The sequence below is a fragment of the Lycorma delicatula genome, chromosome 1 (genome assembly GCF_047948215.1).
Source record: "Lycorma delicatula isolate Av1 chromosome 1, ASM4794821v1, whole genome shotgun sequence".
In the NCBI taxonomy this organism is placed as follows: Eukaryota; Metazoa; Arthropoda; class Insecta; order Hemiptera; family Fulgoridae; genus Lycorma; species Lycorma delicatula.
In genome coordinates this window covers 310,922,456-310,984,729 of record NC_134455.1, presented here as the reverse complement: position 1 = coordinate 310,984,729, position 62,274 = coordinate 310,922,456, and the positions used below count along the sequence as shown (strand labels likewise).

Sequence of the window (62,274 nt, the reverse complement as noted above, 5' to 3'; positions counted from 1 at the left end):
GATCACCTGCCTTTTTCCTTGTTTATGTTCTTCTATTATGTTTTTTAAACTGGGTGTTGGCAATTACTAAATTATATTTCGTGCAAAACTCTATAAGTTGGTCCCCTCTTTCAGTTCTTTTGTCCAGCCATATTCACCCACAATATTTCCTTCCTTGCCTTTTCCAATGCTTACATTCCAATCTCTAACTATTATTATGTTTTCATCCCCTTTTATGTGTTTAATTGCTTCATTAATTTCTTTGTATACACACTCTACCTCTTCATCATCATGGGCACTTGTAGGCATATAGACGTTAACAATTGTTGTTGGCTTAGGTTTTGATTTTATCCTTATTACAGTGATTCTATCACTATGCATTTTGAAATACTCTACTCTCTTCCCTATCTTCTTGTTCATTATGAAATCTACTCCTCCCTGCCCTTTATTTGAAGCTGTGTTAATGATTCTAAAATCACCTGACCAAAAGTCGTTTTCCTCTTCCCGTTGAACCTCGCTAATTCCTACTATATCTACCTTTATCCTATCCATTTCCCTCTTTAAATTTTCTAACCTACCAACCTTTATTAGACTTCTAACATTCCACGCTTTGGCTTGTAGAATGTAATATTTTAATTTTCTGGTGTCCCCATCCTTAGTAGTCCCCACCCGGAGATCCGAACCAAGGACTTTACCAAGGAAGGCACCTCCATCTTGTTAAGAAAATGCAGAGTTGCATTTTCTTGGAAAAAAGCAGCTGTAGTTTTCCACTGCTTTCAACTGTGCAGAACTCATTGATTGAGTGATGTTGATATGGCCGTATAAGTTGTCCTGACCTATGCCTTTAACAACTTCTGAAAGAGCTACTGCCCTCTTTTAGGAATCATTCCATAGTCTGGCTCTCTAGAGATACCTCTCCGATATGGTTGCACCTTTGGTCTAGCTACTCTATATCACTGAGCACTCAACCCCCTGTACAAACATTTATGGTAAATGATACTTAACCTGATTTTTTTTTGTCTTCAGTCATTTGACTGGATGTAGCTCCCCAAGATTCCCTAACTAGTGCCAGTCATTTCATTTCGGTATACCCTCTACATCCTATATCCCTAATAATTTGTTTTACATATTCCAAATGTTGCCTGCCTGCACAATTTTTCCCATCTATTTGTCCCTCCTATTTCAAAGCGACTATTCCAGGATTCCTTAATGTTGCCTATAAGTCTGTCTCTTCTTTTAACTATATTTTTCCAAATGCTTCACCTAATTAGAAAGTAATTAAATAAAATTGGCAATAACTCTATTCAGAGTAGCAGCAAACTAAAAGTAATTTCTTTTTTTTGTATAAAATAAATAACAGTTTATTAAATGAATAAACAACTTAACAATTTATCATGCTTAGGCAATACTGTATAATAAAAAAACAAACCGAATGAGAATTATAAGTTATACTAACCAAAATAGGGATTAATAATTGCTATAATGTATCATACGATTTTTTTTTAATACTTTTATTTATAAATGCAAACAACTTATCAGTGCAATATAACTGTGTCGGTAAATGTGTAATCTTGAACAAACTCAGGCCGACAATTCCTGAGACATGTGGTTAATTTAAACCATACCACGAAAAAGGTTTTAATTGTATTTACCAAACAATTCTGGGCTTTAGGCAATCACGGAACACGTCTGTATGGTGCCTAGCAATTGTTGTTGCAAAATTATGTATTATTAAACTTATAATTTGTAGTTAATCTGTAAAATTATTTTTTGTCAAAATCTGGTATTGTCAGAGTAGTAATTGGTGATGATGATGAAGTGTTAGATATAAATGTATTTAATTTAAAATTTTAAAATATGAACTACCATGGAGCATACCGGTATGATATTTGGTGATTATTTTGTCACTGCATCTTGTAATGTTAATTAAAATTTGTCATAATTATATATTGTAGCAATAGGAATTTGAAATTTATATTGAGACCCTAGGTGTAATTGTATTTACTATAAGTATTCTCGAATAATAAGCAACCAACGAGCATATTTGAATAGTGATTAATAATTGTTCTGTCAGAATCATGTATTGTTAGTACTGTAATTCGTAATCATGTATAAAATTGTTGGAAGTTCATCATAACTGCGTATGGTTAGTGTTATAATTTGTAATTTTCTTGTAATATTATTGAATGTTGTTGTAGTGTATGTTAGTGTAGCTATGTTTGCAAGACATGGGAAATAATGTCTTGGCAGAGGCATATTGTTATGTGATTGTTATTATAAGGTTCTGTGCCTATTTTATGGAAAAACACTGGGTATGAACAATATTCTTGGACGTTGTATGACATAATGTCTGTCATGTTTGATGTTCAATTTTGTTTTTTCGTTTTATTAATTTGCGCTAGTAATATGGGAAACTTCAGGTACCTTGTTAGTACAGCGGAATGGAAGGAAGTGCACTGATAATGTATGCTGGTAACTGAACACATTGGCAGTGAGATGTGGGGCAAAAGGGTTTTATAAAAAAAAAATTGGGATTGAAATGTGGCGACGATTAGGGCAAGAGAGAGTCTTCATGCCTAGGGTGTACTGGTCCGCTCACATGCAAGAGTGATTGGTTTGGTGCTTCTCGGTGATGGTATGAAGGATCCTCAAGGTGTGAGACGGTCGCGGGGAAATTTTCGGCACGTGAAAAGTGCTCCGGGAGCTTGAAGGTTAGGGTCGGAAGGGTACCTCTCCAGCGGAGGAATGCGTCGGCTGTCCAGAAGAGAGGTCGGCGTGTTCCTTTGAGGCTGGGAAAATCTCCATGGGTGAGCCCCTTGCAAAAGGTGCCCAGACAAGAAGGGTAGAGACTGCTGCCACGATACTCTGAGGTGACCGTGTTATGCTTGGTGGCGAAGACCGGTTGCCTTGGTGATGTTAAAAAAAAATCACGAAGAGCACCGGTATGATGTAGTATTCAAATCCGAATAAAAGCTATTACCTTTATTAGGATTTGAACCTGCGAACTTTCGATTTCGAAATCAGCTGATATACGACGACGAATTTACCACTAGACCAACCCGGTGGGTTATATACGATTTTAAAAACAAGAAATACAAAGAACTATTTTGTAAATATATTACTTCGGTATAAATAAACTACTAAAAAAATCAGAATAATATTATTCTTTCTATGCAGCGGACCCCAGCTAATATTGGTTACCGTGCTATTATTTCTGATTTACTGTAAATTATCGGCCTGATTAAACTTCAGAAGAATGCTGTTTTTAACGATCATTTTATTCCCAGTTATTATTTTCATGGATTTGGTGATTGTTTGCGGCAAGATACTATTTTTGATCCTGACTTCTTGTACAGAGAAGTTGGTACGGAAATTTGTAACTTGTGAAAAATACCATATCTAAGAGTATTCGAACTCGGAATCTTCTGGATGAAAGAAAAATCACTCCCAGTCTACCTTGGAGAACGGTGCAGTATGCTGATTGTTCCATAAAAATTGATACAAAATTAATTAAATAATTTGGCATTATAATTAAAACTTATAACTAAGGCGATATTTAATTCAAGATTATAAATTTCAATAGCTAGATGTTAGTCTGTCCTATCCTTTCCATATAGGATACTAATAAAAGAAACTAGTAAGTTCCTTTTAGCATGACGTTAAAACTGATCGATTTTCTAATATTGAATTATTACAAAAATACTGGTTTAATTAATTATTAGATATACTCGAAAAGAGTCTGATAAGTCACAAATTGATGGCCGACTCGGCCAACCTAATAGTAACCTGGGATCCTCTCGATTTTTAAATATGTAACATATCTTGTAATTTATAAACAAGTGAAATTTCAGGAAAGAATCTTGTTTAAGGGGGATAAGGGTATAAATATATCTGCTTTGAACTAAAATTTAAAACCACATAATATGACAATTTTGTCAAGTAGTGTCAAAGAGCATTACTACTACATATGCGAATAATATAAATGTTGACAATCTTAAAGATGTTTTAATCTTTTTCATTTCTCTACGTTTAATACGTAATTATACTTTTTATTCTCTTTGAATTAATTTAATTAATGGGATACATGGTTATTTATCAGTAATATTTCGCTTAACTTTTTTATTTCACTTTTTTAAATGATTTACGTCCCATTAGAATATCTTTAAAAAATCATTTTTCTAAAGAAAACCATAGAAAAGTATGTTTTTTTTTTAAAACACTGGTTATTTACAATTATGTTTTTTTTCTGACATCTATTCTTTCACCGTACTTTCTTGTTTTCCTCTTCCTGGAATAACTAATTCCTCAAAGGACGTTTATATTCACAAACACACACGCACGCGCGCGCACGTTTTAACTTAAAAATACAAAAAATAAATAATTATGTTGCTAATATAATTATATTATCCCATTTATGACTGGTATATTATAGGTAATGTATAGGAAAATTTATTAGTGATACCTCATGTACTTTTCTTACAAATTATTTGTTGCTTTTAAAGCAGCAAAATTTTTATTTGCAAAGCGAGCTCGTATGTGAAATAATCTTGCCGTATTTCAGACATGATGTAAATATTACATTCCTTTCTAATTTGACACTACCATGAGGAGCGATATTCATACGGAACTATTCAATGTTCAAACACTATCAAAATGATTCTCTTCGTTTGAAAGAGGGCATAAATAATGCTTATTAATTACTTATCGACTTCAAAACGTGAAATTATCATTCATTATTCAATCTGATTAGAAAGTAAGAATGGAAATAAACGATTAAACACTGAAACGCAGTGAAGAAGAAAATATTCATTGTTTCTAAGTGATTATGTAGTAATATTTTAGTTTATTTTGAAGTACTTATTATTACAAGTATGACATAATCTATTTTTAATCTTCATTTTAAGTATTTCTGTCTTTATATGAGTAGATTTATCTACATATATAATACAATTCTCAGCAACGTTTTTAAAATCTTAATCGTAGAATAGTAATCACAATTTCAGTCCTTTGTCATATAGTTTGTATTATTAAAATATATTAAAATTTTAAAATACTAGGGGAGCAGTATTTAAAACAAATTATTATTTTACTTTTATAATCTCTTTTTTTTATTAAAAGATAAATAATTTTTCATATAAATTACTATAATAAAAATAATATATTACACTGTACAGAAACGTTTTGATAATATTGTAGAACACGCCACTGGTCATTTTACTTAGATTTAATTTAAAAGATTATGCTTGTAAAGAACTGTCTGTAAAGAAACATCACAGAGTATATATTTTTTTTAATAATACTTTAATCGTTCAAAAATTTATAAAACTATGACGAGTATATTAGTTTAAGTAAACGACTTTTTAATACTAATTTACAATGTAAAAAGTTTGGAATTCTTATAATAAAAATTGTTTGTATTTTTTTTATCATAAAAGTTTAAGAGTCCTGGATAAATTCGAACAATAATTTTATAGTCTTTTATTTACCTTTAGAAAGCACAGTTATTATTATGAAGAAAAAACGAGCATGTCTTCGAGATTTGAGGCAGTATCTTTGCTGTTAGTATCACTTTCTTTACTCCTTAAGTCCAAAGACCCTGAAGGATGACCGTAGTTATTGCCCGCGTGGCTACCTGATGAAGATGATGCCTGACTACTAGCGCTACTGCCGCTACCTGATCCTCCACCAGAACTGCTCGAATAGGAACTGGACTGACTTTTAGAAAAACTAGAACTGCCACTCCCTCCGTAACTGCCAGACGATGATCCTGCTTGACTCTGAGAACCGCTTCCAGCACTTCCACCACTACTATATCCTGTACTTCCAGCAGATGACGAAGCTTTGCTTCCTGCTCCGCTCCCACCTCCAAATCCTTCATCATACAAGCTTCCACCTGCACTCCCAGCACTTGAAGAAGCTTGACTGATCGCTCCACTTGAACCTCCAGACCCATAACCAGAACTTCCACCGCCGCTGTACTGGCTACCACCTGAGCCCCCGTGCAGACTTCCGCCTGTTAAACTGCCAGATGAACTGCCGGCATTTGCAGAAGATTGACTTCCAGATCCTGTTAATCCTCCACCTCCATATCCAGAGCTTCCTTGACCACCACTGCTATAGATATTACCTCCTGAACCAAGTGCGCCGCCACTATATTGATTACCGCTTGAGCTACCGGATGTTGCTGAAGCTTGACTTCCGGATCCACTAGAACTACCTCCATAACCAGAACCACTTAGACCTCCTGAACCGTAATTGCCCCCACTAGTACCTCCTCCGCCGGTAAGGCTTCCTCCTGAACTTCCAGAAGATGATGAGGCTTGGCTGCCTGATCCTGCAGAACTACTTCCATAACCAGAACCGCTTTGCCCTCCGTGCCCTCCTGAACTATAATGACCTGATCCAGAACCTCCATAACCTCCTCCACTGCTGAGGCTTCCACCTGAACTTCCGGCTGAGGATGAAGCTTTGCTGCCTGATCCACCAGAACTACCTCCATAACCAGAACCACTTAGACCTCCTGAACCGTAATTGCCCCCACTAGTACCTCCTCCGCTGGTAAGGCTTCCTCCTGAACTTCCAGAAGATGATGAGGCTTGGCTGCCTGATCCTGCAGAACTACCTCCGTAACCAGAACCGCTTTGCCCTCCGTGTCCTCCTGAACTATAATGACCTGTTCCAGAACCTCCATAACCTCCTCCACTGGTAAGGCTTCCACCTGAACTTCCACCTGAGTACGGGGTTTTGCTGCCTGATCCACTAGAACTACCTCCATAACCAGAACCACTTACTCCTCCAGAGCTGTATTTACCTCCAGTAGACCCTCCATATCCTCCTCCACTGGTAAGGCTTCCTCCTGAACTTCCAGAAGATGATGAGGTTTGGCTACCTGATCCTGCAGAACTACCTCCATAACCAGAACCGCTTTGCCCTCCATGTCCTCCTGAACTATAATGACCTGTTCCAGAACCTCCATAACCTCCTCCACTGCTAAGGCTTCCACCTGAACTTCCACCTGAGTACGGGGCTTTGCTGCCTGATCCACTAGAACTACCTCCATAACCAGAACCACTTACTCCTCCAGAACTGTATTTACCTCCAGTAGACCCTCCATATCCTCCTCCACTGGTAACACTTCCAGCTGAGGCTTGGCTACCTGAACCACTTGTACTACCTCCATAACCAGAGCCACTTAACCCTCCTGGACTGTACTTGCCTCCACTAGAACCTCCATAACCTCCTCCGCTGGTTAGGCTTCCGCCTGAACTTCCGGCTGAAGATGAGGCTTGACTGCCTGAACTACTGGAACTTCCTCCACCTAAACTGCTACCTCCATATCCACCACCTACACCCCCACCAGAATAGACTCCAGCTCCACCTCCAGCTGCAGAAGATGCTTGACTGCTGGCTTTGCTTCCGCTGGTACTACCTCCATAAGAACCACTTCCAAAAACCTCTTCAATTGCTGCATCAATATCGTCTTCCTTTCCAATTCCTCCAGTATTATATGAAGTACCACCAGCTGTGCTCCCACTATATGATCCACTTCCACCAGTTGAAGAGGTTAATTTTCCACCCCCTCCTGCACCACCAGTTCCTCCACTGCTACCACTATAAGATCCACTACCAGCTTGAGAACCACTTTTAGAACCGCTTTCACCTTGGTATCCGTATCCATTCAATCCATGTGATGCTCCATAAGATCCACCGGCGTTACTTGCTGGAGAACCGGAATTATACAATCCACTTTCTTGGTAGAGTTTATCACTTCCACCAGAACCTACACTTCCACTACTTGCACTACTTTGAGCACTGCTGCTAGCTGAACTTCCCCCAGTCTTTCCACCATAGCTTCCTTGACCGCCTCCACCACCAACGAATCCACCCTGACCTTGACCATATTCTTGTCCGCCAGCGTATCCGCCTTGCCATTCATCAGTATCATCCTCGTCTTTGTGATGATGATGATGGTGGTGATGATGGTGATGATGAGGATGAGGCTTTCTACCACCATATCCTGGTTTACCATGTGGTGGCCCAAAGCCTGGAGGTCCTGGTGGGGGTTGTAAGCCTGGAGGACCTGGAGGACGATGGGGACGAAAATCAAATCCACCATCGTAAGAACTTGCACCTGCAGAACTCTGAGCATTACTTGATGAACCGTGACCACCGCTAATCACTCCAGGTCCTGAACTCAGATAATTTTCAGACCCTGAACCGGCTCCTGCGTTTGATCCAGAATAACCTCCTGATCCAGCTCCTGCGCTTGATTCTGCTTTTGATCCGGCATAACTTCCTGATCCTGCTCCAGCACTAGATCCTGCATTTGATCCTGAATAACTTCCAGCTCCTCCTCCACTTTGCCCATTGCCACCAGCTTCTGCATTACTGCTGGCTGAGGACTGAGAAAAACTTAAACCAAGTGGACCAAGATTACTACCGAAGCTGGAACTTTGAGCTTTACTACTGGCTGTAGATCCAGAACCAATAAGGCCTCCAACTATTGTTCCTGGTACATTTAATAGTTCACCTAGAATTCCTGAAAACAAAAAAAAATTCAACTTCAGTTAAGGTACAATAAACGCATGTTAATCATAATTGTAAATAAGTAATGTAACAAACTGAATTCTAGCAGCAATATATATGTTATATTTTATATTAAAATGTATTAAAATTAGTGAGAATATTTAATTAGTTAATTATTGGTTCATTTTCCTTAATATGATCAGCACAAGTGGATTTTTGTTTATTACATTTATATGTTTGTAAATAAGACTATATGTTTACAAAATAAGTCTTTTATAGTTTCAATTTGTCATTCTTATTCAATTTTTTTTACAATCTCTCTCGTATACTATTTTATTATTACCAGTGTTCTTTCAATATATAATACACACGCACGCGCGCGCACTCACACGCACGCACATTTAATTTCTTTGTTTTTCATTAAAATTTAAAGGAATATCTTTTTTTCTTTTGATGTAAGTTAATTTTATTTTTATGTTCATGCTACTTTTGAGATTAAATGGACATTTAATAATTCATTTGTTTCTTTTACGTTATAATCATTTTAATTTTCTATGGTTATTAAATTAAAACCATTTGACTCAATATTATTATGTCTACCGTTTAGATCTCTATTATTCATACTGGAGTAGATTATTTGGTTAATGGACAATTTCAGTTCTACTGATCATTTTAGGGTTAATAAATACATATCTTCTAGATTACAAAACATGACAATTTTATAAAGCAATATAAGAAATTTTAATTGCTTACACTCGAAAAACATAAGAAATAATAATGAAAATTTAATTAATTAAATTTTAACAAATTAGCAAGTAAAATTCGAATATGATGGGATTAGGGAAATAATAATCTAATCTTATTAAACATTTATATATAATTTGCATTGAAAAATATTTCTACATACGATCCCAAAATAAAAAAGATTCATTTTCTATCAGAACATTATAATAGTGCAGAGTAATTTATTTTATTTCAATGACAGTAGTAACATCTATCTTTACAATTTTAAAAGTTAATTTTTTATTATTGATTTTTTTTTTATAAAAAACAATTTGTTCTGAAAAAAGTATTTAATAAATAATCAATATAGAAATTTTAGTAATTGATAAATTTTTAAAATTAATAAATGTAAAGAAACTAAAATATAAGTATTTTACTTTTGGAAAATTATTTAAACTACAGTATTTTGTTCTATGTTCTCGTTTCTTAACTGTTTTTTGATAAATTGTTATTTTGAAAATTTTTATGCATTAAATTTAGTGAAATATCAGGAATTTTCTATTAATTATCCTTTAAAGATAGTGAAAACAATCCTTTTTTTTAAAAATTCGGATTACCATAGTAATCAATATATTCCCTGTTGCAGATATTGTTATTTTATTGGTAATTTGTGTATGTATCCTATTCCCTCGGAATAATGTATAGTGGTGAATGTTCATAATTAACTAGAAGAAGTAAATCCTAACAGCAACTAAACACCTACATTTATATATATATATATATATATATATATATATATATATATACACACACGAGGGCTATTCAGTATGTAAGGAACGTTTCCACCTGACGCCGCCAGGCGCACGCCAATCGCGTATATATTGGTGTGCTCGTGCTCGGTACCTCAGGTTAATGGTATGTAACTTCGGTTACTACCAATTCTTGGAAAGCGCGGGCCAAAGAAGAACGAAGAGGTCTTCGGGAGAAGAAGAGGGAGAAGATGAAGATGAAGAAGAAGGAAGACCAGCCACTCGTCTCAACATCACGGACTGGAGTCCGGAACAGAGCCCAGCAGAGATGCGTCCTGAAGGGCAGCCATACCAGAAGCGGATGAAGAGCTTCTAAACATCCTCTCCTTTTCAAAACTTACAATAAGATAAAATAACCCAGCAATTGCAACTCCTCCGGAAAAGGGGACGCATTGCTCCCTCCTTATAGGTAGTGCCCCGTTGTGGCGTATTCCTGCTAGCCTATTAAAGAGTTAGCACCGAAAGGACTTCAGTGGACGGTCTGAAGGGGAATTACGTCGGGAGGACAGGCTTTATAAGCCTAGCCTTCCGCGGTCGGCCCATGAAATGGGTTCGATAACGCTGGTTTAACAACGGATTGGAATGCAATTAAATCCGTCTTAAATTCACTAAAATAATAATAGACAAAAATTGAAAAATTAGATCCGAGATTAAAAAAATAACCTTTTAAAAAAACAAGCCCGATTAGAATGATCCAGCAGCAAGGGACTCTGTCCAGGTTCTGCGATAAAGTAGGGAGTAATAGACTCCTGCCAACTTTGCATTCCATTCCATTCCGGTACCTCAGTCAGCGTCCAGCCGTCACAACGGGAACATCTCTGCACTGCCCGTTTTTTATATACAAATTTGAAATGTGTGCTGCAATCGAAAATCCCGCCAGTTGTGAGGGGCGGTCTGTGATTCGTTTTTTGTTGGCAAAAAACTTAAAACCAATAGAAATACAACGGGAACTGTGTGAAGTGTACGGGAACAACGTAATGAGTGAAAGTTCTGTCAGGAAGTGGTGCATTCAGTTTAAAAATGGCTGAACAAACTTCACGATAAAGAGAAGAGTGGACGTCCGAGCATTGTGACTGACGATCTGGTCTCCAAAGTTGACGAAAAGATTCGTGAAAACCGCCGTTTCACAATAACTGAGCTTTCTCTATGTTTCTCACAAGTTTCAATGACTTTATTGTTTGAAATTTTTTCACAGAAGCTAGGCTACCACATTTTGTGCAAGATGGGTGCGTCAATGAGTGGTTGAGATCACAGGCGGCAGAATTCTATGACACAGGAATTTCAAAGCTTGTCCACCGCTATGATAAGTGCCTGAATTTGTATGGTGATTATGTTAAAAAGTAGTATTTTAGTCCCTCTTTCACATGTATATAATAAAAAGTTTTTCTTGTACTTGGTTTTTTTAAAATTCCAAAACGTTCCTTACTTTCTGAATAGCCCTCGTATATATATGTAAACGAACATGTAGTGAGTGATTCATAATCAACGATCAGCAAAAGCTACTGAAGATAAATTGATGAAAATTTGTCTACAAGTTCTCTTACAGTGTAAGTGCGCTAAGAAAGACATTTTTTAAAATCCTATAGAAAGAGTTAAAATTAAGTAACAAAGAAATTTACGGGTTTTTTAATTTCTTGGTAAAAAATGAGGATATCAACCTGATTTTGGTGAGTGTAATCATCATATGAATATATAAAGACAAATTTCCAGATTTTTGAAATTCGATAAAAAATCAATGAAAGAGGTGAAGAAAGGTAAAAATCTTCGAAAAATTATTGGAAATTTTCTCCATTTCCAACTATACTGAACAATTTATTCACTCGATTTGGGCTTTCAATTACTCTTCAAATAAATATCTAAAAATCATTTACGAATTTTTTTAAATTTAATATTTTAAGGAGTAAAAATAAATAAATCGTTTCTATATTTTTGCAATTTTTTGCTATACTGAATCAATCTTTATGAAATTTGTTAAGGTTGTGCTGGTAATTTATGTTTGTAATTCTGTTTTATATTTCGAAGCCACGTCGGGAAGTGTAAAAACCAATTAGTGTGTTCTATACTGATCAAACTGTTACTTCGAAGAAATTAAAATACACTGATAGTTTTTATAAATTGAACAGGCATTAAATTGAATAGAATTTTTATTAATCATTATTATTCTCAACAAGCATTAGTTTGATAAACACAGAGGTTTCCAGGGGGTGAGCCACTGGCTAAACGAGAAGGGCTCACTTTGCTCACCGTGACCGGCTAAACATCCGCTAACTGCGACGCGAAAAACAATTATCCATATAGCGCGGGTGAAGCCGTGATGGGGTGGAAAGTATATATATATATGTCAAAAATAATTCTTCAAATCAAATTTATTAAGATAAAATATATATTTTAATCTAGAACTTCAGAAAGGAAAGTTTTGTTTGAAAAAAGGTCTGAAAGAAGTAGTTGAATCTGTACTCGTACATAAAAAATTAGAACTGGAAAATTAGGAAGAAGTAAAAAATCCTTATAATAAATAACGTACTTAATGTAATATTAAGGGTTGGAATTTGGCTTTTGAAAAGGAATCTTTAAGGAAGGTTTAAAGTTAAAATTTATCCATTTAATTCCATTAATTGGTAAGTAGTAAGTATTAAACCGTGTGTGCAGTTTTTTTAGTGAATAATTTTTTAGTATAGTAATACTTTCAATCGTTGATTAAATTACTATCTAGGAAGACTTTGGAATTACAGTTTGGAAGAGTTCCCACGGTTCGATTTACGATTTATTAAGGATTAAATCACGTTCTACACGGTTTCCAGAGGGAGAGGGTAAAATTTAGAAAAGGACTGAATTTTGTTTTCAATTTATCAAAATCCAATGAAATTTTTTGAAGACTTTTTAAGAATTAAAAAAAAAATTTAATCTTCGTAATTTTTGCAAGCTGGTGAAACGTAATTTTTCGTACCAAATAAAATAAAAATAAAAAAATTACATTACGTAAACTTATACCTTATCAGAAGATAATTTTAACGAGGAGAATCCTTCGAAATGCAAGGATATCGCAAGAAAATTTGATAAAAATATAAATTTTCATTTATTTTAAATCATTATCATTCATTTGTAGGTAACAAAGTTTTAATAGAAAGTTTTGTTGTTACACAAATTTTGTAGCTGGGTAGGTGAGATAATTCTTCTAATGATTATTTATTTTTAAATGAAAGTCGGGCAAATTGTGTCCACACAGCAGAAAATATTTATTTGTAAAAATAAGATCTCATTTACTTACTTCTAATAGTTTAAAATTTTTTTTTCTGTTGTGAAACGGTAAATAAAACTCTTGAAATTATTTTTTTAATCCAGTTAATATTTATCTATATTTAATACTATATATTTAACGGTTCTTTTCATGAGATTCTGACGAAGCAGAGATCTAGATGAAAACGCTTAATATTGAGAAAAGAAAAAATTGAGAATTTATTTTTTAAAAAAATATTCAAAATTATTAACTTTGAGGCAGTGCACTTATACAAAATAATAGCTCGAGCTTGCAGGCATAACTTATGCTACAAAAAAATAATATCTTCTACTGCAAATTATACTTATGTTAGTTTCACGCTTGAAATGAATCTGACGTTTAATATGTAATTTATTCATACGCCTTCTTTTCTTTATTTAAAATGTCTTCCTTGTTTTTTTCTTTATGTTTGTAAATATTATTTTTGTCTACGTTAACCTTTTTTTATTTTTTAAAAAAAGGAAAAAACATTAATGGGAAATTATTTTTAATAATATTAAAAAAATAAATAAATAAAAACAACTACATTTGATTAAAAATATATAATACAAATATGAGAATTAATTAAAAATAACTAATATTTCCCTGTATTCTGTACAAGTTTAACAATATTGTTACATTTTCTATTAGCTGTTAAAAGGCATTTTTTTACTCATTTAAAAAAAAAGAAAGTTGATTGCTATTGTAACAAAAGCTACATTCTTATGTAATTTATACAATTTGTTTTTATCGACAAAATAATTTGACAGGTGATGATGGATGTATTCTAACTGAAGTAAAACATTACCACCTACAACAGAGCCTAATAATTGCTTAGGAAAGAACTAATGTACATTAAACAAAATATAATTTACAAAAATAAATGAAATAAGAATTTAATTATAGATAATATAAAATATCCTAGAAAAAAAGGTTGGATTTTATTCTTTCAAAGTATAAAAATGATGGTAGGTGGCAAACCCAAGTAACAAACCAGCAGTTAAGGGAACTAAACTTGTTTACATGTATCTGACGACATGAGAACAATGCTTTCTTGTGATTAACAGACTACTAAGGGATTTTTTTACTTGACTTCTTTCAATATTTTTCCTTTATTTCTAATTAAATTTCTTATGACATAATATTTATTGTCATTTCCAGAAACACTACGTATTAATTATATTACATTTTAATTTTTATTTTTATTATAAATAAACAACTACGTTGTATTGCTTTATAATCATTCTTTACATATAACTGATTTTTACTATTATTATTAAATAATTGTAAATTGTTGTTCATTCTTCATTTATTCTTCACTATAATATTAAACAATATTTTATATGTTCACTTAAAGCATCGCTTAATGTAATAATTTCTGGAACTACAGAAACAAATAGCGGTAATATAACCTATTTTAATATCTTCTTTTTTGGTTTATTTTGAATTAACTTTAACAAAAGATAAATAAATAATAATAATAAAAAAAACAAAAATAAAATAATTAGTTCTGTAAAATAATGTACGTTCAGTAGTTTCATAGTAGTTACAAATTTCTAAAATAACTAAGTCTGTCCCATAAGCAAAATGGTTGAAAGCGATTTGAAAGAAGATACAAATTCCTACCGAAAAACGATATGGACTTTGTTTTTAATAACAACAAGCGTCCTACTTTTGGCTGTCAGGAAAAATGAAACTTAAAGTAACTTCTTCTTATCTTCGTTTTTCCAATTTTTGACTAACAAAAGTTTTAGATTTCTGGTGTGTCGTATAAATACAAGCTAATAATAATTAAACTATTCCGTTTAGTGAGCTCCTGTATATTGGTAACAAATGTTAATTTCGACCACACGATGTAAAATATTCAGTTGTTATTATTGGATTATTTGGTGAATAATCAAAAATGAAAAACAATCACACAGGAAAAATACAAGAGTTGAGTTATATTTCTTCAATATGAGGAAATATAACTCAAAAAAAAAAGACAAGATGATGAGTATGAAGGAAAAGATGTTAAGAAGAAGGGAAGAATAAAACAATTAAGAGAAGATGATAAAAATAAAGAGGTAGAAGACGTTAAAACCAAAGCAAGAATAAAAAGGACGATGCATATAAAGAGAGAAAATTTCAAAACTAGAGAACGTGTACACAAATTGAGATCAGAAGAATTATATCAAATCAAAGAGCGATTAAATAACTGATAACGAAAACAAATAAACGAAATTATGATATACTCCGACTTAGGGAGAATATTGTCCGACAATATCAGAGGAGTCATGAACTAAAAGATAAGAATTTTTTGCAATTTATTAAAGATCAGGCATGTAGGCCTCAGTGTATGTGTTGTTCTTGTGGGGTCTAATTTTCAGTCACTCTGTAGTTAACTTTAATTTAGATGAAATTAAACAGAAATTCGAGAATAACTAAATAAAATTAAACGGAGGTTAAACTTGGAAATTCAAAAACAATACGACTCTTAATTATAATTAGCAATTAATATTAAATAATCAGATGTTTCACCAAATCTATTACATATACATAAATGTATATGTATACATAATTTATGTATATTACATATACATAAATTAGGCATCATTAAATTATTTATACCTTTTTTTAAAAGTACATAAAATTTTATTTCACAAAAATTTCTGATTTTTTTATATTTTTTAAAAATTATTATTGAATTATTTATTGTAAACTTTTTTTTTAAATCACGGCTTAATAATTATTAAATCAATATATTTAAATTAAAAAAAAAAAAAAAAAAATTAAAACAAAAGGTAAAAAAAAAATAGGAGGTGAAGTCTAATTCGAACCGATAGCCTTCCCTTGTAAGATCCAAATATTTCACTAACATTTTATTTGGCTAAAATTTTCATTGGAACCAATGAAAATAAGTACCACTTATGATATATCGTTGAAAAGCTCTCAATGAGGAATTATTATTGCAGTTAAGAAAAAGTCCAAAATCCAAAAATGATTGTATTTTTTGACACTTTTGGTTAAGTCGATTGCAATCAAAAAGGGAGGTGCACAACTAGATATTACGACAGTCCTAAATCCAAAATTTCAACATCCCACGTCTAATTGTTTTTGAGTTATGCGAGAAACGTACGTACAGACGTAATACCGAAACTAGTCAAAATGAATATTTCCGTTGAAATATAAAATAGAAATTTTTCGTGATCACAATATTTCCTTTACTTCGTACAAGGAAGCAAATATATATGTTATTTTAAGGAAACCATAACTATATTACTAAAAAAATAACTCCTTCCTTAATTTTACGTCTAGTTGGAGAGGAACTACTCTAAAATTACAATTTTTTTAACACTTAAAACATCGATTACAAAAGTTATTCATTAATTTTTTCCTCTGTAAATAATTTAAATATCTTTAACTGTCTCTGTAGAGTTTTTAACAATTAAAGGTTATGGTATAGAACAGGCGACGGAAAAAATGAAAGATATTTTAATAAATTCCTTGTAGTGATATCTAAAATTTTATCTTGCCTAACTAATTATTAGTATATGCCACACTTAACTAATTAGAGAAACAAAGAAATAAAAAAAATAGCATAAAGAGAAACCAAGAAATAAAAAAGGGTTGATAAAAATAAACATGTAGCATTATAATTAGAAATTGTTTACGTTAAGAGGATTCAATATTTAATTCAGATGTTCTTTACCAAACTAATTATATATTATTTTGTAATTTTTTTTAAACAATTTGTCAGTTTATAATTTAATTGCTTGTTTTTAGTTAGTAATTACAGATTCAGATAATTCTCAATATATCTAATCCCTTGAAAGAGCGTGTATCTTGTATAAGGAGAGAAACATTATTACTAAAAAAAAAATTTATATCTATGCGTAAACAGGTTTTCCATGTAAGTATGCTGTATTATTACTTTTGAAAAAAAAATCATTGATGACGATGCACTATACATCTCGTAAATTATAAAAAAATATAGTTTGTGTTATTATTTGCTATAAAAACAATTAATTAAATAACTTCGATTTAAAATTTTTTATTATTTAATTCGCTATTGTTGTGAAGGCATTTGGAAATAGCTATATTTCTGAAATAAATTGAACCTTAAATGATGATAATATAATAAAACCCTTTCGCAATAATATATACGAAGAATGAAAAATTCTATTAGAACAGCCGAAAATAAATTTACTTTATGAAAATATTCGCTATCATATTAATCCTAATTTTTCCTTTGTTAATTTTCTTTTAATAAAACAAAAGTTATAATTTATCTTTTTTAGATACTTTATTCCTATAAAAAGGTTTTTGTCATTAAAGCTTTATTTATTTTCTCAATTTCCCTTTATTTCTGATGAAAAGTTATGGATAAATGAAATAATAGCTTGATCCTTTTCAGTTAAAGGCAACATTTTTAAAACTACATTGGTCTTTCGTAATTATTCCGAAAGCCTCCAGTTATCTCGTTAAACTTACTGATTCCTGGAGCTCTTGGGCAGCTTTGACTCTTGTTCTGTAATGTATTTACATTACGTTATGTGTTTAATTTAAACTTGTTATATCCATGGATATGTTACGAGTGAAGATTCGAGAACAAAACAGTGACTAGGAGCAGTAACGAAAATTATTTATTTTGACAAAAAATGACTGGTTTGAGGCCTTGAACTATCAACCTACCGTGCGAGAAGAGTAGTGTTAACACACTATTTTACAAAATAAGATTAAAAATTCACAGAATATGGAGTGTTGTGTTGGAGAATATGCATTTATGATTATTTCTTACATCTATTTTCATACCAATTCCCATATTTCTATTCCTTGTGTTAACCAGGTAATATTTATGAAGTAATATACAGAATTAAATTATTTTTATGGAAGAAGTAACAACAAATAATAATAATATAGGAATAAACACAATTTTCTAGTAACACCGTAATAAATCGAGTCAACATGATTATTTCACGGCTTTATTGTGAACATACATATATGAAAATAATATATATTCACGACTAATACTCCGTTACTTTTTATTAAAAATATTGCAATATGTATTTATATTCAATAATTTATTCATATATATTTATTGTATTTTGTATTTATTTATTTATATATAATAATGCATGCGCAGTATTTATAACAAAATTTAATTTCTAAAATAATAAATATACAAAAACTAATCGACAGTTATTTAATATCATCATAGCTTTTTAATCAATGAATTTGTTAAAACGGTCTGCTAAGATTAGGGAAAAATTCCAAATCGCCATTTTCCATATTTTTCATTATAATCTGCGTAAATTCAGCAACAAAACTTCCTGCAGCCTTTTTTTAAAAAAAATTCTTTTTTTTAACTTTAGTAGCCCAAAGAGCCAGATACTGTTTAGTTTAACATAGACAACTCTTTTAAATTTCATTATTGTAGTGAAAAACTTAATTTTTTTTACCAACGGCAAAACGTTTTGTTACTTGAAAATCTACTGTACAGTTTTGAGTAACAGATAGGGGATCTGATTATTACAAATCTTACAAGATCTAAATGGTTTACTTTTGAGTTCATGTATGTGAGAACCTAAAACACATGCACAAAAAAAATATTTTTTTTATTTTTACATTTAAGTACAAAAGATAACTTAATCCATGCTCTTATGTGCTCCGAACTTGTACTTTTGTACTTCTATGAAAATTAATTTGTAAAAGAAAATTATGTAACTAATTAGTTATATTTCTAACTATCTTAAATTTTGTGGTACTTGCGTAAATATAAAACGAACATAAAAATTATGCTTAGTGAAGTAATTCTATATAAAACAACTTAATAATATTGACAGTACAGTGTATTATACAAGTTAAAAGAGGAGTACGTAGATTTTGTTTAAATTTAAAAAAAATAATGAATGACCTCTTTCATCGGATTTTTTGTGAAACTATTTCAAATTGTAAATTTTTGTTAAGTTATATTATGTCTTTCTTTAGATAAAAAAGCGAAACAGTTAGAAGTAATGAAATGGAGTGAGCTTTCCAGCTAACAAAAACAAACATATAACAAACTGTGTTTATCATGAAACTCAAAATTTCGACACTAAAAAAACTGTGATAAAGTCGGAAGTACTGTATGGGGCAGAAACCCTAAGAATGTACATGAAAGCTCTTCTAGAAAATATAGAAAAAAAGAAAAGAAAATTATAAAAAAAATTGTAGATCCTAAATTTCAAAATAATCAGGTAAAATTAATTTCAAATAACAAAATTTATACTAAAAATGAAAAACTGTCATGTACGATAAGGAAAAGACGAATTGGATTTACTCCAATTTACTTAGAATGAATAACAGTAAATTGAATAAAAAAATTTTTGATTTCTTCTAAAGTAAAAAAAACTAAAGGCAAATGGTTCACACAAGTCCAAGAAGACCGAAAAGAACTGAAGAGATTGTAAGAGAAAGAGAAATTTTAAAGAGGATATTAAAAGATGAAAATAAAAGCTTCCAAGAATCACCGAAACACAAATACAACAACGTTGAACTTTCTGAAGAATGAAAGAAAGAGATATCAGAAAAAAGGAAGAGGCACTGGGCACATAGAAAAACTGTAAAAACTACAAAAAAATAAATGATCTAATTTATTCCAAGGTAAACTATTCGGGGGGAAAAAACTTGGTATAAAATCAATATTTTTAATTAAGCAGCTTTACAATATAATTGAAAAGTAATATTAATTATCTCAGTATCTTTAAGGTATAATAATATTATTAGCAATTTCTCTGACAATTTGATTAAAGCAATACATTAAATTGTTCTCAACTTGAAGTTTTTGAGTATAGACAAACCATTCAATTTTGTTGATAAATTGAAGGACTATATTATTTAAAACACTAATATTAAATAAAATTTATTAAAATTTCACTTAAATAGAAAATACCTTTTGGTAGAATAGTTAGCAATTATTTAAACATGTACGTTGTTAAAAATATGTTAAATTTTTTGTTAAAAAATGTTAAAAAAGTTAAAAAACTTTTCTCAATTATTAAAAACAATTAAATCAGAACGTAACTTTAATTTACAAATTTAATAACTATGTAACATATTTAATAATAACTACGATGCTTCTAAGACACGGAATAATAAATGACTAAAATTATTATTCCTGCAACCTTGAATTGTCAATAGATAAAATATTAATGAAACTTCTTAAAAAAATGATGTCATAAATATTAATTACTTTTTTTTATTACAACTGATATTAATAATGAAATTAATAATAACTTAAATAAAAGTAAGCAAAAAAAAGAAGTATATATCAATTTTTCTGGCGGACTGTTTAAGATGAAAAAATTAAAATGGGATGAATAAAGCCGATTATTGCTGACTCACGGAGTAATTTTATTTTTCATCCAGAAGATTTCCTGTTCAATCTCAGTAAGACATGAAATTTGTCACACGCGGAAAAATGTTCATATTATATTACTATGTACCTTTTCGGTGAATTAATAATCGAAAAAACTAAATAATATTGGATTACCTAAAAATTTTGTTTGTAATTATATTGGTTAAACACATATATTTTCCAAGAAATATATAAATTATTTTTCAAAAAACGTACTAAAAATTAGAAAATAATAATATTAGATTACTGTACAAAGAAGTAAATTTCTTGTAAATATCTCGAAGAACATATCTTGTAGTTTTGTACATTTTTTTATGTTAATGGGGTTATTTTCTTAAAAAGATTTACTTTATTTAAATTAAAATATGGGAAAATTTACAATAGAAAAAATTACTGTTAATTATCATGTGTTAATTTTATCGAAAGAAGACTGTGGAAGCATTCGTAAGGATGAATAAGCTTACTCCATTATAGACATAAGGAAAGGGATGGAAAGAAATTAAAGAAAATACTACTTTAGAATGAGCTGGGGTTATCTGAAATCCAAATATGTATTTTATTTTATTATTCAAGTTTTCTATCGAATTCTCCTAAAATTTGGCCGAAAGATATTTTGAATATCATAAGGACTTCAGACTATATATGTCATAACACAATAACAAATGAATGCTAAGTTTTGTAATAATGAAAATGTAAAAATATTTTCATATCACTTACGCGACCATAAAATTTTTCTTTTAAGAAAGCCTCCACCTAAAATATGTAGCAAAAATTACTATTTTTACAACTAAAGTAACCCATTAAACAAATTTTGTTGAAATATTTAGATTAATTTCAAATATGCAGAAGAACCGATAACCTATTGCTATAATAAAGGAACACAGAAAACAATACAAGTAGATCAATTGCACATAAATAAATAAAAATTGCGTATCTTACTTAAATATCATGAATTATTTATGATTCGATTATTTTATAAACTTATTTTACAATTAATGTCTTACAGTTTTCCTACTAGCATTTAATGAAATCAATTTTAATTACTGTTTGCAATTAATCGTAATTACTGTTAATTATAATGTGTTAGTTTTATCAAAAGAAGCTGTGGAAAATGTATTAAGCTGCATTTTAATTTTTCTCTAGTGTCATCTATCGCCGTTTTTCTAGAGTTTTTTTCTAGCCTTAGAAGAGTTGCAATTATTCAGTAGTGTAATTACAAAAGTTGTAAAAATTGTAAATATTTAAAATTAAAGCTTTAATTGTTTTAAATATAATTCAGAAAATGTTTTAACTTTTATTCTTAACTTAGCTGTTAAATAATCGATAACTACTCTACCAAAAGATATTTTCTTGTCAAAGAAAATATCTGTATAATTTATTATACATAATAGCATCTAATTCATATAGATAATAGCGTCAGTATATTATAAAGCATATTTTATAAAAATGTTTTGGATTAGCTACATCGGCCGGGCAGGGAGGCTGGAGAAAGTTTTGTAGCCCTAGGATGTTGCTAAATCCTAAGATATACTGACGTTTTCATCCTTACCACGTCTAAAATACCCGATTCTAATTAATTCAGAATCATTTAATATGTTGATCCCCTGGAACTGTTTTGGTAATTAGTTTTCTAAACTTTTATTTAGTATTTCCTTGTTTTATTTTTATTGTAGGATTTTACTCTTTTGGTTTTTTAATGTATTTATAAGTGAAGAATTATCTTAAAGCATAATTTTATTCAAATTTTTTTTTATAAAACTTCAAATTGGAGTTATTTCTAATTCGTATTTTTAAGAAAAAATACTTTATTTTTCTTTTTATAAAGTAATCACATTTTACGTACTTTTAAAGTTTAAGAAAGTTTTTAGATACCGGCAACGTTTTATTTTCACGCAGAGGCTATGCGTATATGAGCGTTATTACTTTTAAAGTATTTTTGTAGATTTTTATCTATGTATTATAATTAACGTTTAAGAAAAATTCTGTAAATATTATTCCTCATTATTACTCATAGTGATATCATTATGACAGATCCCTAAAAATATTGGATTAGTATATTTTCACTTGTTTAGAAGAAATTTTTGAATTATTTGCTTTTAAAGAGGGGAAATAAAATTTCCAATAAAAACAACTTGAATAGTTTCAGGAAAAAAGGTATGATTGTGTTTATCTTGACTTAATAATTCGGAAGTTCTACATTAATAAATTAATTACAGAATGGAATACTAAACAAGTTTTTTCTTAAATAAATTCAATTCATTTTCACTATGACATCAAAATAATTTTATTGAACTATTACACCATAAAAACTTTTATTAAAAGAGAATAAACGTTTAAAACATTTTGCTCAAAGAAATGACTCCGGAAACGTAAAATTACGTTTATTAAAAAAATAAAAATATTTGTGGCCTGCATTAAAGTAGAAGATTGTATAATGAACATTTAATTTATTCCCACTTAAATGCAAATAAAACTGCATAAAACTTTTCCAATACAATTGACATAAAGCTTATATTTTAATGAACGCCAGTTCAAATATACCTTTTTCCTAAAACACAAATGCATATAATATATGTTATTTCGTACGTCTAATGTAAATTATATTATCGTCTGACAATGTATACCATTGTAAAACAAAATTCATTTAATATCGAAAAATTAAGGAGGAAGAAAATGTGCAAATTATAATTACGATTGACCTTATATTCATTTATTCTTCTTCTCTTGAATGATCAACAGAAATAATTTCTCTGAAAAAATATCGAATACTTGGCAAAATTTGATACGTTTAAGAAGAATTTTTCTTTTTTCTAGTTAATTGATAAATACATCAGCAAAAAATATAATATGCGCTTGTACGTATTTAGAATTTAATAGCATGTTATATAATTATTATGTAATTTAATAATATGTATTCTTAAAAATAGAATGTACACAAATATAAATAAAACAAACAAGAAATATTAAACATAAGAAACGGATTTTTTTTTACAGCTATGTAAGTAATTGTAAGCGTTCGTTGTTTTGCTTTATACATTATAATATTATATTAGAATTAAATGACAATAAGGCAATAATCGATTTTTTAAAGTCATTTAACAAAACACTAATTACTAAACATTGAACTCAATGGCAGAGAGCCTGCCATTGAATTCACGGCGATTTTTTAAAATAAATTTAATTACAAGTCGAACTATCTACTGCATATATTATGTTTATTAAAAATAATAATATAAAAAAAAATTTAATAATGATTAGAATACAAAATGGGTACATTTTATTACTTATCAACCTTTTAATAAATATTATTTATTTATCCGGTCATTTAAAATCTATTTTAAAAATATATTTACTTTAATTATTAGAACAATTTTTTTCTCCTCTTGAATTAATTCACCATATAAACTCGAAGCTTGTGGATGGGAATATGAAAATGGCAATTTTGTAGCGTATATCATGTCTGACCGGAATTCGAACCCGGATCTCTGAATAAAGGCTGAGATGCTTATATGTTTTTAATTAATCTGAAAGTATTTATCTGTTTAGTGAATTTACCATTATGGGTTAACTTTTAAAGATTGTTCCAGTCGTATGTTTATCGGATTTATTTATTATAACATCACATTAATTTAGCTTCAGTTATACAATTAAAAAAAAAATTATGATTACCTAAATCTAATTAACACTGAATTTTCATAATTAAGAGTTTAAAATTAAAAAAAGTACAAGAAATGAAACTAGGCTATGAACAAAGGTTTTGATTTCTTTTTCAAACAGTCTCATAGTTTTTTGAACAATAACCCGAGTTTATCCATTTTAAAATTTTTATTGATTTACTTTTATTGAAAATATTCAATAAAATCTAAAATGTATTATAGATTTAAAATTCTATAAAGCATTTTTGTTTCAAAATTAATGATAATTCATTCGTTAATAATTAATAAGCGTTTGAAATAATACTTATTAATACAACAATAATAAATTAGATGATTAACTGCTTCATTATCACTTTTTATTCCGCAAATAACAAATATTGCAAAATTTTATTTTTATTTAGAAGTAGTCATATCTTTTTTGTCTATATCAATGAGTATAAAAAGAAAAGAAAAAGTAAACCTCCTACGAAATAAAATTATATATTTAATGGACGTAGAAAATATTTTAATTAAATTTATTAAACGATTTCATTGCTATTTATTTTTATTAAAAAAATAAATATGAACAAATATAATCAAATAATAGAAAAAATTTGCCTACCATGACTTGAAGCTGCATGAAGATTTACCACTACAGTTAATGCTGCTAACAGCACAGACGTGAGCCGCATCGTGACCTTAAACTCGCAACAACTATTGTGGTCCGGCAAGTTCATAGCAGCTTTATAAACCACCTTGCCCGCCTCTGCAGGTCTAACAAGTAATATTCATGATAATCTATCAAACTGGCATAAGGATTTACTCAAGCTACGCCTGAGGAATACCTACCGCTCAGCTGATGAGACAATGGGGGTTTCCTCGCAGTACATATTTCCCTTTCCTGTCTTGTAGTGTTCCTGTCTCGAGTCTATAATTAGAATACTCAGAAATAAATTGCATTAATGCAAAATTACTAATGGATATTACCAAATTATTAACTGAAGTAAGCTAATAAAGAAAATAATTAAAAAATATGATGTTTGTGAGTGTGTGTGTGTGTGTGTGTGTTTGTGTGAGTGAGTATATATATGTATACGTGACTTCATACAAGTTCATATAGCTAGTAATTTCTCTTAGATATAATGCAGGTATAATATTTTTGATATGTTGATAGCATGAATTATTGAACTTCAATTTAAAATATATATATATATATACACGCTCGTATGAATAAATCTAATCAAAATCTAATAAATCTAATCTGTATTTGCATGGGCAATTTCAAAAGTTAGGTACAACTTCAATAAATTAAAATTCGATTTAATTATTTTTAATTATGAATATAAAGGAACTTATTTTTCTGAATATTTCCAAAGCCAGTTCAGAAATTCATTAAAATCTAACACTTATCTCAAAATAGGCTTTGGTAAAAAATATTACCTTCAATTTTTATTTTAAGATTTTATTTCTTCCTTAGATGAAAATCATTTTCCTAAAAAAAATTGTAGTTTAACTTTTTACATAAACGAAAATCTGAAGGTATGAGTTCAAGGATACAAGGAAGAAAGTATAACAGAAATAAATTTATAAAAAATTTATAACAAACGTAATATAAGGAAGAAATTATGAAATATATTTTTAACTCCTGTTCTTAATCCCCCTTTTTTTGTCTTCAGTCATTTGACTGGTTTGATGCAGCTCTCCAACATTCCCTAACTAGTGCCATATCGATTCATATCGGTATTCGAATTACATCCTATATCCCTAACAATTTGTTTTACATATTCCAGACGATGCCTGCCTGCACAAATTTTCCCTTATACTTGCCCTTCGAATGTCAAAGCGACTATTCCAGGATGCCTTAAGATGTAGCCTATAAGTCTGTCTCTTCTTTTAACTATAACTTTCCAAATGCTTCTTTCTTCGTGTTTGCTACACCTTCATTTCTCACATTATACACATATTATCGTCACATTCTCACATTGTTATCTAATTTTTAACATTCTCCTAAGGCACTACATTTCAAAAGCTTTTAAATTTTTTTTCCTTCTCAGGTACTCCGATCGTCCAAGTTTCACTTCCATATAAAGCTACACTCCAAACACATACTTTCAAAAATGTTTCCCTTACGTTTAAATTAATTTTTGATATAAGCAAATTATATTTCGGACTGAAAGCTCGTTTTGCCTGTGTTATTTGGCATTTTATTTCGCTTCTGCTTTGTTCATCTTCAGTGAACAACTTCCCAAATAACAAAATACTACCTACCTTCATAATATTTTCTCTTCCTATTTTTATATTCAGTAGTCCATGTAAGTTATTTCAACTACATTTCATGACTTTCGTTTTGTTCTTTATTTTCATGCGGTAGTACTTGCATAAAACTTCATTCATGCCGTTCATTTTTTCTTCTAAATCTTTTTTACTCTCAGCTAGAATTACTATATAAACAGGAAATCATAACTTCTTTATCTTTTTACCTTGCTCTGTTACTGCAGATGTAAATTGTTCTTTAACATCATTTTTACTAAATACAATGATTTTGTGCAATTGTTCTGGTTTTAAATAATAAAAAAAATTCAGTTTCAAATTTTATTAGTCTAAAAGTGAGTAACAATTAACAATTAATTAGTGAGGTAACAGATTATAGGAGTGACCAAATAAATAGTGAATTACGTAAGTCAAATGCTATCAACGTCTAAATCCTAAGTCCCATGCTTTCAGACATTATTAAACCTATCGATAAAGTTTATTTGTCGAAAATTATATTATTTAAAGTTTTTTTATTGTTAAAAGTTTATGCTTATAAAACAATTAATTTGGAGTTAGCAGTAAAAGCTGTAATATCGAATGTAGAATAATGTTGTCGACAAGCTACACTTCCTTATGTACCAATACAATACGGTACGGTGTGGGGTGTGGGAGGCGGAGCTGTACATTGCCAGCGGCCGGGATATCCTGGAGCGGATACGAAGAAGAATGGCGATACGTATGGTCTCAGCCTACCGTACTGTTTCGTTTGAGGCAGCTATGGTCCTTGCCGGGTTTCCTCCTCTCGACCTGCTAGCCAAGGAGAGAAAGAAAGACAAGAACAGAAACGAGACTAGGCGAGATCTGTTGGCTTGCTGGCAGAGTAGATGGGTTCCCAAAAAGGGCGATGGACAAGAAGACTGCTGCCTAGCGTCCAAAACTGGGTGGATAAAGGATTGGGGGAGCTGGACTTCTATCTCACCCAGTTCTTTAGTGGACACGGGTGTTTTAACTCCTATCTACTTGAGAGGGGAAGGAGAGACACCCGTGAGTGCGTGTATTGCTCGGCAGTAGTTGATTCTGCCGAGCACACATTTTTGTGTGCCCTAGATGGGAGCTTCTGAGAATGCAGGTAGTCCAAGAAGTGGGTCCCATCTCCCCGGACAGTATCGAAGAGATAATTTTAAGAAGTGAGACGTCGTGGCCACGTTTATCAGGGCAGTAGTGAAAAAAAAACCGAGGAGGATTCAAGGTTTTATCCATAATTACCAATAAGGTTGACGGTAATAGAAATATGTTTAGTCGCAGACTGTTATTGAAGTCGCGATATATCGACGTGTAACTAGTTTTGTGATTTAACTTTTATGACTGAGGATTCGAGACGTGTTGTTGGTACGAGTGAGTTCGTAAGGGGGCCTAGACATCTCGAAGTAATGCCTCGGGTGATTCCGGGATGCGTAGGGTTACTCCAAACGGGGGTGGTTTTAGTCGGTAGTCTGTTGATGGCGGTTGGATTAGATCACCAGCAGGAGTCCGACACTAAATGCATTTCCACCTCCGTCCCCCCCCCCCCAAAAAAAAAAAAAAACAAAAAAAAAAATACAATACAAAATAGGAATAAAAATATTCCTTATGTACCAATACCATAAAATATACTCCAACTATATAACGCATAACTTTACCGACTATTGGCTTTGATAAGTCAGTGCAACGAAAAATCAGAGATGAGCCGATATACTGAAAATATTAACTTTATAATAATGCATTTATTCTATTCTGGAGCTCCCAGCAGATTTTCAACAATGAGAAATTTCGTATTAAGCCTTATAGGTATGCTAATCGTACGTATAAAGTATAAAAATGAAGTAAAAGGAAAAAAAATAAACAGGAGAACATTGAATGAAATAACAAGGAGAAGGAGGGTACAGATAAGGACGATATAAAAAATAAGCATATTTATTTACTAATTGTAAACTTTTGAGTTATAGTGTTAGCTACTCTTGGTCCTCCCACATCCTTCCTAGATCCACGTGTGCTTAGAAGAAATAGAATTATTTTTCTTCAAATTTCTTGGAACACTTCTTATAAATTGGAATAAGGCGATCACCCCCTCTCTCGCATACGCGAATATTGCTATATCAATTAGAAGAACAAAACATCCTCTTTTCCAACTTAATAAGATGTAGAAGATCGCCGAAGGACAGCGACGAATGTGGAAGAAAAGCCCAGCAGTCGCCCGATGTAAGAAAGAAGAAGCCTGTACTTTCCCCTATGTTACCGTTTTCTGTGCCATGGGACAAGGTTTAAGGTTTGCAAATTTACAGCCGGGTTTACGCAAAGGCAGACTAAAGAACAAAAAAGAACGAAGATCGACCAGCTACTTCGGATTAAACCCGGCCCAGCTCAAACCCGGCAGACACTCAGTGACGAAGACAGCCCGAGTGAAGAACGCTTACCAACTTTCCTTACAATTATGTCACCGCTAGCACATGCGACTTCTTCTGGTGAGGGGAGTGCATTGGATCTTCCAACAACTAGGGCCTCCAAGAGGCCTATTCCTGTCAGGCCGGAAGGCTTTAACACCGAAAGGACTTCAGAGAATTGACTGAAGAGGAATCACTCCAAGAGAACGAAGCACATACGCGGCTAATCTCCCAAGATCAACTCCGGTAAATATCTCAGTTTGGTCTAAATGATTAGAACGCAACACAAAAATTCGTCATAAATAACTCTAATTAAAATATAATCGCCAAATAAATTATATACCCACTCGATAAAAGAATGACACAGCAGCAAGGGACTTTTTCCAGGCTCTACGATGAGTAGGGAGATACATAAATCTCCTGCGTTCCGTTCTGTAGTTACTCATTGTAGAAATAAAGAGGAGAGTGGTGTAGTGCAACCAGAATTATACTGTAAATTCGCATAACATTTCATTTCGTATTATTTCCAGTCACTCGCATACCAAAAATTTAAGTTTCTTAATTATATGAATTTTTAATCATTAATTTTTTCAACTGTTCTGATATAAGTAATTCTTATTTCATACATATTTCTAATAAACGTATATATTTCTGTAAATAAGATAGTTAAAATTATACCAAAATTATGACCTTAAAATACCTTTTTGAGCTATTGTAAATAATATAAAATTATATGCAATATTTTTAATTTATTAGTAAAATGTAAGCTTTCATAATTTGTGCAAATTAAAAATTTTTAACATAGTAATCGTTATTATTAAAATAATTAAAAATATTATTTTTACAAAAAATACATCTTATCATTAAGGAAAATCAATAAAAAATTAATTAATATTAATTAAAATTCTTAGAATATGTTTTCCATTTTTAAATTAGTTCAGTAATATCATATTATTATATTCATTTTACACTAATTGACCATTATAAAAATATTTTGGAAGAAAACAGAAATAATTTATCTGCAATTTTTTTTTAATAACTGTATTCGTAATTTTAACAGAATAACCATTAAACTAATTCATTCGTCTTTTATATCAGGATCAGCATATACGTTCCCAACAGTTATTGGAATATTTGTGTATTTTTTTATACCTTTCATTTTTTTACTGGGTTTTACATTTGATGTAAGCGTAAATTTTTTCTTCAAAATGTTCAGTGATTCCGTTAATCTATTCAATAAATATTTTCTTTCGTTTGAATTTTTCTGTTCATTAGTTAATTTTTTATTGAAATTATTATTTTCAGATCCTTCGACTTCGTTTTGTTCTTTTAAATAGTTAATATTCTGATGAGATTTAAAAAAAAAATCATTGCATTTTTCAAAACCAAGTTTTTCGTGTTTTTTATTACCACCGTTAAAGTTTTGTGATACTAGAGGGTAATAATAATATTTAATATTATTATTTAATGAATTAGTTTTTTGTTTTGAAATTTCTAATACAGATTTTGGATACTCATTATATTTATAACCTTTAGAATTATTGTAAAAATAATACATGGAAGGTACATATTTTCCTTTTGAGATCATATTTTCTGGTAAGTTATTTTTATTTTTTGCAATGAAATTATTTTTTTTATTTGGTAAATTAAATATCTGGCTTTGTAATATTAAATTGGTACCAAAGTCACTAGATTTATATGCATTTTTTGGTATATTTGATGATCTGTTATTATCAGGATTATTAGACAATTTATTTGAAAAATATTTCAAATAAGAGTCATTCCCTATTATCATTGTATGATTTTCTTTGGAATTTAATATATTTTTTAATACTCCAGATGTTTTGTAAGGATTTGTCCAATTTAGTAAACTTTTTGTCAAATGTTCTTTACATTTCGGGATTTTAGTCGAGTTATTCGAATGAAATGATTTATTAACCATTCTGGGATCATCTGACCAACCAGAGTAACCATGGATATATTTAAAAACTCTGATTACATCATAGTAAAAATAAGACCCGCTAGAATTTCTGTATTCGCTATAGCAAGGATTCCTTTCATGACGTATAAATCTCTTAAATGGTGATTTTTTATTTAAGTGAACAGAACTTTTGTTTATTATTTCATTAGTAAGATTATTGTTAAAGTTCTCCGAAGACGTTTTGAAATAATATGACCTTTTACGATGACTAGTATTTTCCTCTGTTAATTTAAAACGTTTATTAATGTTAGTTTTTTCTTTACGCGTAGTTTCCCAACAAAAAATATTTTTCACTTTTTTTATTGTGTTGGATGGTAAATTGCCATCTGTAATATTATTTTTATTAAATTCCAAGTATCTAGAAATTTTAATGTTTACTGATCGATTACTAAAATTAAATCTTGAATAATGTAGAAGAAATAATGTAAATGGAAAATTATAAAATGGATTAAAAATATTTCGAATTTTTTGAGAAATAGTTTTAGTTTCAGGCAATTTTTTGTAATGAAAAATTATCTCTGAATTTCTTAAAAAATTATCTGATTTTTCCTCGGAAAAATTATTTTGTAGTTGATCATTCCGTGTATTTTTATAATAAAAATTGTTATAAAAAAGTAAAGGTTTATTTTGATTATAAGTAATACGAGATTTTAAATCTGTATAATGTAAATATTTTTTTTCAGCATCTGGTTCATGTTTTTCAATCAGATCAGCAGTCGCATCAAAATCCTTTACTGCACCTGAAAAATCAATAAATCAATAAATATGTATAATGTGTACATACGTACGTATGTATATGAATAAATATTAGGAACAATTAGAAGTTCCAAATAAGTTTTGTACAGCGGGCTTTGTACAATCTCTGGATAGGAAATAGACAATAGATACAATTTAACTAAAGCTAGTGCTCTTCTTTATTTTTTCCGTAAAGTTGAAATAAGTGGAAAAGAGACCCAACACAATTCCTCCAAGATGAAAATCCTGATTATAAATATGTTTGATCCCTGGAGCAAGGCAAGATTCATGGAAAAAGGTTTGAGAATCTGGTACGTACATGAAGCCATGGAGCCTTCCGCAGCAAACCACACAAATACCGACAACTCTACAGATCAACTCTATAGAGCAGCAACTTTATACGCTTTGCAGAGATCAAAGGGTATCCTACCATAGTCTACTGTGATTTATACACAGTATAAATATACCCAGTAAATATACACAGTATAATATTTATACATAGTATTTTCTTCTATCTTATAGAAGAAGACAACATTATTAAGGAAAAGTGTAATTAAATAGCGAGAAAGAAACAATCTACACATAAAAGAACCGTGAAATGAGATGAAATATCCACCCATAGGAGAGCTTCAAGAACCCTTCTAAGTAATGTTCACTTCGTCTACTTCTTGGGTAATAAATAATATAACAAATCAACGATTTCGCATTAATCTAAAATAAACTGCTTTCATCCAAATAGAAATTTACACTTATAATTGGCTAGAATAACATTTCTTGGAAAATTCTCATCTATTCCCAGAATTGTACGAAGTTTGGAAGTGCCAAACGTCGTTTGGTTATACAATATTCATCAAGATAATTCTGGATTGTAAATATTTAAATTTATCATGAATGAATGATATAAGAATACAGTATTAAATAGGCTTTGTATATATATAGCTTAATAGTAAGTATAAAATATCAGGAAATGAAAAAAAAATCATCCAAAATACACAAAAAATTCTTCCAGTAATTAAAAGATGTCAGAAAGAGTTTGATTCTTTTCAGAAATATTTGGTTTAACTCATCCAGTGTTTTTTTTTATATCTGTAAAAGTCATACAATTTACTAATAAATAGGTTCCATGTTGGATCCGATGTGTCTAGGCTGTATGGCTGATTATTATGAATAGTTACAGATGAAGTAAATTGTTTTTGCTCCTTTTTTATAATGTACTATAAAAATAAAGTCACATATTTGTTATCGATTTAAAAAAAAAATATATTTCTTACATTATTTAGTATTGATAAATTTTAATTCATGCGAGTAGTTTCTGGAAGATATATTCAAAACATTTCGCAATAATAATTCTATATCTATATTTTATTTGAGTATAAAAAATAAGAAAGATGAAAACCAATCAATAACAAAGAAACAACAACGTTTAAACAATTCAATTAGCAGCTTAGAAATCGTTTAAAAATGAATGTTTTTATTGGAGAAGAAAATATCTTCCTTAGATTAAGTGAAATTTAAATTTAAAAAATTGTTCGAGCTTCAATCGTAAGAATCTCACGCCTCCCCTCACATTTCTTGCAGTGTCTTTACAGTTGCAAGTTCATGTGTTCGAAAAATATTGTTGCAGGACTTTACCATCCATACAAATTGTAGACTGTCTAAGAACAGAAACCAAACTATCACATAATGCGCCATCAATTCTGTGAACAAACGGTTATAAAGATAAACAAAGACAATGACTTTGTTAACAAACTACGAATGTCAGAATAAGCCTATTTCCATCTTAACGGATTTGTTAAGAAACAAAATTTCTTTATTTGGGCATACGAGAATCGTACACAGCTCAATCAGCGTCCACCGCACAGAAATAAGGTTACCGTGCGGTGTGCTGTGTCATTGTATGTCATTACAGGTCTTTATTTTATTGAAAACCAGGATGGACTCTCGACTGCAGTCACATAAAATCGATATGTCGCCTAAATAGATTGTTACTGAAAAACATTGCCGCTAAATAATTACAAATGTTTCCATAAATTTTGAGAATGCTTTGTTTTAACAAGATGGATTGCCACAACACGAATATCAATGGCTGCTGAACGCCAATATTTTGGCAACCATATAATTTCGAAAAATGGTGACATTCCATGTCCTTTCAGATCTCCTTCTTTGCAAGTGTGCGACTTCTTGTGGGGTCCCTTTAAAAGCAATGTGTAGACTAGTCGACCTGCTAGGACATAAGAACTAAAAGCCAAGATCTGAAACCCAATTGCTGGGATTTCTGTTGAAATGTTACGTCAAACCGTGAAAAATTTCACCAGGAGTCTGTAGGAATGTCTACACAGAGACATAGCTCACCAGCAAAATGTGATATTCAAAAAATAAATTTTCGGTATAAATTTATAGATGGCATGGCTTTTCTATCTAAACAGCAAACAGATTCTTGTTTTCAATAGCACAGTGTAACAGCAGATTTTTTTTTCTATAGCATTTACTCGTAGTTATGATGGAGCGTTAAATATGTGAAAAGCACTCGTTTAGGATTAAAAATTCTTCAAAAATAACGATAAAACAATAATCTTACATCTGCTCCACGGTTTTTTCAACTCAATTTCAATAACCATCAGAATGACACCGTTAACTCTGGCTACGGAATATTTTGAAGAAATTGCTCAGGGCTGAACTGGAAGCCTTCATGATAAATGTCTGAAAACATTTTGACGCTGTAAGAAGCGCAACGTTACTAAGCCCCAAACGGTTTCTCCGTCATCATTCGAACACATGAGTATTTGAAGTATTTTTCATACGGGTGGATATGCATTCATATGCATATGCAGGCAATAAATGAAGCTGAGCGAGTTTATTGAATGGTTTTCCACCACCAAAGTCTTAATCTTATAAACGTTAACGACGACGTTATTTACAGTAAACTAATGAATAATGAATTACACTTTTCATTTATATAGATATGTATATTAAAAAAACTTCCGTGTGATAAAAAACGCTAATGAGATGCATATAACACAGTACTGAAGTCACCATATGTAATGCACGCATATGGTAGCACGTTCTGGAAAATTCGGTTCATATTTGCTTTAGAACAATGACAGGATTGGTAGTATCGTCCCGTCAAAGCAACATAACCTATTGATTGAAAAATTATTGTCCTCTGTTAATAACTGAAAATACCTGAAATCAGTCCATACACCTTGTTTTGAGCAGAATAGAGAGTACAGGTACACTGCTTGGTGATAAAAAATGTAGTTAAATTTCAATGAAAGTAGTAATAGTAGTAGTAGTCAATAAATGTAGATTGTTTTCCGATTACGCTACTCACAGACGCCGTGATATTCCTTTGTCCCTTAGATTGCTAGATTTCACAGGATCCGATTCTTTCCTGTAGAACTGTTTGAAGAGCAAGTGATCCATGGCTATCAAACGTTGAAAAACTCAAAGAAAAATTCATCATAAACTTACTGCAGCAATTTCTTTGGATGTGTTATATCCTTTAATGAAAAATATAAAAATTCATCTTAAATAATGTTTGAATCAAACTTGTGGCTATTTTCAGATTGCGTTCAAAATTTAGAATTTTTTTTTATGGTGGTAGTTAAATGTTATAAAATATAATGTAGCAAACTTTCTTTTTAAAAAATATAAATAAATAAAAATTATTAAATTTTATAAATCGCCTGTTTTATCAAGAGATCGTAGGATGTGATTTACTAAATATTTACTTACTAAAAAAAACCGTTTAGATTAATGACATCAGAAATCAATAGAATTTGTTTCAGAAATTCCGAACTGAGGCATCTACAGTTAAAGATAACTTAGACTTCAAGGGAAAATGCTGAAAACCCGTGAACAGCTAAGTAGTGTTTCATACACCTACTCAAATTGAAACAAGCTTAAATAATTTGGTAATTATAATTTCAAGATTTGCAGTTTAAAAAGTAATTCACACATTCTGAAGAAAAATTGATATTCCAAGGATGACCACAAAATTAAAAAAAAATAATTAGTAAGAATTTTTCATTATTTCATCAACAATAATAATTATAATTATTTAAAAAGAAAAGGAATATATTTTTTATGGGGGTTAGACAATAACAGTTCAATTTAGCGTTAATTTCTTAATAACATTTCTTACAAGAATAGTACATACAAAATCCAATAAATTTAATCTGTACGAAATAACTAAAATAATATGTAAGTTATTATAATAATAGGCAGTATGATTTTGATTTTTAACTTTTGTACTTCTGCAGGTGGAGCTCACGGTATTAACCTTCGCAAGTCAGATAAATAATTTTTATCGGTTCCAATAGTTAAAAAAATAAATATGTATACTTTTTAATTCAATCGCTGAATCGCTGATATTTATGTGAATAAATGATTATATTTATTTGACTCCCTTCGATTATGTTGAATTTGAGCCTGTTAAATTAGTTTTTACGGTTTAACCGATTTTGTTACTGAAATGAGTTTTTGTTTGATTATCAATAGTCAAGAGCGACTTTAAAGTGATTTAAGCAATTTTATCCACCGGCCTCTGTAGCGCGAGTGGTAACGTCTCGGCCTTTCATCCGGTTGTCCTGGGTTTAAATCCCGGTCAGGCATGGCATTTTCACACGCTATAAATCATTCAGCTCATCCTTTGAAGCAATACCTAAAACGACGGTCCGGGAGATTAAAAAAAAAAACAAACAAAAGAAACAATTTTATGTAATAAAAAGCTTATTTACGTCCCATTTATTTTTTATTTTGTTGTTAGAAAATAAAATCCAACTACATCCTAAGTGATTAGTTTATTTTTCTGAGAATTTCATATGGACTGGTAAAATGATTCACAGAAAAGTCTTGAATATACATAAACAAGAGTCGGTCTAAAGTATTTTGTTATGATAGAGTGGGCATCAACAGCAAAGGCCATTAGCCCGAATAAGATAGTTTATTAATTTTTAGGTAAAAAAATTAGAACTAAAAGTTTATCTCAAACTAATTACATTTTTGTAATTTGACGGATTTTGAAAAAATATGTAACTTTTGAAGACTATTTATTACATTTGCGAAGGTTTATTTAATAAAACGATTCCAAAAAAAAACATTTATATTCAAACTCTATGTACTTATGATTAACAAAAAAAGAAATAAATAGAATAAATAAAACAGAGAGCACAAACATACTCACTTTTACAAACACAGACTCTAAAGTTAAGTTTATGTGAGAAATAAGAGAAGCTTTTCTAGTCAAAACGGGGTTGAGACAGGGTGATGATGATGATCACCAATCTTGTTTTATTCGATTTTGGACAGAATAATGAAAATCTTTTGGCAGATGAATGGATAAAAGTGCGAAGATTGGATTTAATAATCGAAACGTCAAAATAAGATGCTTAGCTTTCGCCTATGACCTGGCTCTTTTGGCTGAATCGAAAGAAGATACAGTAGCACAAATAGAACAGTTAACAGAAATAGCCCAGAAAGCAGGACTACTGGTATCCTTTATCAAAACCGAAATCATGACAAACAATACTTAAGAGAGATTATAAACAGGACAGGAATAGATAAAAAAATCAATTGAAGATAGAACATCAAAACTGGAGGAGCTTATATTTATTACCAAAGACATCTACAATAAGAAGAATCTCTCAAAAGCCACGTAACTGAGACATACAATTGTAGTAAGACCAGTAGCCCTGCATAGGACTGAAACATTACACCTAAATATCTTCCATAAATGACTCGCTTCGAAAGAAACATATTAAGACGCATCCATGGAACAAGAGTTACAGAGGAAGGATAAAGACTCTATGAAACTAAGACTCTAGGATAAACTCTAACAAGGACATCTACCAAAATCAAGAAGACCTAGAAACAGCGGTAAGGAAGAGAAGGTTAAATTTGTTGGGACATATGATCAGGATGAATCCAGACCGGCTAATAAAAAAATCTTTGACAAGCTGTGGAACATGAAAAGTAAGTCGAACTACCTTAAACAGATGAAAGGGGACCTCCTAAGATTTTGGTTGAAAGAAGAGGACTGTTACAATGGAAATAATTTCCGAAGAATAATTTATAATGCAAAGGTTCTCGTGACAGGAAAACAAAAAACAGGAAGGAATTGGACAAATGAGGAAAAGCGAAGCCGTGCCAAAAAATGAGAAACTCATGGAAAAAAGAAAAGAGACTAAAAAGAATTCATAATTGCGTGATCTAAGTTGGCCTATTCGCATAAAAAAAAAACAAAAAAAACAGCCAGCAAAGCTATGATCAGGATTTATTTAGAGCAAATTATAATAATTTTTATCCGACAACGCGTCCAGGAGGTCTTAGAGCGAAAAGTTTTTTGTTTTACTTTTGTGACTCTAGAACGGGTGAACAATTTTGATTAAAAGATGTATTTTATTAGTTTTAATATATTATAACAATATACACATATACATATATACAAAATGATTCCAAATTGCAAGGCAATCTCTCGGAAAATGATTCTAAATAAGAAAAAAAATTAATACATAAAAATAGGTCAGAAAACGGTTCGTTAGCGAGTTTCGGCTCGCAAAACTCTTAGCTCTCTACTTTCTGCTCCTTCTGTGAAATTTAATAATTTTTAGGAAAAACCCAAAAGTATGTGATTTTTATTTTTTAAATATATTTTTTTATTCATTTTTTTGGTTAATGATAAATTTTATATCTGTTTTCATTTACATTATGCTGTTCAAACATTGACGAAAATTGTTCCATTTAATATAGTATCAGTTTTTCGATTCAGTTTGTTTGTTTTGTTTCTAATTAAAATTGAACTTCTCAAATTTGTGTTTAATTTTAATAGACATTAATTACATAAATTTTCTCAGAATAAAATTAGCTACAAAAATAAATAGAAATTTTTATTTGTTTATTGGTAAATTAACAGTTATTTTATTCCAAAACTAAAAAAGTATATTTTCTGACAAAATCTTTTCGTGTTTTACCCCGATTTTCTTAAAAGCTAAGTTATATAGAGGTTTGGGACCACTTTTATTCAATTTCCTAGATCAAAAGCCAAAAGGAAACACCAAATTTATCCCTCGATTTGTACCCCAAGAATTTTAGTACGGTTTAATTTCATAGAGGAAGCAAAAAGCAGGACTAAATGTTTCACTAGCCGAAATTCGCTAACGAACCGTTTTCTGACCTTTTTTTATATGAACCTTTTTTCTTATTTTTTGCTATGGAATCATCTCCGGAAAAACTTTGAATCGCCCTTCATATCTGTATATATGTATATATATATATATATATATATATATATATATATATATATATATATATATATATATTTGTATTAACAAAAATAATCTCCGTGGCGGAATTGTAGCATCTGGGCCTTTCATCTAGAGGTCCCGGGTCGAAATCTCGGTCATGCATGGTATTTTTCATACGCTAAAAAATTTCCATTTCTTATTCCCATGCACAAGGATCCAGCTTTTATGGTTAATTAATCATAAAAAAAACAATATAACTCAATACAAGTACAAACAATATTTGACCTATGATACCTGGTATTCTGAAATTGGTAAAGTAAATACGAGAGAAAGATAATACAGAAATATTTTCAAAACAGAGGGCTTAATTTTGATTAATATTAATTTTTGCTTAGTGAATTTCATTTTAGCAGACTATTGGCATTATTTGTACTCGAAAATTGGTAACAGAATCTAATTATAAATTAGTTCAAAATAATTTTTTTAGTTATCTTATAATTACTTAGTTTTGTGTGTACCTCCTACCTACATTATTATTTTATTGTGTTAAATAAATTAAACTAATTGGAAATTAAAAAGTTGTTTGTTAAATAAAGATTTATTTAAATATTTATATTTGAGAATTTTTGTTAAACGTTAATAGGTCTAAGGCCTAAAACGAAATTTCGAGTTATTTAATACACATTTATCTATGTTTTGCTTTGTAAACAGTAAAATAAAACTGTTTGTTTTAATTGTAATATTTTAAAAGTATAATGAAATCAGAAGACACGTGGATGGATGCTAATATTTAAATTGTGACTATTTTATTATTATTGGAGCATTAATTTTTTTAAAAATAAATATTATTTTCTTCAAAAGGCTTTTAAAACGACATATATAATTATCACTTAAATTATCTGGGTTACTTCCTTAGAGGAGTTAATGCCCCCTCATTTTTAACAAAACAAAACGTGTGTTCCGCGGGTAATAATTATTCTGTTATATTGAAGTTACAAATACCCATGAAACATTTTGTTGAAATTAGTAAAGACTTACTAAAGACGAACCGAAATATAAAATTTAGCAGATAAATATATATATAATTATTATTATTAAAAGAAAGAGATAAGCTAAACCTAAATTCAAATAAAAATAGCAAAAACAAAAGCTTAAGAGGGTTTTAACGAATGACAATCCATAACCAGATATGTATTTCGAATGTAAAAATTATATCCAATAAATGTAAAGGAATTAAGTAAAGTATGCACAAGAAAAAAATTCATAAAGAAAAAGTAAATAAGAAAGCAGAAACTCTTTTCAACCGCTATAAAAGTACTTCTTATGAAGTACGTACTCTTTTGAGAGAGCTGATGGTTATTTATTCTCTTTCACTTATCAACTTCTATTTACTTATACATCTATCTTTCTTACTTATTTTTATCTTTCTTTTTTGAATTCAACTTCATTTTTAATTAGCTAATTTAAGTCTAAAGACTATGAGAGTTAAGCAGTTAAAATTTGTATATGTGTAGAAATTTTTATCTTTTTTTAATGAGTCCTTTTTGCTATTTTAATATGTGTTAATCATATATTTGATATGATCGTTTAGAATTATTTTTTTTACAAATAAACTGTATAGTAGAATATATATTTTTCACACACACACACACACACGCGCGCGCGCGCGCACACCCACACATATATATATATATATATATATAGCTGTTTTTAACAATTATTTTTTTTTGTTATTTAAAATAATATAATAATTATTTTAATCTGAATGCATAGGCCTTAAGTAATAATTGCTTCAAATAAAGTAACTAAAAGATTATTAAGTAAGTATCATCAATATTTTATTTTATTTTTTTTAATCAGTGCAAAGTTTTATAAGGTATTTTATTTACCTTATTTTATAAGGTAAAATCTAGAATTTACCTTACTAAATATTCGTATTCTTTTTCACTAGAAAATACTGTGCAGGATGTTTAAGTTTAATTTTATTCGATACTGATTCAAAGTTTTGTAAAAGAATTGTTATTTTAATTTAGGGTAAAAAAAATTAATAATAAAGCTCTTTTTTTTTGCTTGATGATATAAAAAATGATATAAATAAATATAAATAATGTGATATAAACAAATATTAAATACGATATAAAATTATATAAAAATAAAGTATATTTTTTAACATATTACCATAATTTTCCCCTCTGGAGATGGTTAGTGCTGCAATAAAAATGAAATATATCCCATTATTCATTATTACACAACGATTCTTATTTTTATTATTCGATGTAATAAATAACGTTAAAATTTTTTCAGAAAACTGTGGTAAAAGTTACGTTGTACCAAAAAACATTATTAAAGACACCTCAGGTAATCTAAAATAAAATCGACAAATAGTATTGTGATAAAAATAATTAATTTCGTTACAATAACAATTATACTTTTTTTTTCCAGTCACGAAACGTATCATCACTATCTAATCTTAAATAAATTTCGTGCGCAATAGCTGAGCGCTTATTATCAGTGGATATTACGTAATTATTTTATAACTGATATAAAATAACACTGTTCAATGGGCTATAGGAGATATTAGACTAGACCATGATCGTCGTATTTAATAATAACACGTATGAATCAAATTGCATATCACAATCTCTAGTTCAGTTTTGATGGTGTTGTGTGGAGTTATACGTGATTCACGGGTGTTGGTAATATAATATTCATGGTAGAATAATATTCATTTTTAATAACGGACCAGTTTTTTTTTTTAGATTTGCGTACTTATAAACCAGTTCAAATTTTTTATATGTTAAGAAAGAAATCCATTTTGTAATGTTTTCCTTTTTCGTAATAATAATAAAAAAGAACAGGTTTTTAGCAAATTTTATAATGCTTTACTAGTAAATTATATAATATACCGTTATACAAGTTATTAATTTAAACGTCATTATCTTTTAATCTTAAATAGGATATTAAACTTCAGTTTTTGGTGTATTAGATTAATTAACTTCATCTATTCTCGCAGATTATACAGAGTGAACCGAAATTGCCAGGAAATCTCTCGGGAGATGATTCTGTAGCTAAACATAAGAAAAAAAATTATATAAACATAGGGTAGAAAACGGTTCGTTAACATGTTTCGGCTCGCGAAAAATTTAGGTCTGTTTTCTGCTTCCTTTGTGAAATTAAACCGTACTGAAAATTTTGGGATGTAAATCGAGGGGTAAATTTTGTGCTTCTTTATGGTTTTTGATCTAATAAATTGAATAAAATGATCCCAGATCCTATCTCTTAGGTTTTAAGAAAAATGGGGTAAAACACGAAAAGGTTTTGCCCGAAAATACACTTTTTTAGATTTGGGATAAAATAATTTTTTTTAATTTACCGATAAGTAGATAAAAATTTCAATTGGCTGTAGATTTTTTAATTTTGAGAAAATTTATGTAAATAACGTGTATTAAAATTAGTCACGAATTTGAGTTCAACTATAAGTAGAAACATTGGCATTGTAAATTATCGAAACACACATTTGAACAGAAAATTTCCCCATGACAGGCTGCAAGTCATTTCCAACGCATTTTTTCGTTTAATGTCTGGTGTGACCTTCTTGGTGATAATCTCATAGGCCCTTTTTTCTTACCACCAAGGCTAAATGGAGAGGGATACTTGCATTTTTTTTTGCAAACAAATCTAATAGAACTCTTGGAAGATATTCCACTTGCAGATATGGTTTTTCAATGATGATCTGCTCACTACTGTCGTGATGTGATGATTCATTTGAATTTTACATTCAGTAAGCAATGGATCTGTCGAAACGTACCAGTAAATTGGTCACCTCGATTTACCGATCTCATGCCAGCGGGTTTTTTCCTTTGGAGTTGCATGAAGTCGTTAGTCTATTGTTTGCATTGGTCCACAAGAAGAAATGAGACATCGTATAATAACAGAAGCTGGAGCATCATTATTATTCCTAATAATGATGCTATTAGACGTACCCGGTTTGCATGGATTAACTGAACTAAACTACGCATTGAACAGATTGGCAGCCATATTGAGCAACTGATTTGAAGAAATGTTTGCAGTTTTATCAAATAACCACTTTGATATTTAATAGCTTTTAGAGAAAAACCAAAAAGTACGTTATTATTTTTTTAAATCTTCTTTTTATTAATTTTTTCTGTTTTTGATGTTTACTATTTGTTTTCATTTTCATTATGTTGTTCAAACATTGATGAAAATTGTTCTGTTTAAAATCGTATCACTTTTCCGATCCAGTTTGTATGTTTTGTTTCTAATTAAAGTTGAACTCAAATTTGTGTTTAATTTTAATAGATATTATTTACATTTCCTTTCTCAGAATTAAAATTTCTACATAATTAACTAGAAATTTTTATTGTTAATTGGCAAATTAGTAAAGTTTTTTATCCCAAACCTAAACAAGTGTATTTTCCGACAAAACATTTTTGTGTTTTATCCCGTTTTCCATAAAACCTACGTGAGATAGAGGTTTGAAACCACTTTTAATCAATTTCTTAAATCAAAAACCATAAGGAACTACAAAATTTATCCCGCGATTTGAACCCTAAGAATTTTAGCTCGGTTTAATTTCACGGAGCAGAAAGCAGAGTTAAATGTTTTGCAAACCGAACAAACTGTTTTCTGACCTATGTTAATATGAACTTTTTTTTTTCTATAGAATCATCTCCTGAGAGATTGCCGTGCAATTTGGAATCATTCTATATGTAACTATATACTACGTTCACTGCACGTGTATAATTCATTATCCATTCTATACAGTCTAAGCACAAATGTGAGTGCGCGCGCGCGCACACACACACACACACACAATATATATATATAAAACATAATTATAGATCTAGATAATGGAGAGGATGAGGGCTATGCAATTATTAGTTTCAAGGTTGGTTTAAAATTCAGTAAGCTAATATTGTCTGTTACGTAGTAGAGAACATTTTCAGATTTTTACTAATTATTGTTTAAGTATTAAATAAATGTTATAAACTTAAGAGACTAGTCTATCTGATAAAAATCCAGCGCTTGGACAATGGTAGCGCTAATCAGTATGATCTTATTTTACCAAATTATTAATAACATTTTCTTTATATTTATTATGTTATACATATTATCAATATAGTCCCTAAAAATTAAATTGAAATTGATTATAAAATTGTAGTCTTGTTTTAATAAGAAAAGAAAAATTTACACGGTTAACAGAGCTATAAAACGTTTAAAAATAATTTATTTAAAAAAATTAATATTTTATTTAAAATTAGAAGCCATAACTATGTATGATTATTGTGCTTAAACCAATGTTAAAGAAATGAAATCCTTTGTTTATGTTTATTTATATAGGAAATAGATTAATATTGCTGAAAGTAAATTATCTACATTATTTTTCCTTCATTTAATTTTTTTTTCGAAAGAAGGAAACGGTCACTAGATTAAGCCTTTATGGTGGTTTAAAGGTAATAAAAATATTTTTTTAAATTCAAATTCCTATGATGTTTTCTTTCTATAGAGAATATTTCCGCCACATTAATCAAATACAATCATACATATTTTACGCCAAGAAATATAGCCAATAGTTTACCTAGACCTATCATACAGATAAATGGGGTTTATTCTATATATTCATATGCAGATTAAATATATATATATATATATATATTTATATTTCATTATTTCATGATTCATTTCCTATTTTTGTAGTATATGTGTGAAATATATAATAAATTTTGTAACAAACAGCAGCTGACAGCATTTCCTAAACCAAACAATAGCTTTAGTTCATTATATATGGATCTATATATGAAGGTGGTCAAATATAATTTATAACCACTGTTTAATCATGAATTCCAGTGTAGATCGTTATATAAAAATATAATTTTCATTTTTTTTAATTCCCTTTAATTAATTTTTTTTAAAACCCATTAAAACAATATTTTAATAATAACAATAATAAGTAATAATAATTAATTTTTTTTTACACATACAACGCAAAAGAATATAAGAAATTTACGTTGCTACACTTCAATTCACAAGAAAAATATAATATTTAAATTTTAAAGATTAATTAGTAAAAAAAAAAAAAATGCAGTAAATTATAAAATAAATACTTAATTCATACAATAATAAATTGTCCATTACACTGAACAGTTCTTGGGCAATAGGTGAATAATTCAATGGTTAAAAAAATGAGAATGCTGCTCGCAGCAAGTATTAAAGAAAACCGTAAACCGTAGAAAACCCCGATCATAGCAGCATTATAAATTATTTTTTATTTATTTATATTTTGTAATAAAAGAGCGGGTATCAAAAGCTTTGTTCATTAGCCCGATGGAAATCGGTAGCGCATGAAGAGATTCCATGCCTGACCGGGATTCAAACCCTGAATCAACGCACGAAATGCCGAGACACTACCTACTCAGCCATGGAGTCCGGCAAATTAAATATTAATATTAAAGAATTAAATATTAATTGAATACAGAAGAAAATGGTCACAGTCCATATTAATGGATAAAGGGATAAAGATAATTGTGCGAAATAATACAAATATAAGGTGTACGGGTAAAACCTGTACACAGTAATAAAAACATTTTAAGGAGCTAATTGTTAAATATTTGAGTATACATTTAACTAACTACTCATTAAATTAGTACACAAAATATTTAATATTAAATTAACTGATAAAAAAATACTTTTTAAATAGTTACGCAACTTATAAAAAAATACAAAGTATTAAGTCCTTTCATGTAGCTGAAAAAATTTTCTTCTGTGTTGTATAATGCGAAAATATGGTGACAGTGTTACATGAATTTGATGAAGTTATTTTTGTCTTTTATATAGTTTAACAAAACGTATGTAATAGTAACTTATATAGATAAACTCATAAATAAATAGATATTTGCTAAAATATTTCTATTGCCTGCGTTTAATACAAGTGAATATTATTATTCGCTTTAGAAATAAATGATTATTTTATCAGCAAATATAAGAAAATCATGTTATATTACTGATAATTCTAAAAATTAAATTAATTCACAAACGGCATTAGATAGCAATATCAGATAAAGATAGTAATATTTACTTTGCACCTAATATAATATTAATTATATTATTATTAGTTTATAATTCAAGTTATTGTGATGAATCTGGAGGAATTAGATTTCCTTGCAATCTTAAATGAATTATAAAAAATAATTTTTATTAGAAATGTTCTCTGATAACAAAGTTATAATTACTGGGTAAGAAATAGAATAGTAAAAATAATTTCGTGTCTTGGAGTAATAGTTTAAAACTTACTAATTGCAAATCAATTCAACTTGATACAATTTTTCGAGTTGATTCTTCATCTGCATTCATAAAAAGTTATAAAAAATTGGACAGTTTTTAAGTACCTTCAAAGGAATCATTTTTTACTGACTTTTCGAAGTAAAGTACGGTATTATATTCCGTCGCAAGATTGTTCGGGGGGGGGGGGGTGGAAATGAATTTTCTTACGTTTTGAGGTATGAGGAGTACAAAAAACTATTCACTTAAAATATAGTTTATATATATACGTAGGCCTATGTATAAAATTTTGTGGCTCGAAAATCTCCAAAACTATTGATCAATTTCATTGAAATTTAGATAAGATGTAGTAGTAGTGTAACTGAAGTTGTGAATGTAAAACCTATGAATATTGGTTGAGTTATTATTTAGTTACGCTCAATTTAATTCGACAACAAATAATACAACCTCAATTTGAGGGTATGTTGACTTTGTATTGGTGTATTTTTCACAGGCGCTTATGCCGTGAGTCGCAATAGTTAGCAAGTTCAAACTTGATGCTTGTGTATAGGGTCTACTTGTTAATCGAACATATATGTTGTGCGATATAATCTGAAAATCAGTGCGTTTCTGATTACGAAATAGTGAAGGCGTCGGGAACTTTTACATTAATTATCAATACATTAGTCATTAATTTTGGAGTTAAGAAAGAGTAAGCCTGTAAAAAGTACTAATAACTGGAATTTAATAATATCAGTTGTTCTTAAATACCATTTCACATTTTAAATATTATTTTTTACCCAATCCCTCCGCAGCAAACCTTCAATATCTTGTAAATGTAATGCAGTGCTAAAAATTAAGTAACTTTAACGGAATGGATTCATGTCATCGTTTTTTTTACTTTCTAGCGAATATAGCCAGAATAGCTGTATTAAAATCGAAAGTATGGTGATCAAGTAAAAAATGGGGTTTCGGGGATTTTGCGAATATTTACGATTTTGGGTCCACTAGTTCATCAAAACCAAAAATACATCTGCATGTATATATGTGCATTTGGCGTTATATTTTAGGACTGACTGAAACGATTTTCTTCAGATTTGGCTCAAATATTTCTACATATGGCATATTGATCATATTAATTATTTTTCCAAAATTCGTTAAGGGGGGCGAAAGAAACAATTTCGATTTTCTTTAAAGGCATTTTAGTGAAAACTTTATTAAAGAAAATTTGTTATCTGTATTGCTTATACAAATAATCCCCAAAAAATTTTTAAAAAATCAACCCCCACCTCTTAAAATTGAAATAAATGATTTTTATTCTTTTGTTGTATCTCCCTTCTGTTTAAGTATTTTTGCAAAATATCATATTATACTTATCAAGGAATGTGTAAAATTAAAAAAAAATTATACATCATATGCTATTCTGCCAGTTGGCAGGTCCCTGGCAGTACTGTTATCTCCAGCTGTTTCTGTCCCATGCTTTCCTTTTAGTCTCATCATAACCTTCACTACCCTTTATGTAATCTATTAACTTCAGCCTCTTCTTTTTTCACCTTTTTATGCTTTATTATTCCTTTTCCTCTAATTATTATATGCCCGATATAGTTTCTTTCCTTCTTCTGATAGTCGCCAACATTGTTCTATCTTCATTTATTCTTCTTAATACTTCTACGTTACTACTCTACCCGCTTTACCTTCTCCATCCATCTCTAGACCCACACCTCAAAAGCCTCGATTTTATATTTTTCCTTTTTCCTCAGTGTCCATGTTTCCCTTCTGTACAAAAATATACTCCAGACATATCATTTTACCAATTCCTTCCTCTGGTTTAGATTTATGTTGCTGCAGAGTTTTTCTTTCTTAAAAAGGCTTCCTTTACTATTGCAATTCCCGTCTTAATCTCTTTTTTACGCCTCCAGTTTTCAGTTAGTACAGTCCCGAGATATCTGCATCTTTTTACTTGTTCAATTTTTTTTTTTTTTTTGCTGTTCAAAATCCGTATCTTCCCCCTTATTCATCTTCATAACTTTTGTTTTCCTCATATTTGTTTTCACCCCATGTTCCTCCATACCTACTTCCAGTGCTTTTGTCATTCCTTGTAATGCTTTAGTGTCTTTAGCTACAATCACCAGATCTGACACAAGTGTCAGCTGAATGTCATCGGAAAATCTGACACAATTTATATTTCTTCCACCTACGTTTAGTCCTTTTTGGCCATCCAATATTACTTTCAACATTTCCTCGACATAAAGGATTAACAATGTTTTGATAAACAGCAGCTGTGCCTCACTCCTCTGCCTAATTCTGATCAATTTGTAAAATTCTCATTTATTTTTACTTTTGTTTTTTTTTTTTTCACTGATTTTTGTTTCATATACAATTTTCTGATCAGTCTCCTATCCTTCCAGTCAACACTCTCTTTTCTTTCAGAATCTCAATCAACTTTCCCCACGTACTTTGTCGTATACCTTTTCCAAATCCATAAAACACAAGCTCAATTCGTTTCATCTTTGAAAACATCAGTTTTAAGCTTCTCTTGTTCCTTTTCTGAATCCAAACTGTTCTTCCTTAGAATTTTCCTGCGTTTTTGTAAACCGCAGATTTGTAACCTACACATAACTCTCAGCATTATTTTTGCAGCATGTGATAATTAACCGATAGTTCTAATTATAGAACCCGGATCTAAAATGCGAAAATGTATTTGAAAATTCCCTTTTTCTTAACCTTTATTAATTTACATTAATTCTTAGATTTAGGCTTCTTAGATTTAGATTTAGGGAAAATTTTACTTAAACAAATTCGTTAACCGTAACCTATATACGAATATTTTTGAAAGAAAATTTCTAAAAATTTATTCTTCACCTCTAAAAAGTAAATATACTGTTTTTTTCTTTTTTTTGGCTCTAACTTTTTTAATTCATAAAATTAAAAACAAAATCGTTGTATTTCTCTTCATGGGCTAATAACCACTTAATGGGCTATTAAATTAAAGTAGCTTTGGGACTTATATTACTTTCCAGGCCCAAAAAGATAAGCAATTATTTTCATAAAATTTATTCTTTCAATATTTTAAATAATTCAAATATTCTATTTTAAAATAATCTTTTTTTCTTATTAATCACATTATCAATGATTTTTTCCTAAATATTCTCCACAAAATAAGAAAGCCCCTTAAATCAAAAATTTTTTTTATTTAAATTTTGGGAGTTTTTATGCTTAAATATTATTTCGGTAATCATGAATTGATCGGCGTGGTCGGGAAAAATCAAGCAATACTTTGCCAGCTTTTTTTTATGAGATTAATTCTACCGATTTCATAATGAATAAAGGAATTAATCGATGCTCCTGTGCTGTAGTTAATAAATGAGTTGTTATTATCTTAAAGTTAATTAATGTACTTCCAGTCAAGTGTTGTTGGCGCCCAATTTTAAAAATTAATATAATGTTCTGTTATTTCTCACTTCTTTAAAAAAAATATTCTACATCAATATTGAACGAAATCTGCTCCCTGAAGAATTCTATTTTACTTACTAATGATAAGGATGCAGGATATTTCTTCTTATTTCAAAACCAAACTTTTTGTTTTTAATGACGCTGAAAGAATTTTCTAATTTACGTAGATATTTTATAAAATTCATATTAGGCTATTAAAATTTCGTAGAATCTTGGTAATAATACAAATAATAAAACACTATATTTATTTTTGGCTTCATTTTCGAAAATAGCAAACGGGAATCCCGTTCGAATTCTACGAAAAGGCAATTGAACTTTAAACTAGTATAAAATTAAATTGACCACAACGATAGATATATTAAGTTCTAGGTAAAAAATAGAATTACCTTTAATTTTCTTAATTAAATCTTTTTAACCTTTAGATTCTAACTAATATATTGAAAAATAAAAAAACAGGCAAAGTTTTATTCAAATATTTTTTAATTAGATTTTTTACTCCCCTATGATTTTTCATGAAATACGCTAAGTTAAACCACTCTTTGTTTCTCTCGCTGGAACGTAAAAAAATATCTATGAATGCTATAATGACGACAGATATGTATGATTATCTTCTCTTTTCGACCTGGATCAACTCAAAGCCGAGCTTTCTGTGAACAATGGGTACCCAGGAGTCCTCTTTTGGGCTCACATTTACGTAGTGTTAGGTTTTTTGTTTTTCCTTGTACAAAAAAAAAAATAAATAAATAAAAAATAAAAATTATTTTGCATACGTGACTTTTATTTGCCTTCATATTAAGCATGGACTTCTGCTGTGTTGTTTATAAGGAACTTGTGAAGTCTTGTCATTTAATTATGTCTAGTTGTAAGTTTTCCCTTTTGCCATTTTCTGTTGTGCTGTAGGATTGTAGGTCCATCATGACTGGTTAGATTTCAAAACTTATGATGCCTTGAAATACTAGGAGTACGGGCTAGGAGTATTCTGGGAAAAACATGTTTGTATAAATGAGTGTATTATATGGAAAAAAAAGACTGGCGAAAAAAAAAGATCACGAGGGGTTGAAAAAAATTAACACTTAATATTTTCAGCTATTTCAACAAAAAAATTACTTTTAAACATTTAGAAATTATATTTTCAGCACATATTGGTTTATCCTTTTGATAAAGATTGAAAACTATTTTCATCATATTAATACCTCATTTAGATAAAAAAAAAACTGAAATGTTTCTGGAAAAGTTAAGAATTGAAAAGTTGAAAAACTCAGACTTTTAGGAATGTATTTATTTCATGATTATTGGTATTTTCCCTAATTGTATTTTCGTTAATGTTTTTGTTTAGTTGATAAGTAAAAGAGTAAAATTTTCAATCATTTTTGGGGTGATATAATCGTTTAAATGATTGCCAAATAATTCAGTTTAATCCAGTTTTTAAAAAAAATTTATTTAATCAGTGTCTTTTTAATAAAAGCTAGCACATTAAATTCATGACTGTAGATTAATCGTTCTTGAAACATAAATCCAAATGAATATATCAAGACGAATGTATAAACATATATCCTTCACTCAGTTGCTGTGATCATATGCGTATATAAACATAACACACGTAAACATAAATATGAAACGCACATATTCATATGCGTAATGAACTTTTTTCAAAATAGTTTTTTTATTTTTTGAATGGGAAGACTTATTTTGTAATAGGGTAGATGTACCTGGGTAAAATCAGTTTTAAACGATAGCAATGCATTCCTTCTTATATATTACAACCACCAGAAAAATAAACATATTTAGTTAAACTAATAAATTTACTTGTATTATTAGACATGTCTTGAGAAAATAAATATATAGCTTTTCACATTAATGTGATAACTTTTTACTACGTAATCGTTTGATTAGATATGTTAAAAATTCACTGAGAAAAGATGAAAACTTCAGCTGTATTTTTGAATATAAAATTGTAGGGTAACTGACAATAATAATAAAAGGAAAACGCACAATGCAGCAATAATAATGCATAAAAAGATAGAGGAGGACTAATCTTAAGATAAAATTAGTTCAGTGGTTAAACTTATTATCGCAAAATCAATTGATTTTGCGAATCAATTGAAGTCAAGAGTTCTAAAGTTCAGGTCGTTTTTAGAGTTCTAAAAAGGCAGTTGCTTTAATATGGATCTGAATGCTAGACTGTGGATACCGGTGTCCTTTGGTGGTTAGGTTTTTATTAACCGCGTGTCTCAGGAATTGTCGACCTGAGTCTGTTCTAGACTATATTGTTACCGATACATTTACACTTACATTGCAGCTACTTCAGACCTGGCAAGTCGGTAGCGGTAATTGCATTTGCTTATAAACATACACCTAGATCCGGAGTAGCTGAAAAACTGGTTAAAGAAAACAAATAACCAAAAATGTAAAACGTAAATGATTAATATTAACGTGTGTAATGGAATTTTTATGTTTTACATGGTAGTTGAAAGGCTAATCCTATAAAAAAAATACAGATTTTACTATATTGCAGATATATATCAAGGTGAGTAGCATTGAAAAATGCTACTCACCTTGTCACAAGATAAGATTAAAAGATGACTGAAGAAACAGATATTATGATTAAATTTGTAAAAGGAAGAGAAATATTACACACTGGAAGAATGGAAAGATTCCAATATGAAATACACGGGAAAAGTTTTTAAAATATTTTACTTTAATCGGTTGGGAAGAATGAAAAACTGTTGATAAGTATTTGAAGATGCCCAATGAAAAAATTTTTAATTTGTAGGAAAATGTGATTAAATGTAACATCTAAAAATGAGGAAAGCTATTTACTATCTAATTTTTCTAGTTACATGAATGAGAATGAAATTAATGAATATGAAGCTTTTAATGAATTTAAAAACACGAAGTGTGTTACTTCAATACTGGGTGTAACCCATTTTTGAAAACAACTTTCGAGCAGGTATGAAGAACTAACAGTGCGTGAAACTTTTCGACAGGGAATATTTTTTATATTAATTCGACTCTCTCTTTAATTTTAAATTAATTTAGTGATACCTTTATTAATGTAATTCCCATTTTTTTAAATATTGAATCTGCAGATCAAACACAATTTTTGTTTTTAAATTCGTATCTCAATCACCTTTTTTCACATATAATACTTATTTAACTTAAAAATGTTTCTTGAAAAATAATTTTATTTTGTTATTTAAAATTAAACGATTCCTAATGGACAATAAGTAGAATAGTTTGAAAACACATAAATAATATTTATGGTAGGGTATGTCTCCAAGTTTAGTTTATTTGGTTACAGAGGGTTTGTGTATTGTGAAAGAAGATACAGATTAAAGTACATGAATCAGGTACTTCAGGATGTAGGGTGTGATAAATAGTTTGAGATAAAAAGATTGGAACATGAAAGAATTGAATTGAGAATACCATTCTGAATGATTATATTCAAAATTATGTTTTGAACAATGATCTTAAAGTTACTTAACTACTGTGTGTGTGTAAGTGTGTTTATATTAAAATAAGCTGCTTTGATGCAATTCAGCCAACTTCAGAAGGATTACTTGACTAACCAGAAACTTTATTAAATTAAATCTTTCAAATTTCAGGTTAACTTCTAATTCAATTGTTTATGTAAAAAACAGATGTTTTATTTATTAAAAACAGTTAAATCCTTTTAATTAATTTAAATCTATGACTTCTTTGATCTTGCATATTTTGTAAAGGTACCTAATTATTTTAGAAGAAAATGGTTAATGCACCATAAAAAAAATATTCGTACAAATAATTATGTGAAAGTTTCATCTATTTGTTTGGCATCAGTACTCTACGGCTTTTCCATTTTTAATGAAATCGCAATTCGATTTGTTAGAAAATATATACACACACACATTTTTTTGTTATAAAAGAGAAAAAAAATTATATGTTTCTTGATGGAAGATTTAGATTAGAAATTGCTATACGAACTCATGAATACTGAGTAGTGTTTTTGAAGTTTCCTTGGTGTAATCTTTTAGTCTTTTTTTTTTTTTTTTTTTTTTTAATCTTTTCGTATATGAGCTTAATACTTTGAGATTCATTCGAACCGGTTAAATTTTAAAAATAACTGCTCCTTGATGTTGTTTTAGGCCACCATTCTGCTGTTCTTGGGTTCTAATTTGCAACACATCTTGGCCTGGTTATTCATATGCTCGTATACGAACAAGAAACGCTGCTGCATATGATTCCCGAAATTGACAAAGCTACATTAGTAATGATTTGAGGCCCAGAAGAAGGTAGGTATGTTTTAACACTTATCACTTCTCGATACTGTTATCATTCATTGTACTGTTCTTAGAGTCTAATTAAAAACACATCTTGGACTGAAAGATGTACACTATATTACAGGTATAGTCATTACACGAAAAACGGACACGTTGATTTTAGCTAAAGAATCAAGAAAGCTGCAATAGATATCTGGAGGTTTCTGGAGTATACCAATCAATCTTTGTTTTCTTTTACCTCAGCACAAATTTTTAATTAATCTTTTTTTTTAATTTCCAGTAATTTGATTTAAATATATATTTTATGCCTTTTATCAGGAAGATTTTGGATTTGAATCCTGTTAGGTTTGGTATTTTTCAAACGCTACAGAATTCATTTTTCATAAGTAAATTTAATTGGGAGGTTAGTTAACTGATTAAAATGACGCATATGACTGTGGTTTACATAATTAAACTTCGGAAAAGTAGATCAGAAACATTGTTTTGATGACGCCGCTTATTTTTCAAATACTGAGAAGATTACGAATTATGAAAACATAAATATCTTTTACTTCTAAGAAAAACAAACAAAAAATATGTTTATTTAAAAATCTTTTGTTTTGTTTATATAAAACCGTGGATACATGAGATAATTTGGGTTATAAAACTGTTAAAAAAATCTGATATGGACACCACATTACTTCCTTGTACACCTATTAAATTACATATTACAAATTTTTTTTTAAATGAAAAATACATAAAATTCCCATTTCATTAGTTACTTCTGATATTTATTTATAATTTTTTTTATTGTTATTATTGAACTATTTATTGTAACATTTTTTTTTACAATCAGAGATTAATTATTATTAATAAATCAATATATTTAAATTAAAAAAAGGAGATAGAGTCGTATTCGAACCGATGTGCCTTCCCTTTCTAAGATCCAAATATTTCATTAATTAAAATCTTATTTGGCTATAACTCTGGAACCAATGAAAATAAGTACCGCTTATGATATATCGTTGAAAAGCTCTCAATGAGGGCTTATTACTGCAGTTAAAGAAAAATCCAAATACCAATTTTTTTTGGATCTTGGGCTTTTTTGGACACTTTTGTTTCAGTCGATTGGAATCTAAACGGGAGGTGCACAATTAGATGTTACAACAATCCTAAATCCAAACTTTCACATCTTACGGCTAATCGTTTTTTAGTTATGCGAGATACATACGCACAGACGTCACGCCGAAATTACTAAAAATGGATTTAGGGATGATCAAAATGGATATTTCCGTTGAAATATGAAAACCGAAATTTTTCGCGATCACATACTTCCTTTAGTTCGTACAAGAATGTAAACAGAGGATCTATAGTTAACTTTTTTCATAAAAATTGTTTTTTTGTTTAACTTAAATAGTTTTTTAATTTAAAAACTTTTAAATAGTCTTTGACTTCATGTTGATATAAAAATATAAAGTTTCAATGTCTTAGAAAAAAATTTATGCTAATTTAAAATTTTTGTAACTATTCCTTTGTTTCAATGTATAATTAAATGTGTGGTAGAACTACAATGTTAGTTAATTTATTTTTCCACGACCTGTTAGTTTTATGAAGTATAGTTAGTTCTGTTACAGAAATTATAGCTATAACAGGTAAATATCACTTACCAACTTATGTATTATGGAAACATTTGGTAAACAAATGTAACAGGCAAATCAAATTTCAAGAAATCAGTTAATTAAACCTAAGTTATTATTAATTCTATGGAAAACAATTTAAATTGGTAACTAATTAATTTTATGAAATATAATAATTTTTTTACTTATTTAAACCAATAAATAATGCGTATAGGTACTGAGAAAGTGTATAATTCCATCAGAAAATAAGGTACAGCAATACAATTTTCTCGAGAATGTGTTATTGGAGAAATTATTGTTTATTGCTTTTAGTAAAATAAGTGGCTACAAGGAAATTTTATGAAAAAACGTGCTATCATAAGTGAGGATCTTATTTTGCATCGCAAAAAAGATAATTTCATTTACAATACGTCAAGGTTATAATCATGAAAAAGGATAAAACACGAAGATGCTTATTATCTTCTAATAATCCGTAGACACTTCTTAATTTATTGCATATGTGGTACATAAAATAGAATATTCTTAGCAAATGAATTTATGTCTTCGATATAGTTCTGAATAATGAATAAAGAACTACGTATAAGCTAAATTAACCATCTTAATTATTTTAAAGGTGTAATCTTTTTTTACAGCAAATAATTTCAATCATTTTTTAGTTCCCTAGTATTTTATTATCAAGTAGGACATCCAGCTCTAAATTCTTTTTAACTAAACAATCCTGTGAAAAATTGATACAAAATAATAATGAAAACAATAATGTGGTTTTGATATTATTAAAATATCTCTGGTATTTGCGTAAAACATAAAATTTAACCCTTTAAGTGATGCAATAGAAAATAACCTTTACTATATTTTTAATACGATAAGAATCATTTTTTTGCATGGTATAATAATAAAAAATACAAAATAACCTCTTGTTAGGCTTGAATTATTTACTCGGTGTAATGCTGTCTCTGTAAATTATATACTGTTGTTTGGGGAAAAAATCAATTAGAATGGTTTTATAAAAGTATCACAAGCAAAATATGAACAATGAAAAAATACTCGAAAAGGATAATATAAATAATCTAAATACGAGAAATAAGCTTCATGATACCAGAATATCCAATAAAAAAAGCTTAAAAAAAGCCATTGCTACTTCAGAATGGGAGTTTCATGTTTTAATAAATTATTACTAAATGAATCTAGAATGTTACTGCTAAAGCGGTTCAAAAAAAACAAAATACGTGATTGGTTCTAGGGAATCTAATTTTTTTTCTTTTGGCCACTTTCGGACCACGTTCTTATCTTCACTTATTTTTTTATTGCTGTTTTCTCTTTTTCCACTATCTCTTCATTCTCTACGCATCTTTATTGCGTTCTTTCTGCCATTTTATTTCCCGATTTTCTTTCCTAGTCTTTTGCTCTTGGGATCCCTCTAACATAATAGTTTTGGTTTTAAAGGTGTTTCTATTTTTAATATCTTTTTTTGTTATTTTCTTAAATTTTAAGGCTTTTTTTAATTTATTTATTCAGTTTATTTCTGTTTTCATATTATTGAAAAAAACAAAAATTTACTTTTTACATCCTTTTACATCTGCTTACATCCTTTTACTAGTTCTGACAAAGTGACCAAAGAACATCAATCTTCGCTTTTGATATATTTCATTGTTGCTTGTAGATTTAAAAATGTATTAATAATTTTAATACATAATATTTCACTACATTTTAATACATAAAATTTTAATAAATTTAATAATTTTAAATAATTAATTTGTTCTAGCTGATGTAAATAATTTTAAGTCTAAGAATTGCTTATTTTTATAAAGCGTAATATCTTAATGTATGTTATAAGATCCATCCTATTTTCGATTCTATACTGGTAAAGAAATAAACCATATTATTATTGTTATTAAAACAAATGAAAAAAATAAGAATTTGATTTGTGGATTCACTGAAATGAAATCAAGTATTAATAAAGAAAAATCCAACCAAGTCCTACTTTCGTAGCGATGAATTATCGTTTTCTAAAGTTTTGATAATTATTTACGTGTACCAAATAAAGTAGAATGTTCCCTATCAAGGTGATAGAATTAAATAAAAAATTGAAATGTAAACATAAAATGACAGATAAAAATAAGTAACATCTTTAAAGTTTTTTTTTGACTGGTAATTTTTTCAACTTCTGTGATGGAGTGGTAGCGTCTTTGCTTTAATTCTAAAGATACTTGGTTGGAATCTCGATCACACCACGCATTTTTCACAAGTTAGGAAATTTGTTTCTTATCAATAAAGATTACTGCGAAGCTTACCTGTACTTGGGAGCACAAATAAATAAGTAAATAAAAAAAAAACATTCTCTTTAACAAGAGTTGTTGAATAATTTATAAGTTAGAAAAATACCGTATATTAGTTTAACTTCATGAAGTAAATTTTTTAATGTTATTTTTATATATATTTCTAAAAAACCGAACAATCATAGCCAATACACACCAATAATAAGTGTAAAAAAAAAAAATGAAAAAAGCTACGAGCATTTCCTCAAGTGCTTTGAAGCTAAGGATCGAAGGATGCGTAAAAATCAACAGTTTAGTAGATTTTCTTAAGCCTAATAAAACAATATAAATTGGTAATTAATTATTTTATTAAGATAACATAGAATAGGTAACGTATATAATCACAGAATATTATGGTATTCTATGGATTTAAATAAAATGCCAAACTAAAAAAATATTATTTAAATTTGATTGTTAAAATCTTAGTAAAATTTTGAGTTAAAAATTTTCTTAAAAAAATGAGTATTGTAAAAAGTTTTATTTTATCTTAAATGGTATTAATTAAAGTAAATACTCGTGTAGTCCTTCAAAAGTTTTAAAGCATATAAAAATTTATTGAGACGACAGCTTCGGTTGAGGTCTCATTACATACAAAAATACTTCCATCTTGTTATCCAACATTCACTTTGGTTCGATATAGCTTCCATTTGTAGTGCGACGTACATCCCACCTGAAGTCGATTTCATTCCAGACTGTAGCCAGCAAGTCGGGCATTAACTTCGCCGCTGCTGCGTTTATTCTAAGTCTTAGCTCAACAAGATCAGCAGGCAAAGATAAACCCATCTTTAATGAAACCCCATAAGAAAAAATCTAGCGCGGGTTCAAATCTGAGGAGCGAGGTGGCAATGCAATTTAGAACTTTACGACCAATCTATCGACCTGGGAATCGAGTATAAAAAAAATCTCGGACTTCTAGACGGTAATGAGGTGGTGGTTTTGCTGTTAGTAATGGCATCCATGTTGGTCATTACCTAACTGAGGAATTAAAGAATTTTGAAGCACGTTCAGATAAATGATACCATTTACGGTTGCCTTCTAGATGAAGAACGGACCGTACAATCTTTGTTTGCTTAGAGCACTAAAGCATGACCTTAGTGCTATCGCTATTGCTTAGTGCAAAGTTTCATGAGGGTTTTCGCTACCCCATATTTGGCAGTTGTGGGAGTTCACCTTGTTAATGATGTGAAAAGTTTGATTTGTCATTAAAAATTCCATTGTCTAAAAATGTATGTTTGTCTGCAATTCTATCCAAATTACCACATAAAACTGCAGCCAAGCAACTTTGTCATCTGTAATATGTTGAACCACGGTTATTTTATGGCCTCAAGTGCAATTGTTTACGTAATACGCACTAAACAGTCGTTTTTAGATTACCAGTCTCACGTGACGCACGTCGAATTGATTTCTTCGGACTACGTGCAAAGCTTTATCTGAGTTGTTCCACAGCAACACTCCACGAAAATCACGTCGAACTGCAGTTGCTGACTGTAAATTGTGAAACCAAAACACACAGCGAGCACGTTCCGGACCAGTAAATGTATCGACTTTTATGAACACAGGTGGCCGAAATCGGTACTAATAAACTACGTGAATCAAAATTTGATGTATTTTTTTTATGAAATGAGACCCCAACCGAATCTTTAAGTTATCTAAATAGATGTTTATATGGTTTTAAAATTGTAAAATCCTTTTTGAATCACCTGTATTTAAAATTTGACTTTTTTATACTAGTTATAAAACAACGAACACCGAAATGGGCAGTGTAAGTACAATAAAGTAAATGGTTTTAGAAAGAATGAATCGGCGTAAGTATGACTGTGAAACGAAAATGAAAAGAAATATTTCACAAGTAATTAACGATTATTATAATAAAACCTACTTACTCCAATAGTAAGATATTTTTATATTACTGAATATTACTATAAAAAATAATTTTAATTAGTTTATATTCTCTGACTGAAGTAAAACTTTTAATAATAGAATAATATTAATCTTAAATTCAAAATTTATAAAATTAAATTCACCATAAAATTATTTATCTTCATAATTAAGAAAAACTAATTACTTTTTTGTATTAAAAAAAAGAAACAAAAGAACTATGTCTTCACGTAACAGCCTTTGTCATTTCTTTAATTGCTAATTTTTCATAGAAGAATTGAATATAATCATAAATTAAGTAAATGAAATTAATAAATATGTAGTTGATTTCATGTTTTTTTAATTAAGTTTTTCATTAGCTAAATATTTCTCAAACTAAATATATTTAAATATTTTCATATAAGTATTTCATGATATAAATTAAGATGTTTTTTTAAATTTATGAGGCCAATTAATTGAAAGTGCAAAATTTAATTTTAATATTAATAGTGTAAACAGCAGTTATAGTACTTAAAAATATTTTTTTTAGTTTACTCTGTAATAAAAATCAATTAAAACCCAAATTTATTGATATAAAACAAACAGAAGATGATAACTTACTTTATAATATGAGTACAACTTAAGTGTTACGATCAATAATATTTTTAAATGTATTTTTGATGATAAAACAAAAAAATAATTTTAAGTGTAACATTTTATTTAATTTAGATCTTATAAAAAATTATCTTAAAAACAGAACTATCAAATTTATAGACATTATACTATATTAATCCAAGTTATACCATATTGATCCAAGTTATAGTGCAAAAAGAAGAGTTATGAAAAATGCAAAGTTATTACATTAATCTTTTATATAATCCTAAAAAAATCTCAGGATTATAAATTCGATAGTAATCACAGCTATTCTTATGACGTTTAAGGCAGAAAAGCGATTAATATGGAGAATAGTTGCACATGAATTATTGAACAGGAAATCATATATGTTAACCATTATATCAAATATAGTTAGACCATTTAAGCAAAATTTAATATAGTAATACATTTGGTCATAGCAATAAGTTAGTTTCTTTTAGCAGAATCGGTGACTACGTGGTTCTGAATCCTACGCTCCGTAAGGTGTGAATTTATATTTTTTGATTTGAACATTAAATCCACTATCGGTTTCTTTGTATAAATACATTTAATCTATACAGTATTTCTTTCTTGGATAAGCACAACTGACAAGGGAAATAAACTCTCTCTCTTTATATTTGCTATAAAATAATACTAACAAATAACATCTTCCGTAAATAAAACTACTTTATTTGTCTCTGAAACTTTTTATAGGTCAGTTCTATTATGTAAATCTGTAATATTCTCTAATTTTCAAGTAGGATTAAAAATAAAATGGTTAAAAAATTTAAATAAGATATCTAAGAAAAATGAAATATAAGTAATTATAAATATAAAATACATAAACGGTATTCATAATTAGTTTACCTGATTTAAAAAGGTTATTATAATTGATAATTGTCAAACTTAAGAGGATCTTAAAAGACTTAAGAGGAACTTAAGTACTTAAGACGATCTAAAACTTTTATTCTTATAGTTCCAACACAGAATTATTATTATTATTATTATTATGTAATTAAAAATATGTACACAAATATTACTACTGGTATATTGGTAATGCTCTGTTAATAACAATTGTTTACTGTTGAGCAAAATACGGGTGAAAATTATTCAACCAATTTTATGGGTCAATAAAAAATGAACAAAGCAATATAGCGTAAGTTAGTTCTTTTCAAACATTAGAGTAGGTAGTAGAGTTACTGATGACCTTGAATTTACACACCGGTGAGATGTAAAGTTAGGAAGACTCGTCAGTTGAGCAATGGCTACCGTGAAGGGAAATGCAATGTGAGTATTATGGTCTCAAGAAAGCGAATTTATTGTTACTGTTCATAAATGTTTTCGTTTAGAATACGACCATGATATCCTAATAGACTCTATTAAATGTTGCATCAGAACTTTAAGGGTACAGGAGGGTAATACACAAAAAGGTGTTGGCAGACCTCCTGTCTCCGAGGAAGTTTTGGATCGAGTAAGAAAACTTTGTAACACTTAAAATGCGCTGTATATTTTATGATCACTCCGTTATGTATAATTTATGATCAAAATGTGTTGCTCTCTACTATATTCCCTGGTTTTTAGCTTTATTCCCTGGCTTATAGCTTTAGCGTATATAAGTTCCTAAGGTACAAACGACACTAGTTAGTTTCTTTCTCACAGTGTATTTTTCACATCACAGTCAATCCCTAAGATGAGTAGAGTGAGATGGTTGTAGGGATACAAACACCATCCACATTTGCATATTCAGTACTCATCTGCATTTCAGTATTCCTGCCATTCTGATAGCAGTAGTATATTGCATAGTAAAGCTCAGTAAAGGAGGCAACAAGATACCAATTCATTCCTCACATTCAATAATAAGCCTGGCACTGAATACCTCTTGTTCCTAGAATGGATTTTCTATTTTCTATAAAATTATTCTTTC

At 29.5% G+C, this 62,274-nt stretch overlaps 2 protein-coding genes across 2 annotated transcripts; both read right to left on the bottom strand.

Annotated features, from left to right (window-relative positions):
* Positions 1-5,259: 5,259 nt before the first annotated feature.
* On the bottom strand, positions 5,260-25,101 carry LOC142333943 (uncharacterized). Its single transcript, XM_075381573.1, has 2 exons — positions 24,929-25,101; positions 5,260-8,518 (listed from the first exon to the last, which is right to left on the bottom strand). Exons 1-2 carry the CDS (start codon positions 25,041-25,043, stop codon positions 5,487-5,489), a joined length of 3,147 nt encoding a protein of 1,048 aa, XP_075237688.1. The 5' UTR covers positions 25,044-25,101; the 3' UTR covers positions 5,260-5,486.
* A 4,686-nt stretch (positions 25,102-29,787) lies between these two features.
* LOC142318343 (uncharacterized) lies at positions 29,788-41,394 on the bottom strand. Its single transcript, XM_075354929.1, has 2 exons — positions 41,118-41,394; positions 29,788-31,700 (listed from the first exon to the last, which is right to left on the bottom strand). Exons 1-2 carry the CDS (start codon positions 41,179-41,181, stop codon positions 30,058-30,060), a joined length of 1,707 nt encoding a protein of 568 aa, XP_075211044.1. The 5' UTR covers positions 41,182-41,394; the 3' UTR covers positions 29,788-30,057.
* Between the last annotated feature and the right edge of the window lie 20,880 nt (positions 41,395-62,274).

Coding starts and splice junctions, on each gene's coding strand:
- LOC142318343 (XM_075354929.1), bottom strand. CDS start 41,181: ATGAATAATGGGATATATTTCATTTTTATTGCAGCACTAACCATCTCC. Junction 31,701..41,117: donor CTCCAGAGGGGAAAATTATG/GTAATATGTTAA, acceptor TTGATTTTTCAG/GTGCAGTAAAGGATTTTGAT.
- LOC142333943 (XM_075381573.1), bottom strand. CDS start 25,043: ATGAACTTGCCGGACCACAATAGTTGTTGCGAGTTTAAGGTCACGATG. Junction 8,519..24,928: donor TCATGCAGCTTCAAGTCATG/GTAGGCAAATTT, acceptor TTTTGTTTTCAG/GAATTCTAGGTGAACTATTA.